The following is a 72,089-nucleotide window of genomic DNA, read 5'->3' as shown; positions in this document are numbered from 1 at the left end:
CTCTATGGAAACCCTCATAGAATCCCTAGGAAAGGATGCTCTGAGCCCAGCTCACTTTCCCTCTTCAAATATTAAAGCTTCACATCATGGTTCTCCTATTTTGTGCTATGTAGGGAGTATCACGGGAGGTTTTGTACTTGGCTGCTTGGAAAGTTCAAGGATGTGACCTGTCACTGATGTTTTAAATTTGTGTGTTGTTGTCTTGGTAGAATCAGAACCTCTGAATGACTCAGAAAGAAGTGTTACAGTTTAGCAATTAAATTGTGCAACTTTTGGAGAAAGCACTACATGGTCCTTCAAATAGTGGCCGGAGGCATGAGTTCAAAGAGTTCAAAATCCCTGAGAGAAATGATCTCACAGTGACATTTTTCTTTTCACAGTTGAGGATGAAAGGAGGCTTGGAAAGGCTCTGAAATGATTTTCCCCCCTCCCTGCTCCTGAAGGGCTGATGCTGCTACCTAAAGAGAGATTTTGGCAAAGCACCCTGATTCCCTGACCTGATTCCCTGATCCATATCTTCTGCGGTCTGAAATGGAGCCAGAGGCTTTGAACCCAAAGCCCAGGGACTCCTTGTTTCCCCTCATTCCCGGGTGTGGTCCAGGGGATGTGTGAGATTCTGGGGAGTCATTGTAGCTAGAGTCACCACTGGTGATGTTGCTGAGCAAGGCAAATTCAGTGATTGAGAAGGAAACCCCAAAGTACATACTGCCATCCACACTGATCTTGGCTTTGGGACCCCAGGCCAGGCAATCCGCTGTGGTCAATTACAATTGCACTGTTACAGTGTGGATGGGGTATGTGTGTGTGTGTGTGTGTGTGTGTGTGTGTGTTTATAGACACATACACATATGTCTATATTTATATACTTGTGTATACTATATAAACACATGTGTATGTGTGTGTTTACAGACACATACACATACACACATGTCTATATTTATATACATGTGTATACTATATAAACGTGTGTGTGTATGTACACACACCTCACAGCATTATTGTAAGAAAAGCATTTTATAAACTTTCAGACATTGTAAAAAAAAAAGTGAGCTAAATTCTGCACCCAATATTTACCAGTTGTATGGCTGTGAATAAGTCACTTAACTTTTCTTTCAGGAATTTTTAACTCTTTGGGCTCATGTCCCTGGCCATAATTTGAATGAAGATTTAGGAATTTCAACAAAAATCATATTATTTAATTGATCAACTCTGACACTTCCTTCTGAGTCATCATCACACACACACATGATATAGATATGTAAATATGCTTTATTGATCAATTTGTATAATTTAACAAGACAGTAACTAAAGTGCTCTATTTGATCTATTCCTTCTGTGCATTGAGGGAAAAGAGTTAGGCTCTTTTTTTTTTTGGCAAGGCAATTGGGGTTAAGTGACTTGCCCAGGGTCACACAGCTAGTAAGTGTCAAATGTCTTGTCTGACACTGGATTTGAACTCAGGTCCTCCTGACTCCAGAGTCACCTGGAGCCACCTATCCACTGAGCCACCTGTCTGCCTTGAGGCTCTCTCCCTCTAATTATTATTTTTTTTTTGGCTTATCACCACCCACTAACCATTTCACCCACTGAATGGAAGCTCTTCCTTGTAAGGGAACTCCATGATTGTATGCAATTCTCTTTCTTCTTCCTTTTATTTTGGAATGTTTGTGTTTGTGGAGAATTTTTAAGATCATTAATTTTTAAAAAATGTGAAAAAATTGTGTGAAGGCATTCAGAACTTCATGGGGATGGCGATCTGCTAGGGGAAGAGGGAGGTATGCTTCCTCCTCTCAGAACACTGACATAAGGAGGGAGAGTTTTGCAACCTCCTGATGGGATCCCCCGGCCTCTTAGTTCCTTTCTTTATGAAGAGAAGCTCATTCTGCACCCCTGCCCCTCTGTTAATATTCTGGAACAAAAGACCTGGTTCCCTAATGCTGGTTTTGGCCACAGCTACAGATAAATGGAAACACAAGTGACCTGAAAAGAGATTAGTCACACTAGAGATTGCCATAGTGGCCCTATGACCCTGGGCAAGTCACTTAACCCTGTTGGCCTCAGTTTCCTCATCTGTAAAATGAGCTTGGAAATGACAAACTACTCCAGGATCTTTGCCAAGAAAACTCCAAATGGAGTCATGAAGAGTTGGACACAACTGAAAACAATTCATCAATAAGAGATTGCCAAGCTCTTTCCACAGGAGTCTTTCATTTTCTTGCTGAGAAAAGCCTTCTTCCAATAAAATATCAGGGAATAGAGATCTTTTCAAGGAATGTCAATATCTTTTGCAGGTGATGATATATGAAAACAGCTGGCTTCCCATTTGGTGTAATTCATAGCTCCCTCTGAAAAATGGTGCTGAATTTATATTATGAGATTTGCATGTGTAAAATAGCTAATTTTAATACTTTAAATTTTTATTTTATTATTTTTATAAACTGAAGTGGGTAGGGGAGAACTTTCAGAATGGAAATCACTGTCTTCAGAAGGAAAACGTTCTCTGTTTCTCTTGTTAACACTTTGCCCTGCCATTGCCTCTCCCCTGTGCTACTGCCCTCTGTTTCAAGGCTCTGCTCAAATGTAATTTCCATGGAGCCTTCCTTGGGGCCCCTCCAGCTAGCAATCATCTCTCTCTCCTTGTTTTTCGAGAGGTTGGGGGGAGGCAGTCAGGGCTAAGTGACTTGCCCAGAGTCACATAGCTAGTAAATGTGTGAGGCTGGATTTGAACTCAAGTCCTCCTGACTCCAGGCCAGATACCCTCCTCACTGCACCACGTAGCTACCCCTCTCTCTTCTTTTGAACAATTTTTCATTATACTTTTGTGTCCATGTTTTGCCTCCTCAGCTAAGACTATCAGCCCTGTGAATTATCTTCTTCTTCTGTCTAGAGTCTAACAGTGCCCTGCACAGTATCTGGCACATATTAGGTGTTTAATAAGTGCTTATTAATTTATTGATAATAATCACTAAATATGTATTTTGTTTAAGAATAATAACAACTAATGCTGGTGGGATTTAAAGTAGGCAAAGCACTTTACATATGTTAACTCATTTGTACTTCACAATAACTCACTGATGGAGGCATTACACAGTTTCCTATTCTAATTTTACATTGCTTCAGTGGATGAAGTAAGTGAGGTTCAGTCTGCTTCCTGATTGGTCCATGGCCACATAGTTGGTTGCCCTGGTGACACTTGCCACATGCACGTCTTCAGTCTCTCTTTTCTGTCTTAAGGTTTTTAGAATGCTTTCCTCGCTATACTTCTGTGAGATAGAGAGAGTAAATATTTTCACCACCATTTTACAGATGCAGAAACTAATGCTTGGAGAGGTTTTGATTTGCTCAGGTCACAGCTCAAAAGTGATAAAGCAGAGACTTGAACCCAGCTCTTCTGACTCCCAATCCACTGTATTTTCACTACTCTAGATTACCTGAATGGATGGATGAATGGATAGGTAGGTAGAGGGATGGATGGATGGATGGATGGATGGATGGATGGATGGATGGATGGAAACACTATCAAACAAAGATTAAAGTGGTAACATAGCTCAAAACTGACATTTAATACCTTTTTTGTTACTGCTTAAATCTTGGTCTCTTCTAATATTATGAAGAAGGCTATATAACCTCACTCTCTCTGACCCAACACAAGGCTGACATGGCTTCTGAGAGAAACTAACAAGGACATAAAAATAAGCAAGCTCGGTACTGCTGAGGAAGAATTTTGGTGTGGCCCCAAAGTGTTGTCACTGAAGGGTCTGCAAGGGAAACACACTTGATTCACTTGGTAAAATGACAAAGTTTTGTACAGTGGAAATACATTCTTTCTACAATTAGGTAATAGTTTCTAAAAGAATGAGGTCAGCCAATAAATATCTAATAAGCACCTACTATGTTCCAGGCACAGTGCTAGGTGCTGAGAATACACACACACATGTGTTTGCATGTATATATGTGTAAAAATATATTTTATACCTACAGATCTGCTATACATCCCTCTGGGCTTCAGTTGTTTAATCCTTCCTAGAATGCCTGTTATTCTCTGCCCAACAGCTATTGGGGGCTGGTAACTGGAAAGCCTTTTCCTGGAAGGGAAAAAGGGAGTAGGGAGCCTGACAATTCTTTTAGTGGACAGATGAGAACCATCACACCCAACCAGAAAGCTGACAAAAGCCTGCAGAATGCCTCAGACTAAGATTAAGTCTTTTCTCTTAGCCATCATTTTTCCAGTGTAACTCAAAGTCATTGGTCTGAGACAATTACATAGTTTGAGGATATATATGTGTGGGTATATGTGTGCTGTGTTTTGTTGTGTGGTTTGTCCTTTGTTATCAAAGAGAATCATGACACCAGGGAGATGATGACATGACTTGTATGTGTATATATGTGTATACACATGTATAGTTATACACACATGTATCCACATACACACATCTATGTATGTATTGTGCATGTACAATACAAACATACATACACATATCTATGTGTGTATTATGCATATACAATACAAACACACACACATATCTATGTATGTATTATACATGTACCTGTACATACATACACATACCCCTGCCCTCAAGGATCTTATACTCTAATGGGAGAAGATAACACACAAAAGGAAGCTGAAAAGGTGGGGAGGAGTTGGTACCCATCCTGGGGGTATAATGACAAGTCCAGAGGAGCACAGCTAGATGAGAAATGATGATATGATTGATCTGGGCACTCTCCTTAAATGTAGCATCTGGGAGGAGATGAAGTTTCTAGGAAGAGAACACAAAAATTTTTAAAAATCAGAATGGCAAATTCTAAACTGGATTTGCAAGCTCTACCTTGGAACTCTCATATGAGAGGCTAATTCGATCTGGAGTCCTTCCAACACCTCTTTGGCATGGTCCTGAGCTGTTACTATTCTCTCAGATACAGCTGTTGTTATTTTTAGTCACCCACTCACCCTATATAGTTTTACTGCTTTGAAAACCTCTGCTGAATTTGTATTATGACATTTACAAGTGCCAAATAGCCAAGTTTAACTTTGGAATTTTGTTTTCTTATCTTTACAACTTGGGAGAGGAGAATGGGAGCAGCAGTTTTCAAAATGGAAATCCTGCTTGCCAGAAAGAGAAGTCATCGACATTCTGTTGGAGTATGCCTGACTAGTGCCCTGGTGCAGTGTATTTAGAAGACAGCCTCATGCCGCCCCAGTCTTTAACTCCTAAAATTGAACTGTAGCACTTGAAACTCTCACCTAGGGGCGCCTCACAAGGAGTAAGCTATGCTTGTGGATTAGCAAGTACTCAAAGTCATAGCTAATAAGCCCCAATTCATGTGTTTACAACAAGAGAACACGTTAGTTCAGTTAATTAAATGCCGTAACAAAGTCACAAAATTCCACCATATGGTATATTTCCTTAAGTTACTATATGACCAGTGCAGAGAACATGTGATCAGGAAATGTGCATGGAAAGCATACATATATGGAAGATGAGTTACTTGGGAACAGACGTGAAAGAATATATGCCATCAACCTAGAGTATAACCATGGAAGGGACACGCATTGAGACACATGTGTGCAGGGTACAAGCATTGTCATGGCACTTCTAATGCCAAAGAACTGCAGATGTCTCTGGTGACATAGTTGTTGTATTCTCTGCGAAGCATCTCAAGTAGTCTCCTGGTTTCTGAGCTGCTTTCTGGGCTTCAGCTATTTAATCCTGCCTGTTCTCTGCCCAATAGTTACTAGGGGCCAGTAACTGGAAAGCATTTTCCTGGAAGGGAGTAAAGGAGTAAGGAGATTGACGGTTCTTTTAGTGGTTAAATGAAGGCTGTGAACCACCATACCCAACCAGAAAATTGATAAAAGCCTACAAAATGCCCCAGACTAAGAGCAAGTCTTTTCTTTTGACCATCTTTTTTCTAATGCAACTTAAGGCCCTTGGCCCTAGACAATTATATGACTTAAGGTTAGAAAATCCCTTCTAACTCTTCTTAAATGCCTGATTATGAGTCTACATCACTTTAAAACCATTTAAGTCTTCTGTCTCCCTCCCTCAATCCACAGAAATTATTTGGGGGCTGGGGCAATGAGGCTCCCTTGATTCCAAGATCTTCCATGATTGATATAGAGTTGAAGCTAGGGAAAAGAGCAAGAGGCCACTTGAAGGAATTTGGGCTATTAACTTCCTGCATTCTGGCTAGCACATACCTAACTACTTTCCCTGTATGTCTAAGTCAGAATTTTTTTTCCTTATACAGTATAGTCTTACCATGTACTCAATTGTAGTATCTATACTATAGAAATATAGTCTTCTCTAATATTATATAGTAGATTGGGTGGATATGGCATAGTCAAGTTAAACTGAACTCCTCCCAGAGGGAGGAAGGGTGGGACATATAAACAGAAACAGTTTATACATGAACCCATAAGTATAGCTCCTGGTAACAAAGGAATTCTATAATCTCTTGTGTTTGTCCTTCCGTGGACTGCTCATGGGTGATACAACTTGGGAGAAGAGAAAGGAGCAACAGGCACTCAGGTGCATTTGTACACTGATGTGTTGAGTATGTCATTGAATGCATTTGTAAATGCATCCAGCTTCCTCTGTCCGTCTCCATCTAGAACCTCACCTGACTGGGCCCCTCTCCAAATGGGCCTCTGTTTTTTGGCAAGTTTAGTTGTTTGAGACCATCATGACTGTTACTGTGAAGTGACTTACATCATGTGATGCAGGTAATAATCCTCCAGAAATGTGTTCTATCCCTCCTGTGAAGTAGAATATCTGAATTAAAGGGCATGATTCTGGACTGAATTTTTTCTTTGTGTGCTAATGGTCAGGGCATTATTTAAACATTATTTAAAACCAGAACTTGAATCAATAGGGTGATAGCAAAGCAGTCCGGGCACACTCATCCTCACATAGTTAGGTTTAACTGATCATAGTATCCTGTCTCTGTGCCTTGAAATCCTGAACCATATTAATCCCTCTCTCCTTTTCTCCTCTCTCTCTCTGTTTCTCTCTCCCTCCCTTCTCCTTCTCTGTCTCTCTCCCCATCTTCTCCCTCCCTCCACATCTTTGTCTCTTCCTCCCCTCCTTCCTTCTCTCTTTCTTTCCCTCACTCCCTCCTCCCTCTCATCTTTAAAAAGATTTTACATGAGATTTTTGTGCACTTTACTCAGGAAAACTTTTAAAAATATATAAAACACATGTGTTCATGATTTGCTGATTCTCTTATGAGAATCCTCCTTCTCCTTCTCCTCTTCCTTCTTCTTCTTCCCCCCTCTCCCCCTCCTCTTCCTCTTCAATTCCATCACCAGACACATGCCATCACTACCACCACTGTGCACCTTCATTCTTCACCCTCCTAATAATAAGTGGGGATGGGGTGTGATGATCAAACCCAGGACATCAAGCAGTCCGTTACTAGCACCCAAGGTGTTAAATGACTCATTGGTTGGGGGGGATGACCTGGGCTTTATCCTAAATTGTAGAGACAGGATATTAGGAAAGCTCTCATTCTCTTAATCAAGATTAGATCACCCCATAAGACTCCCCTGGCTACTTAAAAGGTCTGATTTCCTTTTGATTCCCAGACTGAAGGATGACTCATGAAGCAGTTTGTGAAAAGAGGAGAAAAGCCAGAGAAAGGGTCAAACTATTTCAAAGGCTTTATTGAGGAGCTTAGGTGGCTCTGTGAACATAAAATGTAGCAAATGGCTACTGACCAGCTTGAGGGGAAAAGGCAGAGAATAAAACAACCTGGGATATCTACTAAAAGTGGGAACGTAAAAAGTTTCCACAAATTTCCTTGAGGTGTCTGGAAGGGTTTCCCATTTGGAGGAGGGTGACAGCATCAGTGGGAGCCATTCAATTCCAGAGCTGTTATTCAGCTTGTCTCCTGGAGGGAGCATTAACACATGAGGAGTCAAGTGACACACGTCACAAGAGGCAGGTAATCATCATCCTGAAACGCCTCTTTTTTTCATCTCTCATCTCTCCTGTGATAGTGAATGTCCAAATCCAAGGGAATGATTCCAGATTGGGGTTTTACCCTGTGTGCCAGTGCATGGGCATTTATTAAGCACAATCTAAAAGCAGTGGGCATAGACCTGGATATATTTCTTAAAGCCTTTTGTTGCCGATAGTTTCTTTTACTAATTAAGCACCTACTGTGTGCTAGGTGCTATGTATAAAGATGGAATTAAGTGTACTCAATACTCCGGAGTCACAGTTCCTTTTATATTATTCTGGTGGAGATGAATTGAATCAATTTATAATATGCACCCATTCAAAGGGAGGCATCATGGCATCATGGGTAGAGAGCTGCCCTCAGGACCAGGAAGATGCAGGTTCGAGTCTGCCTCCCATAGGTATTGGCTATGTGACTCTAGGTGCTCTGGGGAATTCTGAAACTACAAAGGTAGAGAACATGCTAAACCGTAGTGTCAGAGGGAGCTTCCTCACCATAATTTTCCTTTTGCTAACGAAATGGCAGATCCAGATAGAGATTCCGACCCATCCAATAATAACCAATATTTATATGGTGCTTTAAGGTTTGGAAAGTGGTTTACATGCATTATTTCAATCTGCAAGATAGAGATAATAAGTATTCTTATCCTCATTTTCTAGATTAAGAAGTCAAGGTTCAGAGAAGTCAACTGACTTACCCGTAGTCACACAGTTAATAGGTGTTATTGGCAGGATTTAAACCAAGGTATCACTGATTCTAAGTCCAATACTCTATCTTCAATGCAATGCTGCCTCTGTAAGATTGTTCCCTATATATTGAAGTAGACTTGTGGAAATGGGAAAGGATGATAGGATCATAAATTACAACTTGAAGAAACCTCAGAGGGCATCTAGTCAAACTGACTCATTTAAGAACCAAGGAAATCAGGACAGAGATTAATGCCTTGCCCAAGGTCACCCAAGTGGTAAGTTAGAGGGTTGAGATTTGACCTTGGGTCCTCAGACTCTAAATCCAGCCATCCTTCTGTTGTAACACACTGCTCTTCTAATTAAACAAAGGTGAATGTTGTGTCCTACAGAGATCATGTGCTTACTTCATTTACCCACCTCTTCCTTTGGTCTTTCACCCTGCTGTGGTCTTCAATTGCTCATTTAGGGCATCTGTCTGCTTTCTTAATGGAAGTCAAGTGCATATCTGTCACTCTCATTTTGTTTGTCAAGAGTTCCACTATCCTTCTGGCTGGTCAGATCTGATTAACTCACTCAGTATGCCTGGATTTTTCAAGAAGCCATTAAGTGATAAAGACTAATGGCTCATGTAGGATACCTCTTGCCTTCAGCACTGAATGATCTATTTTTTTTTAATCTGAAAGGGGGTGAGTACAATGAACCTGTCCTTCCTCAGGCTACCCAAACTGAGACCAGTATAGGACATGTGAAATATGGGGCCAAGTCTGATAATCAATTGACAGAGGTTGTTACACCAGGACCAGGGGGGAGAAGGGATGGAGGAGGGGTACCAGGAAAGCTCTGGGCTGATGTCAGAGTGTGATATAAGACAAGTGTCTAAAAGCTTAAAGAAGAAGGCAGAATTCAGCGACTCTAGAAGGTCAAGAGCAAGCCGACAGTCTAAGAACAAAGAAGTCATGGAGACAGGAAGGAGTAACCCAGTTTCACAGCTCAGAACAAAAATTGAAAGGCTCCTTAACAAGCAGGAAACATATAGGGCAAAGCTTGCTCTTTGGACAAAGTCTGGCTTCCCTTTGCTATCTCCTATGCTTCCTGCCTAGATTGGAAGTGTGATCTGAAGGTGGGGATGGATCTTTGGGTTTGTGAAGACATAGGATCATGGATTTAGATTGCAAAGGGATTGTAGGGGCCATCTAGTACAACATCCTCATTTTACAGATGAGGAAATGAGGCACAGAGGGGAAGATCATCTAGGAAATGGCAGAGAGCCAGAACCCAAATCTTTGATTTAAATCCAACTTTATTTCCATTGCCCTTAACTACCTCCTTTGTGATCATAACTTGATAAGGAGATAATAAATCACAAAGAGGGGCCTAAGAATGACACCTGCAGGGCATTGGTACAAAAGGGACTGACTGGTAGTCTAGGCTTAAGACATATGGGCACAATTCAAGTGGCATTGGGCAGAGTTAGACAATTTAAAACTTTCTGTTCAGTGACTAGTGAGACCAATATTTCTATATCTTAGGCACTAAATATCTGTCACATTAATCTTATATATATTTTAAGAATTTTGTGCATCCCTGGTGAAACTTCCCACTTTTAACTTGACAGTTGCCGCCATTAATGAAGATTACTGGTGCCACCTTGTGGACGATTGTAGGAAAATTCAATGTTAAATAGAAAAAAAATATTTTTTAAAAATACATATACAACATACATATCTATACATATTCATTTTTAAAAAGTGGGTTTCACTCAGTCAGTGGGTTATTTTGAAAACAACTTGTTGGACTCAGTCATATTTATTACTTCCCCAGTTATTTTCAAAGTAAACGGTTGAGTTGATATAAATGTTTGGAAGAAAGGATTGGAGTGGCTGCACAGTAAGCACAAGAGATGATGGGTGGATGGCCCTGGCACTCCACTGGAGGTATCCTCAAGAGGTCCTGAAAAATCGAGGAAAACATTAGGTAGACACACATGGATAAGTCATGGGAAAACATGGACCAGAGTTTTATTCAGGAAAGGATGACATGGATGGTCTATGACCTGTGTTATTGGAGGGAATGTCCACATTTTTGGACGGAGATCACAGATCGATTTGGACATTTGAGTGAGTTTGTGTTGACTGTTCTTCAAGTACTGCTTGACTGTTGCCATGATTACTTCCATTTACATGATGAAAAAAATTTGTTTCTTCTAGAAGGTGTTTATTGTATGTGTCATTTCAATCAGTACGGTACAGCTATCATCGTCAACTGAAATTCACTTAGTTTTCCAATTCCTTAACTTACGAAGTGGGTTGTTACTAATTCACTCTATAAAATGGCAGCCTATTCTCTCTTGGTTCTCTTCTTACCTGTCTGACCAGTATTTGTCTTCTTTGCTGGATTTTCATCTGGGGCATACCACTAACTGTGTGTGTCCCCTAAGGGTCTGAGACCCTCAACTGGCAGGTAGCAGGGCAGACAAGAAAACAGCCTCCTCTGTCCTGTCTGAGAGGCATGTAGGCTTCCCAACTGCTAGAGATTTTAAATGTAGCCCTTGGTGATAGTACTTTCTTAAAGTATGATTATACAATTAAATATGATGTTGATTATTGTGTTACTCTCTGCTGAACAGTGGGCCTAGCTGGTGGTAGGTCCCATTTACTGAATCTGCCTTGAGCATAGGAATTCCTGGTTATAGCGCTAACTGTAAAAAGTTATGTTTCCCAGCAGACACTAGAGTGAATCTTTCATAATAATTAATAGCTGACATTTACACAGCACTTTATGGTTATATAAGTACTTTTCTCACAACAGTCCTATGAAGCAAGGTAGCCAAAGCATTATCCTCCTTTTACAGCTGAGCAGTTAAGTGATTTGCCCAGTTACCCAGCTAGTAAGTTATCAGATCTGGGATGTGAGTCCAGTCTTGTGTTTCCAAGTCTAAGGCTCTTACTATGGTACCAAAATGTCTCCCTGGGAACTGACTTTAATTTTATATAGCTCTGTTTCCTCTTGTCCAAGTCTACTATAAGTGGCATTGGACATGCCCAACAAAGCTGTCTAGAAAGAAGCCAATTCAGAAAGTAAATAGGCTCCCGAATGGCTTAGAAAGTTGTGCCAACTCATTTTAGATAAAAGTACACTCTCTCATCCCTACCCTGACAAGTACTCACAGCAGTGTGTTGCATTCACAAAATGGAACTACAGTAGAAAATGTTCTTTGATAGATTGCACTCATAAGGTTTTGCTCTGCACTTCAATTCCTGAATTATATGTTCACGGACTTTTGTGACATGAGAAAAATGGTTCAAGTTATTGGTACCACTCTAGAATTGCAGAAATATATTGCAATCCTAACACTATGAATAGCCACAGCACGATGAAAATAGCCAAATTGGTAGCTATCATGCAAAGAAAGGAGTCGCAGTGCACCAAGGGAAAAATTTAGAAGATAGAAGGGGACCAAGGACTTGGTATAAGAAAATGGAACCTTGGAAACCATGCTAGGCATGATTGTGCTATGTGATCATAGATTTAGAGCTGGGAGGGATCTTAGAGGTCATTAAGCACAACCTTCCTATTTTACAGATGAGGAAACCAAGTCCCAAAGCAGTTATGTGTCCAGGATCACAGGGTAGCAATTGTTTGAGGCAGGATTCAGATTTAAACCCAGGGCTTCTCAATTCTAAGTCATTAGAATTCATTACACAATACTTTGTTTCTCAGAGGGCTAGAAAAGTGGAAAGAAGAAGGCTATCATAGGCTGATGAAGGTAAAATATAATAATGTGGGTCAGAGAGAGGTGAGTGCTAAGCTACGGTTTACATGGTAATACATGGAAGGAATATTGGATTTGAGAGTTGGAAGGGCCTTGGCAGCCATCTAGTTCAGCTCATACAAAAAGGAATCCCCATTATAGATTACCCAACAAAAGTTCATCACATGGGAATGGAAAGATAGAAGAGCTTGGCATACAGTAAGTACTTCATAAATGTTCGTTTTATAAAAGAATAGTGAAGTCCTCTAGATGTTCCTGTTTCCAGATGACATTGTTCTGATGGCAACAAGCCCCAGACCCTGGAAACTCCACTGCAAGAGGTCTATAAGCACCCAGAGGAATTTGTCCTATTTAGACAGAAAAAAAAGAAGAGGATGAAAAATGTATTGCCCAGATTCCAACATGCATTTTGCCAAGCAGGGATATAGCTATCAAACACTCTTCAACATCTATAAACTGTGGGAGTTGCTGCCCAAATGCTCATGCTCATCTTTATGGAAAGCAGAGAACAGCAAGCTTTTTGAAAGAGACCACATTGGTTTTTTTGTTTTGTTTTTAGGCAACTGGGGTTAAGTGACTTGCCCAGGGTCACACAGCTAGTAACTGTCAAGTGTTTGGTCTGAGGCCGCATTTGAACTCAGGTCGTCCTGACTTCAGGGCTGGTGATCTATCCACCGCGCCATCTAGCTGCCCCAAGAGACCACATTGTTAAGATGCTCATTGAGCGCCTTCCTATTATCAAGCCTGGGTTGCCTTTCACTGTGGTGGGGAGGGAGACATGGAACATTACCACAAAATAATCCCATTTTTGTTAACAAATGTTCCACTAGGAAAGCCTTTGAGAACCCAAATTGTACCAAATAATAAAAAAAAATTTTTTTGTTATATATGTGATTTTAAGAGTTATAGTGTGAAATTATTTTATCTAGGAGGTAGATGCTTCCAGCAGCACACATTTTTGATTTTGTGATGGAAACCAATGGCAGAATAGGATCTGTTCAATAGGAATTCATCTTACAGTTGCTTTTCCTGAGATGTTTCTATTCTGTTGTATAAGGGATACCTCTGTTTGTCAGCATTCTGTATACTAGTCTGTTTGCTGTGGTTGTTCAGTTCTTGTTCTGTTGTTTCAGTCGTGTCCGACTCTTCCTGACTCCATTTGGGGTTTTCTTAGCAAAGATGCTGGAGTGATTTGTTATTTCTTCCTCCGGCTCATTTTACAGATGAGGAAACTGAGGCAAACAGGGTCACACAGCCAGTTAAGTGTCTGAGGCCCGATTTGAATCCGTGAAGATTAGTCTTCCTAACTCCAGACTAGCTGCCCTGTTATACTCTACCGAGATACTAGTCTACAGATACTCTTAAAGATGGCTATTCTAATGAACTGTCCTGTAATGAATAGCAACATAAGAAATTTTTTAAAAAATGAAATATATCAGAGCATTGGATTGTAAGTGCGCCGCTTAGTTCAGCTCCCTTATTTTACTGACAAAGAAATTGACAGATCAAGAGATTTAATCCAAGGTCACGCAAGTATTTAGTGTCTGAGGCAGGATTTGAACCCCAGGTCTTCTGAATCCAAAGGTAGTTGCCTTTCTACCATCCCATATTGACTTGCATAGTAGATCAAGCGAATGCAGGGCTTGTGGTTTTGACAATTCCTAGTTGTTGTTGTTGTTGTTGTTGTTGTATGACCCTGGGAAAGTTGCTTAGCCCCTGTGTGCCTCAGACAGCTCCTTAGGTCTTGTCTCCTAAGTCTTGGGGGAGCTGCAACCTGCCTTTGGTGAAGGGAGTTCCCACAGTAGGAAGTCCTTACATTGATGTAATCATAGATCATTCATGTGCATAATATGCCAAACTTATGCCTTTTATATAGATAGCTACTATATCTCCTGACAGATGTAAAAGCCAGAGGTGATTTTGTTGATAATAAAGACACTGTAATCTAAGATTAAACTCAAATTTGTTTTGTATTTTCTCATGAGAAATGTATGTAAGAACATTATATTTTTAATCACCTCAAGGTTTGTTTTTCTCACTGTTCATTTAAAAATGGGTGTATGTGTGTAGAATTTTAAGCTTTTTAATTCAAATAGAAACATACGTTGGAAATCATAACATTATAGCTTTAGAGCTGAAGGGACAGTGTCAAGGGAATGAACATTTATTAAATACCTACTATGTGCCAGGCACTGTGCAAAGTGCATTACAAATATGATATCTCACACCAACTCTGGGAGGTAGGTGCTATTATTGTCTCCATTTTAAAAGGGATGAAAGTGAGGCAGATAGACATTAAGTGACTTGCCCAGGATCATTCAGACAGCCAAGCGATAGAATGATGATTCAAATATAGGACCTGTGACTCCAGATCTCACCTCTCTCTTATGGATCATGAAATGAGGTTAGGAATTTGGAATGGGTGTATTCTCTTGTGGGATGGAGGTGGGAGTAATAGAACTAACCTTTATCCCTGATAATGGAAAGTTCCCAAATTACATATTTAAAGACCAATGTGAATCGGTTGTGGGAGAATCATATCCACTTCTGTTTTCTCAAAACCACAATTAATTCTGCCTAGACCTCTCATAGAAAAGTAAGGCAATAGCCTATACATCTACTGGAATCATACTATATCTACCCCTACCCCCAACCACTCCCCACCCAACAGAGAGGTGCAGCATAAGACATACATTTTCTGGACATGTTCAATGTAGGAATTTGTTTTGCTTAACTATGCATATTTTTTACAAAAGTTTTAAAAATTTTTTTGTGGGAGGGATGGAGATGAAAGGGAGACTAGAAATTGGGTTGTGAAAAAGAAAGAAAGAAAGAAAGAAAGAAAGAAAGAAAGAAAGAAAGAAAGAAAGAAAGAAAGAAAGAAAGAAAGAAAGAAAGAAAGAAAGAAAGAAAGAAAGAAAGAAAGAAAGAAAGAAAAAGAGAAAGGATGGAAGGAAGGAGGGAAGGAAGGAAGAAATAAAGACTAAAAAATAAGGGGTCATTGAATCATTTGCTTAAAATACACAGAAGAGAACAGAAGGAAGGCCAGAAGGAATCACAGACAAACAGTACAGCTTTGAGATTTACATGTTGAATTTATTATATTCTTAAAAAGAAAAAGTAAGCTTTGGAGGGGCGGAGCCAAGATGGCAGAGTGAAAGCAGTGACTTGCTTGAGCTCTCCCCCAAACCCCTCCAAATACTCATAAAAAATGGCTCTAAACAAATTCTGAAGCAGCAGAACCCACAAAAAGACAGAGTGAAACAAATCTGCAGCCCAAGACAACCTGGATGATTGATCAGAAAGGTGTATCACGTTGGGCTGGGAGCACAGTGTGGTGTGGGCCCGCAGGCGGCAGCAAACCTGGAGCAGGCCTCAGAGGACTGAAACGCGGGCAGCTGTGGAGGTTTCCAGACTCCTCAATCCACCAATGCCAAAGAAAACTTAGAAGGTCAGTGGGAAAAGTCTGTTTCTGCTGTGCTCAGAGAGGAAGGCGGGGTTTGCTCCATTCCCCAAGAGCGTGGCTGGGGGGGTGGGGAGGGGCAGCTGCTTCCTGAGCTTCTGGCCCACAGACTGAGGGGGAATCCAGTGGCTGATCAGAGAGGGATTGCAGGGATCTCTTTGCCAGTGCTGAGGCAGGAATCTCTTGCTTTGCCCGTGTTTGGATCTGGGTCACAGTTCTGGGCAGGTGCTGGGTGAGGAGGACACTGGCTGGTGGAGCTTGTAGTGGCTGTGGAGAGGAACCCCTCCTCACAGTTACAGGACAGAAAGGAGTACTTGTGGTCACAGGCCAGGAAAGGAGTAAACACCTCGCCCCTTATCATACCACCTTGGAAGAACTGAAAATTTACAGGTCCCTACAAGTATCTCTGAAAACAGCTGTACAAACCCCTGAAGCTTGGGACAGTACATTCTCCACATTGGAAGCAGACTCTTACCTTAACAAAGAGTTTAAAACTCAAGTAATTGGCTGGGATCATGAGCAAGCAACAAAAAGAGTCAGACTATATTATCTTACTTTGGTGAAAAGAAGATCAAAAATACAACCAGAAGAAGACAACAAAGTCAAAGCTCCTACATCCAAAGCCTCCAAGAAAAATATGAATCAGTCCCAGGCCTTGGAAGAGCTCAAAAGGGATTTTGAGAAGCAAGTAAGGGAAGTAGAGGAAAAACTGGGAAGAGAAATGAGAGTGATGCAAGAAAATCATGAAAAACAAGTCAACAGCTTGCTAAAGGAGACCCAAAAAAATACTGAAGAAAATAACACCTTAAAAAATAGCCTAACCCAAATGGCAAAAGAGGTCCAAAAAGCCAATGAGGAGAAAAATGCCCTAAAAAGAAAAATTGGCCAAATGGAAAAGGAAGTCCAAAAGATTACTGAAGAAAATACTTCCTTAAAAATTAGAATAGAGCAATTGGAAGATAGTGACTTTATGAGAAATCAAGACACTGTAAAACAAATCCAAAAGAATGAAAAATTAGAAAACAATGTGAAATATCTCATTGGAAAAACAACTGACCTGGAAAATAGATCCAGGAGAGAGAATTTAAAAATTATTGGACTATCTGAAAGCCATGATCAAAAAAAGAGCCTAGACATCATCTTTCAAGAAATTATCAAGGAAAACTGCCCTGATATAGTAGAACCAGAGGGCAAAATAGAAATTGAAAGAATCCACAGATCTCCTCCTGAAAGAGATCCCCAAAGGAAAACTCCTAGGAATATTGTAGCCAAATTCCAGAGTTCCCAGGTCAAGGAGAAAATATTACAAGCTGCCAGAAGGAAACAATTCAAGTACTGTGGAAACACAATCAGGATAACACAAGATTTAGCAGCTTCTACATTAAAGGACCGCAGGGCATGGAATATAATATTCCAGAGGGCAAAGGAGATAGGATTACAACCAAGAATCACCTACCCAGCAAAACTGAGTATAATCCTTCAGGGGAAAAAATGGTCATTCAGTGAAATAGAGGACTTTCAAGCATTCTGATGAAAAGACCAGAGCTGAATAGAAAATTTGACTTTCAAATACAGGACTCAAGTGGAACATGAAGAGGTAAACAGGAAAGAGAAATCATAAGAGACTTATTAAGGTTGAACTGTTTACATTCCTGCACGGAAAGATGATATTTGTAACTCGTGAGAACTTTGTCAGTATTAGGGTAGTTGAAGGGAAAAAATTATATGTATATAGATAGATAGATAGATAGATAGATAGATAGATAGATAGATAGATAGATAGAGGGCACAGGGTGAGTTGAAGATTAAGGGGTCATATCTGGAGAATAAAATTAAGGGATGAGAGAGGATTATACTGGAGAAGAAGAAAGGGAGAGGTAGAATGGGGTAAATTATCTCACAAAAAAAAAACAGAAAAGTCTCTCACAGTGGAGGGGAAACAGGGGAAGGTGAGAGGGAATGAGTGAATCTTATTCTCATAGGATTTGGCTTAAGGAGGGAATAACATACACATTCAATTGGGTATGGAAATCTGTCTTACCCTACAGGAAAATAGGGGAGAAGGGACAAGAGAGCAGGGGGATGATAGAGAGGAGGGCAGATTGGGAAAGGGTAATCAGAAGCAAATACTTCTGAGGAGGACAGGGTCAAAAGAAAGAATAGAATAAATGGGAGGGCAGGATAGGATTAAGGGTAGTAGAGTTAGTTTTTCACAACACGTCTACTATGGCTGTGTTTTGCATAACTGCACATGTACAACCAATATTGAGTTGCTTGCCTTTTCAATGGGGGGGTGGGGAGGGAGGAAGAGAGAAAATTTGAAACCTAAAGTTTTAAAAACATATGTTAAAAAAATGTTTTCACATGCTACTGGGAAATAAGAAATACAGGAAATGGGGTACAGAATTCTACCCTGCCCTACAGGAAAATAGAAGGGGAAGGGGATAAGAGAAGGGGAAAGAGATAGAAGAGAGGACAGACTAGGGGAAGGGATATTCAGAATGCATGCCATCTTGGGGTGGAGGGAGGGGTGAGATGGGGTGAAAATTTGGAACTCAAAATCTTGTGGACGTAAATATTGAAAACTGAAAATAAATAAATTTGTGAAATAACAGTCTCAGATAAAATGTTCAGAAGTGACACAGAGACCAGCTAGAGACCTACCCCTCAGATGAATGTACTAAGCAGACCTGTTTGAAAGAAAGGGTAATGAAGCAGACGGTGATGGTTGGTATCCTCCAGCTCCCTTGCATGTGATTTTTTTAAAAATAGAATTTTGAAGTTTATAACTGAGAAGTTATAAATTAAATTCTTTGGGGACTCGGGAAATATTAAATAAGGACTTGACAGAAAGGTAGTTTTCTTAAATTTTACCTCATGAGGGAAAGATGAGTCACTGACCACTGGGAGACTTTGATTTGAAGCCCTGGAAGATATAAGAAGCCAGAGAAGAAGGTTCCAGAAGCTATAGGAAGAGCTAAAAGTAACAGGAGGGTAAGCTGAGTGCAGAAGGAGTTACAAGAAGCCAGATGTGACAAGACACAGAAGGCTTCCAGCTGAGGCAAGTGACCATTCAGTCGTTCTGCTAAGGTCTTGCTGACTGGAAGAGAAATGCTCCCTTGTTGACTGGCTGGAGAAAGGAAATGGATTGGAGGGTAACTGAATGCTGCTGCTAAATGCAAGAACCATTGGGGTTTATTGTTAGTTAGAGCTATCAAGGCAAAGAAAGGGAAAACCTCCCAGCAGTGTGTGTGTTTCCTTTTACAGAGAGACAGAGAGAGAGAGACAGAGAGAGAGACAGAGACAGAAACAGAGACAGAGACAGAGAGAGACAGACATAGACAGAGACAGAGACAGACAGAGAGAGACAGAGAGACAAAGAAACAGACAGAGAGACAGAGAAACAGAGAGAGTCAGAGAAGGTAAAACAGGCTTTGCCTCTATTTTGTTCTGAGCTGTACTTTGCTGTGAGGAGAGGTATTGAGTGTCTTGAACAAATCAGAATACCTTGCTGTTTGCCGGGCAGCTCCCTGACTTAAAGAACTACTTGTCACTGAAAAAATATACTGGTCTGCTTTTTGTGACCAATTCTTCTTTTTAGATCTTCACTAACCATTCATTTAATAACACTTCATTTAATTCATTTATCATTTTGCCAGGAATCAGTGTCAAATTCAATGTTCTTCAGTTTGCAGATTCTATTTCCTCGCCTTTTTTGAAAATTAGAACATTTGCTCTTTTCTGGACTAAATATTCTCCACAGTCTTTCAGAGAGAAGTGATAATCACTTAGCAATCATATTTGACAATTATTTAGAAACCCTAGTGTGTTGTTGGAAGCTGGTAGAATAGATAAGAGTATAGAATCAGGACTCTGGTTTTGTCTCATGTTGTTGGGACTCTAGAGAGGCTGGTATCATTACAAAGGCTGTGGGTAGACTTGGCATTGATAACCTGAAGAAATTATGGGGAATGTGTGCCCGTGACAAAGAAGGCTGTCTCTTGGCAGGACAATGGTGCATATTTCAGTGCATATTTCTAGAATGTTCCAGTCACCGCTCAGTCACTCATTTTACCCCACTAGCGATACCTTCGCCAATCTCCTAACTTTGTATTTGACCTCTACCAGCATTGCACTATTTCCATTTCTCTTTCAATTCTTACCATCCCAACTTTATCCTTTGTTTTCTCAACAAACTTGTAAGACTATAAATTGGTCAGCCATACTTCACCTGGTTGGAGGTCATGGTTGGTGAGACCTGCTAATGTGTCCACCATCCAGTTCTTCCCTTGTGCATGCAAGTAATAAAAAAAATGTAATGGCTAAGTCAGAAAAATGCAAAGTACTGAATTAATTCTTTGAAAACAAGGTAAATGACAGGATCCGAAAATATCTCAGCAGCCTAGAATGATGGAGCACATTTAATAAGATGAAATTTAGTAGGGTTAGATGGAGTCTGTAACCCCCCTCAGCCTGCCAATTGAGTTAGCATTGTCCCAGGAACATATGATCCTGGAAGTAACCATGCCAACCGAGCAGACTTTTATCTGGAGTTCACAAAGGACTCTGATGTTTGAACTTGATATTGGGAGAGGAAGCTAGGAAGAATGAAGAATCCATCTTGACTGAGCTATGTGGAGGAGCAAGAGAAGACAGGGGAGTTAGAGTGAAGTCCTTGATCCCAAGCACCCTCCCTCCCTTCTCTCATCTCACCGAATCTTAGGGGTTGCAAGTGGTCAGACTGCTGATGTCTGATGGGGCAGGTTGGTGAGACAAGAGATAGTCCACTGATCCAGGCCAGGCAGGATGGTGAGCCACAGCCACATACATGCCAGGCACCTAACACCCTTTGTTCTCTCTCCTCCATTCCTGAAGGCAAAGGACTTCACGTTAATTATCCAACTACTGACTGTTTTGTTTTCCCCTCCAGGAAAGGGGAGGTGTTAAGTGAGATAAACCCATTATTTTTCCTATAGCCAATAAAACAGGCAGCCAGCATTCTAAGTGAACTATCCCCCTGTTTACTTTTTTTTCATTGCTTGTAAATTTGTTCCAATTAGTATACAAGAAAAGCCCACAGCCACCAAATTCTGACTGGAGTAACTAATGATGCTGTCCTGGAGGCGAGGACTGGGAAGAAATCTTGCCTTTAAAGAGATAGCAAACCATTTCTCTTCAATAGAAACTGAAGTGGGGGGTGGGGGAAGGTCATTGAATTCCCATGGAAGAGAGAAAAGTGTGTGTATCATCATCACATTTAGGAGGACTCATAAAGGAAGTGTGAACCACAGAAAGGTGTAAGCTAGGTGCGAGCTGGAAAATCTGGCATCAGAGATCAAGGCTCACTGCTGTTGTAGCTCATGCTGCTGTTACATTGTCTGTTAACTGGACATCAAGGCTGCTTGGCTGTGCCATTGCTAAATCTGGATGCTACTTTTAGTTTTGCCCCAGGGATGGAATGCTTTTTAGAAACAAGCCCAGTTATGCATCATCAGATCCTATAAGTGATGATTCATTATTTTTATTATTATGGCCAGCACTAATATTGTCATTATTATTGCCCATGAGCCCTATTACAAGTGGGAGCTTTCTTTACAAGTTTATATTTAGGCTCCAAATATCAGCTTCACAAAGTGCTGGAGAGGAGAGGTCTGGCAAAGCAGTAATTAATAAGAAAGAAATCTCAGGGTTTTAGTAGGCTGCTAGCTTCATATGAATCAACAGTCAGAATAGTGAGTGTGATCTTGGGCTACATTAAAAGTAGGGTGTCGAAAATGAAGGCGGCCATCTGGAGATTGTATTCTGCTCCAGGCACCCTCTTTGAGGGAGGACATTGGCAAGCTTGAGTGTATCTACAGGAGGGTGACCAGGATGTTAAGGGGCCTTGAGAACATATCAATAGGAGGATTGATTGAAGGGACTGGCATGTTTAGCATAGAGAAGAAGAGAGGAGAAGGGAAAGAGGAGAGGAGAGGAGAGGAAAGGAGAGGAGAGAGGTACATGTCTTCAAGTATTTGAAGGACTAATATATGGAGGAGGGATTATACTGTTTTTGCTTGGCCCTAAGGTGCGGAACACTGGATGTAATATGGTAAAATTAAAAGAATATTTGATTTGGCATCAGTGGACCTGATTTTGAGTCCTACTAGCTACAGGACAATAGTCAAGTTAGTTCAACTGTTTGAGCCTCATTTTCCCTCATTTACAAAATGAAAAGGCAGATTCTTAGAGAGAGGAATCTAATAATCTTATGAAGCAGGAATAAAGATGGGAAGCTTCTCAGAGTGTAAGGATTGGATTAGAGTAACCCCTGCCATCCAGGTATGGGTTGAACTCTAGGTCCCTTCTAACATAAACACAATGTGTTTATGCCCTAACTAGAAATCTGGTCTAATCTTACGTTTGACTTCATTCTTCCGTAAAAGTTTGTTACCATAGATCTATAATCCCAGGGTAGCATTTTATCAAGGAAGTATGAACTGCAAAATATGAAGCCATAAGGGAATTTTAATCTACACTTTAGATCAAACGGATGAACTGGTATAGCTGACTTCAAAGTAGCAGCTGTGCGGTCCTGGTTACGTTTTTATTAAAGGACTTAATTTTTCCTGAAGACACACTTAAAAGAGATAGATTTGTTTGGCTACTTTTCCTATGACATGTATCTGGGAGAACAGCTTGTACTTTTTAGAAATTAGAAAAAAAAAGAAAAAAAGAAGTTAGAGCTAGAGGTATAATATTCTCACCACTGACAGTTTGGCATTGATTTTGCAACATATGCCTTTAAGAGTTTTTAATTTTCATGGTCAATGGTTAATTTTTTTCTGCCTACTTCAGGAAACCCAGGTGGCCACTTATATTTCCATTCCAATCGCAGGGTGGTGAATCATTAAGCAACTATAAGTAGGTTAATTAAAAAGAAAATGAGAAGGACATTATAAGTGGGTGGAACTTGTGGAAGAGTAGACTGGAAATTATGTGGTTTTTCTCTCATTGTGTCAAAGTTCTTGGGCCTTTGACACTTGGGACTTGGGAGAGGAATCATGGAGAAAGGAACAGGGTACCAGACTGAAGGTCAAGGACTTTGCTTCAAACCCTACCTCAGACCCTTGCTAGCTGTGTGACTCTAGGCAAGTCACTAAAACCTCTTTGTGCTTTATTTTCCTCAATGGTAAAATGACGAAGCTGGATTTGATGTTGTATAAAAGAACATTCTAGCTCTCAGTCAAATCCTCCCTGTCAGTTCAGTTCAACAGGTCGATTTGTGCCTCAATTTCCTATTCCTCCTCAGAGGCAACTAGTGGCCCAGTTGATAGGGTGTTGGGCCTGGAGTCAGGAAGTTCAAAATATGACCTCAGATACTGAGGTCAGCTGTGTGACCCCGGGTGAGTCACTTAACCTCTGTCTGCCTCAATTTCCTCAACTATAAAATGGGATAGTAATAGTACCTACCTCTCAGGTTTATTGTGAGAATCAAATGAGATAATATTTATAAAGAGTGCTTAGCATAGTGCCTGGTACATTGTAGGCATGTTGTAGGTACTCTCCCTCCCTACCTCAAAAATGAGGGGGTTGGGCCTCTGAGGTTCTTTTTGCTTCAGATGACAAATACAGAGTGGCCAGGTGAGGCAGCAGGTAGAGCACTGTGTCTGGAGGCAGAAAGACATGATTTCACATCCTGCCTTTGGCATTTACTGGCTGTGTGATCTTGGCCAAGTCACTTGATCTCTGTCAGCCTCAGTTTCTCCAACTGTAAAATGGGGATAATAGCACCTACCTCACAAGGCTGTGCATAATATGCATTACAAACCTTAAAGTGCCACATGATGGTAGCTATCATTATTACTGGTGGAATGCTCTGACTGCTGTCCACCTGTCATCTCCCATAAAGGCCATGAGACATACCCATTTTCTTTTCCCGTCAGAGAATTCTTTGATGTCATTTTTTCTTAGATCATAGATTTAGCATTGGAGAGAACCTTAGGGGTCTTTGTGTTTAATCCCCACATTTTACAAATAAGGAAATTGAGGTCCAAAGAGCTTTTGGTGATTTGCTCGGGGTCACACAGCTAACAATAATTTAAGGCAGGATTTGATCCAGGTCTGCCTAATTCTTAGTCCAAATGATTTATCTACTATCCCATGAGGCGATTCTCATTGGCTATGAGTTGTGCCCTTCTTATACCTCTCCATTGCCCTCTACGTGATATTTATATTGAATTATTCAGAGATTGCTGTATTTCAGGTACTGCTGCAACATAGCAATGTCAACAGAATGTTGGTATTAAAAAGATGGGCCTTGTCTTTCATAGGAAGCTTGAGGTCATTAAAGGAACTTCACAATCTCCCCTCTTACCCCCTTCTCAAAACCTATATGAGAGATACTGTGGATCTAAAGTTGATAATACTTGGCAAATGACTTGGATTTCTAAGGTGAGGGAGAGGAAGGATCTAAAGGTGAAGGCTGGATAGTGCCACCATTACCAAAGGCCAAAAAGTTGGAGGAGGGGCAGATGATGTGTTCAATGTCAGACATATTGAGTCTGAGGTGCCACTGGATTCTCTAGTGGAGAGAGACAATATAAAGTTGAAAATATAGGGCTGAAGTTCTGGGGAGAGATGGGAGTACAGATACACATTTGGTAGTCATCTTCATAGCCAATAATTGAAACCATGGGAGCAAATAAACTTGACAAAGGAGAGGATGGAGAAAAAAAAAAGGAGTACTTAAGAGAGAGCCTTGAGAATTTAAGGGCCATAAGGAGGATAAAGAGCCAGCAAAGAATACAGAGGACACATGGTCAGAGATATAGGATAAGAACTATGAGAGTTTGATGCCATGGAAGCTAAGGGAGGAAAGGATATTGGGAAGAAAGTGTCTCCAGTGTCAAATACTTCAGAGAAAAGAAGTCTTTCTCTTCAGAAGAATGGAAGAGTTCCATTCCAGTTGACAGATGCCCCCTTCCATCTTGTCCTTATCAACATCTCCACTGGTCGTTCAGGGACACAATTCTCGTTCTGTTGGGCTTCTTCCCAGTGGTGAGAATGAGTGTCTGAAGGGGAGAGAATCAGGAATTTATCATAGTTAATTACATCATCCTCAGCTAAACTCTTACTACATTAAGACTAGCAAGGAACCCATTCCATAGCTATACTATAAGATACAGACAAGATTGACCAGCAGCAGGTTGAGCTCCAAAGACAGCGATGCCAGGTCAAAGGGAAGAGCATTAAGACTAGGAGAAAATTCCAGGAGGGAATAATAATAATTTTGATTAATTGTCATATAACAATTTTGTATTAGTTGTTATATAATTAATAGTAGGTAAATATTTGTTAATAATGTTAATAGCTCATATAACTTTTTTTGGTTTGTAGAATACTTTCTTATTTGATCCCCCAAAAACCTTGTGAGGTAGTTGCTGTGATTATCTCTATTTTATAGATGAGGACACTGAAGCCAGGAGAGGTTAAGTGACCAAGCGTCATACAGCTAATGGAAGAAACTTAGAAGCAAAAGCTCAGGGAACCCTTCATGCCAGAGGTGTTTGACGATCACTGGGAAAGTGACCATTGCTTGGGCTCTTGACTGGCAGAGATACAAATATAGGAAGCATGTTGAATAGTCCCTATAACCTAGAGTAAAGTTTCTGAGGGGTATCTAGCAACTTCCACCAGAAAAAGGGGTTGAGGGAAGAACAGCTAAGCCTAAGACAACAGACTCGCTCCTTCTCTTTTTTTAAAGAGCTTGACACCTGCGGTGAAGAGTCTCCTGCTCAGAAAATGGTAGGCTTTCCAGATGATACTCAGAGCAAACATGCTATGAATCTTCTACTTCTGCTTTTTTCCCCAAAAGCCTTAAGTAGGACAGCGTAATAACCTGGTGGGAGAGTTCAGAGCATCTGGTATTGTCTCTAGGAGACATGTAGTTATGAGCCCGCTCTAGTCCTTCCCTTTATATGTGTCCACTCTTCCAAGAGCCTGGAGGTTTCCCTCCTGCCCCTGTCCAAGTTCCTTTCCTCCTATCTCTCTATACTTTCTCACTTGGTGATCTCATCAGCTCCCATGAGTTCAACTATCATGTCTCTACATTTAACTGCACCCCCTACTGCAATGTTCCCACTTCTTCCAAATCCTCTTGTATTCATTAAATATATTAAACATACTCACATGTATGTGTTGTCTCCCCCATTAAGGAATAAGTTCTGGGAGGGCAGATTGTTTTGTTTTTAAGCTTTTCTTTTTATTCTTAGTACATAGCGTACTGTCTGGCATGCAGAAAGTGCTTAATAAATGCTTGTTTATTGATTGATTGATTCCTACCTATACTGTGTATATCTGTGGTAGGATCATAAAGGAAATATTTCTATTTTCTACTATGCCATTTCAGTAAATGCCTTTGCTTTGACTTAATTGCTGACTATGGAAAATGGAACATATTGGTGGGGGCTTGTGAGACATAATTTTGAGAATACAGATTCACAGAGTAACTTGAACCTTGAAGTATTTGTCCCTGGGAGACCCAGCCTGAGAGGTAACCCAAAGGGGCGCTGAATTTTTATTACTGTTACCACCATACCAATCGCTAGGAGAGATGACCTTTGTCAATAACTGATATGTTCTACCACTTAGGCTATTTCTGCCTTAGGTTGACCATTCAGAATAAAATATGGGGGCAGAATTGGCTAATTATGAGGTTAGGAGTATGTATCTTTTTATTGTACCCTTTTCTAGGCATAGAAAAACAGCTTATTCTAAGCATCAGAGAAATTCTGACCATTCACTTTCCACTTGTAATCTCCCCCAAAGGTCCATATTTTCTTTACAACGTTCCAAAAGGCCTTGGGTTTTATGCAAACCAAATTTAGGATTACTATACCATAGTACTTTTAGGGACTAAAGGTTGAATTTGTGGGTTTCTTTCTTTTTCCACCTTAAATCCACCTTAAAAATTCTTTTGTTGAGACACCATGTTAAAGAGAAACTCTTATTGGAATACCTGAGAACATCTGTCACTGGGAGTTGCATGCACTTACCTACTGTAAGATAGGCTGCCTTTTTCTGCCCAGTATAAAAATAAAGACCAAAGAGATGCTCCATCTTCCAGTCAGATAAGAGAAGCTTGTTGTCGCTAAAAAGGATGCTACATGTTCCATTGATGCTACACAGCCAGATGGGGAATTTTGGAGTCTTCAGCATGCTTCCAACCTGGGGAGGGGAAAGCAAGAATCTAAAAATATGCTTTCTTACTTTTGAAGTTTTTTTGGTTTCACTACATTAAATATAGCTTTTACTTCATTTCATCATTTTGAGAAAGCACTTATTAAACACCTGATCTCACTAGGTTGCTATGCCAGGTGATACCTAAAAAGAGTCATCTCTTAAAATACAGACTCAACCAATGAATGAATATGTCTCCAATGATGTTAATCTTGAGTATTGATCTTTTAAAGCATCTCCTATGTTCCAGGCACTAGGAATGCAAACAGAAAAGTCACTTACAGATTTAGAATTAAAAGGGGTCTTGGAAACCAGTGAAATGACCCTCGTTTTACAGATGATGAAACTGAGATACTCAGTTTAAGTGGTTTGTCAAGGTTGGGCAGCTAGTGTATTAAGTGGGATTTGAACTCAGGTTTTCCCTATCCACTACAGTATGATGCCTCTCATTAATATGCATGCCTCTCCTCCACTTCTCTCTGTGCACCTGCGCATGTGCACGCGCACACACGTGTGTGTGTGTGTGTGTGTGTGTGTGTGTGTGTGTGTGTAGAGGAAGGGTTAGATTAGTAGCGCACAATGTCTTTGTATTCGGGGACAACACATTTTAAGGGGGCAAAATAGGACTCGTTTCAGTTCTGATGCTTTTTAAAGTAGGATTTTATTTATTTTTAAAAGTCTGATCACAACATTTTGTTTTTCACACCAGAGCTATTTCCCAATCTATCTCTCCCCTCCCCCACTATTAAAACCTTTCTTGTAACAAAGAATAGCAAAAAATAGCCTTCACAGTGACTTTATATGACAGTGCATGCAACATGCTGTATCTGTGGTCTCTCCTGTTTCTACCAAGAGGGAGAAAGTCTATGTTTCATTCTCTAGGACTGAGATTGAACATTATGATTATGTCAAAATTTGAAAACTACACTGAAAGTAAAATTTATGTAGTTTTAGTCATTGTACATGCCATTTATTTTCTTGCCTTTGCTTCCTTTGCTTTGTATCGGTTCATGGAAATCTCATTGTCTTAATTCCTCATATTTGTTGATTCTCATGGCACAATACATTTCTATTATATTCTTCTTCTTTTCCTTCTTCTCCTTCTGCTCCTCCTTTTCCTTGCTCCCCTTGTCCTGGTGCCTCTCATCCTCGTCCCCCTCCTCCTTGTCCTCCTCCTCCTCCTCCTCCTTCTTCTTCTTCTTCTTCTTCCTCTTCTTCTTCCTCTTCTTCTTCTTCTTCTTCTTCTTCTTCTTCTCCTCCTCCCTCTTCTTCTTCTTCCTCTTCTTCTTCCTCTTCTTCCTCTTCTTCTTCTTCTTCTTCTTCTTCTTCTTCTTCTTCCTCTTCTTCTTCTTCTTCTTCTTCTTCTTCTTCTTCTTCTTCTTCTTCTTCTTCTTCTTCTTCTTCTTCTTCTTCTTCTTCTTCTTCCTCTTCTTCTTCTATACCTACTGGTATAGGAAACATTTGAGAAAACTCCTTTCCAAGCAGGTCAGCACCTGCTCTGCAATTAATACTCTCAGAGAGTTATCTGGGGATCTGACAGGTTTAATCATTTGCTGAGGCTCATATAGCCAGTATATGTTACAGGCAGGAATTGAACTTAGACCTTATTGATATTGAGGCCAGCTCTCTATTCACTATACTGCAGTAACACTGGTGGGTGGTGCTGTGGTAAGTACATTATCTTTTCTGCTCCATCCTTACTTTTGGAAGGGATAGAACTGATAGAACAGGTATCAGTTGTTTTCAACCATTCTCCCCTCTATCTTTCCCATTTTGGAGGCTAGAGGTTTAATTAGCCATAGACTGTTAAAATAGTTAGCTTACTTTTTAACCTCAGGTCCATATGGTTCCTTCCATTGCTATTTCTGTGGAATTTATATCAAAAGAAAAGATATTAATATGATAGAAATAGCTCAGAGCCTCCAGTTAGTAAGTCACTAAAATTCAAGCAGAGGTTTGGCTCTCTGCCCTGATTGAAATCTTATATAAGATTTAAATATAAAGAAGTGAGGTTTAACTGATAAGAAAAAAAAGCAGAATTATTTCACTATATAAATAGGAACAAGTCAGCCTCAAATCACAAAGATTAACACTGACAACCTCTTATGGATACTACTGTTTATGTCAATGCGGAATTGAGCATCAGAAGAAACCCTACAGAACCAAAGGACTGGGCTTAGTATCTGCAAGTATCTGAAAAGGCTATTGGCAACTTTTATACTCCCAGCGCTCACTGGTCATCCAGGATCTATCAGGTTATAATTCATATCTTTCAGAAAATCTCATCGGAATATATGGGAATTGTGTTTTGGATTTCGCTTTTACCTTTTAGTATTACTATTAAAGAACATTAGTCATACAGGTAGGTGGATAGACTATACATCCTAGAATCAAGAAGACTAGAGTTCAAATCATGCTTCAGATGCTTATTAGCTGTGTGACTCTGGATAAGTCACTTTATCTTTCTCACCTCAGTTTCTTCATCTGTAAAATGGTGATAATGGTATCGATTAAATAGGATTGTTCCAAAGATCAAATGAGATAACATATGTAAAGTCCTTTGTCAACCTTAATACGACAAACATTTATCAGCTATTGTTATAATTAGCATTGTTATTAGTATAGCTATAACATAGACAAAAAGCTATAACATAGACAAAAAGCCAGGCCATGGACTCTAAGAAATCTGAGCTGGCAAATTAATCCTTTTCAATCACTCTCTACTCTGTGTCCATCTTCTGGCTAGGCTTATCAATAGGCTTGCTGCCCATAGCAGCCTGGCTTGTTCTCCTCCTCCCCTCCCCGCCTACCCCCAGCCATCATTGGTGAGGGTCCCTCCCAGCTCCTCACTTTAGGAACACCCCAGGATGCCTTCACTTCCTCCCTTCTCCCTGGCTGTGGACACTCTTTATTGAAAATTCAGTTCTCCAAGGGCAGGACCGTCCTTGCTTTCATATTTAGATCCCCAGTGCTTAGCCCGGGGCTTGGAACAGAAATATTGGGACTGAAGCTATGATTTCATCGGTATAGGGAGATCTCTAGTGAAGAAACACCTTTTGCAAATGCAGGTCAACACCTTCTCTTCAACTTACAGCCATCAAGAACTGCCTAGGCTAGCCCAGGATCACACAGGCAGTATATGTAAGAAGTACATAGTAAGCCTTAATAAGAGTTCCTTTCTCCCTCCCTTCCTTTCCTTCCCTCCTTCTTTCCCTCCTTCCTTTCTTCCCTCCTTCCTTCCCTCTTGCTTCCTTCCCTCTTTCCTTCCTTCCTTCCTTCCTTCCTTCCTTCCTTCCTTCCTTCCTTCCTTCCTTCCTTCCTTCCTTCCTTCCTTCCTTCTTTCCTTCCTTCCTTCCTTCCTTCCTTCCTTCATTTCTTCCTTCCTTCCTTCCTTCCTTCCTTCCTTCCTTCCTTCCTTCCTTCCTTCCTTCCTTCCTTTTTTCCTTCTTTCTTCCTGTCTTCCTCCCTTTCTTCTTCCCTCCCTCCCTCCATGCCTACCTCTCTCCCTCTCTCTTTGCTTCCCTCCCTCCCTTCCTTCTTTCCTTCCTCTCTCCTTTCCTTCCTCCCTCTCTTTCTTCCTTTCTTCTTCCCTTCCTTCATTTAAGTGAGTATGTGAGGATCAGTAAAGACTTTAAGAAGGGAAAAACCTGATCTGGGCCTTGAAGGAAGGAAGAGACAATAGGTAGAAATAAGACAGGAACAGGGAGTAGACCTGTGATTTTACTGACACAGGGAATTCCTAGATGAGGAACACTCTACCCAGACCTATCACCTTGTCCAGCACAAGTAGGCACTTAATCAATGCCTGAGATGCTCTCCCTTTTCACCCCTGCCTCTTCGAATCTCTTGGGCTCCTTTAAGATCCCATTCCCCCACTGCCTTCTGAAGGAAACCCTTCCTCCTAAAACAGGCAGATTGATAAGAAATAGAATATTTATTAGGCTAGGCTCTGCACTAAGTCCTGGGGATATAAAGCCAAGCAAACAACATAGTCTCTGCCCTCAAGGAGCTTACATTCTTTTTTTTTTTTGGTTGAGGCAATTGGGGTTAAGTGACTTGCCCAGGGTCACACAGCTAATGAGTATTATGTGTCTGAGGTCACATTTGAACTCAGGTCCTCCTGGCTCCAGGGCTGGTGCTTTATCCATTGTGCCATCTAGCTGCCCCAAGGAGCTTACATTCTAACAGGGGAGAACACAACCTAAATGGGAACTAGCTAGCTGGGTACTTTGAGGGCAGTGATGCTGCTGCCAAGGAGGTGAGGAAGTCTGGAGAGGGAGTCGTTAGTGCCTTCTATCCTAAAGTTACCTGCCATCTGACGTCTCAATATCTTGTGTGTCCCTAAGTATCTACATGTTATCTCATCTACTAAAATGAGTGTGTTTCTTGAGGGCAGGGAATTTTTCCCCCCTTTTTTGTATACTCAGAATTTAGCACCGCACCTGGCACATAGCAGGGACTTAATAAATATGCCTGGCATATAAGAAGCCCTAATACATGCTTGTTGATTAACTGAGTTAACCTGATTACCCAGAAACCTCAGGCTGCCATCTCACTACCACCCCCAGCATTACCATCATCATAGCTAACATTTATATAGCACCTGCCATGTTCCAGGCACTATACTAGGCATTTCACAAACATTATTTCATTTGATCCTCACAACAACCCTGCAAGGGTTTTTCTTTCTAATTTTACACGGGCTTTTATTTTACAAAGGAGGAAACTGAGGCAAACAGAAGTTGAAGTGACTTGCCCAAGGTCATGCAGCTAGTTAAGTGTCTGCAGTGAATTAGAATTCATGTCTTCCTGACTCCAGGCCTAGGGCTCTATCTACTTGCCGTCTCTCTGCAATGGTGTGAAACAAGGACCTAGGGACTATTAATTTTTGCTTGTTTGTGTGAGTTCTTCACTCCCTCGGTTAAATATCTGATGCAGGGCCAAAACATCTGTCCTAAAAGAGCTGGGAGAAGGGACAAATTAGTTACCATTTTAGGAGGAGATTTGTTTGATGTTTAAGCAGTCGAGCATTCTTGTATCAAACACTCTAAAGAGGGAAAAAAAGAGAAGGGAGAGGGTAGAACAGAGATAGTGATATGTTCAGCAAGGGAAGGAAGTGGTAGTGCTTCAGACAAAGCCTAAATGAATTCAGTCTCTTTTAAAAAGGAAAGTTGATTTTTCTTCTCAGCAGCAGCTGTGAGTACCCAGAGGCTTTGCAGATGATGTGAGCAGCACACTACTTTATGTTCACACTCAAGTATTGGAACCTCACACTCCAACCTGTGCCTTCAAACAGAAAAGTGATAGGGACTCTTGTTCCAGAGCACCTTCATCTTCTGTGTACCTCTAAACAACCTGCAGGGACCCACTGATCTAATAGGGTGCTCTGGGAGGGGCAGGGGGGGATGAAAAAAGAGTATAGTCCCTTCTAGTGAGAATATTATTTTTCTGAATGTCACTCTAGGAGAAAAGATTTTCTTTTTCTTTTCTTTTTTTTCTAAAGAGACCTTGCCATTGAGACTTGACTCTGAGGCTGGTTGGATGTGTGCTTTTGCCATCTCTGAAAACCTAGCATAGTTTAAGGGGAAATTGACTTAGGCACCCAGATAACAATACGGATTTCACCTTGATGGCAGAGTTCGGCTCACGGGCAGTGCTGTAGATTTTGAAGCCACGACTCTATATGAATCTAGAGTTCTGTAATAAGTACGTACTACTATGCTTACTCTTCACATTTATTGAACTCCTATGGTTGGAAAGATGTGGCATTCCAAGAGAGAATGTTCTTATATTTCTTGATTTGTATATACCTTGTATATACCTGTGTATATGCATGCTGCCTTTCCCGTTAGAATGTAAACTCCTTGAGGGCAGGGACTAATTTTTTGTCCCTTTTTATCATTAGCATTTAGCACAGAACCTGGCACATAGAAGGTTAAATACTTGTTGATAATTAACTATTTCTTCAATTAGGTTAATTCCACTAAGCCCCTCAAAGTAGAGAAGGTATATGACTATGCTGGTCCTGTTCCATCAGAATAGTTATTCTCAGGCTAATACTCATAGACATTTTAAAAAGTGCACAAATTTACTTTTATTGTTATCTTTATTTATTCATCTATCCATCCATCTACCTATCTATCTATCTATCTATCTATCTATCTATCTATCTATCGCCTTATTTATTGTGGCACAGTGGAAAGATTGCTGGATTTGGAGCCAGAGCCACTATTTACTACAAATGAACCGTGTGACTTTAGGCAAGTCACTTACCCTTTTGAGAATCCAGTTTCCTCATATGTAAAATGAAAGGGTTGGTTGGAAGACCTCTATAGTCCCTTCCAGCTCTAAATCTATGATCCTTTGATAATGCACCAAATGCTTTGTGGGCATTTCAGGTCAGACGTCATGGAGACATCTCTAACTCCAAATGTCCAAAACTGAACTCATATTTTTTCCCCAAACCCTTCCCATTCCAAACTTCACTGTTTCTGTTGAAGGTACATCCATCTTTCTAACTTCCCAGGATTATAACCTCTTCACCTCACACTCTTCCTCATAAAAATGATATATTTATTTGGCAATTCATACCATTTCTACATCTGTGGCATATCTTGTATTTGACCCCTTCTTTCTATCTCCTCAGACAGCCTTTCATTTGGATTGTTACAATGGCCTCCTAATTAGTTTCCCTACCTCAATTCTCTCACCTCTGTAGTCCATTCTATATACAGTAGCCAAAGTGATATAGCTCTCTTCTCCTCTATCAGCTTCGTTCAATTTCTGTTTACTGTCTCTAAGATAAGATATAAACACTCCTATTTACCTTTTTAAAGTCCTCCACAATATGGTACCAACTTATTTTTTAAGCTTTATAGGACATTACTCCTCACCCTATGATCCAGCCAAATGATCCTTTTTTCTGTTTTTCATACATAATATTCCATATCCCAACTCCATGACTTTTCACTGGCCATCTTCCTTGCCTATAATGCCCCTTTTCTCACTTTTGCCTTATAGAATCTGTGGCTTATTTTAAGATGTGGATCAAACACCATCTATGTATGATTCCCCTTATCCCCAATTACTAATGCCATTAAAATGTGAAGAGAGATAACTATAGGTTGTCAGGAGGATTGGATAGAGAATTGACTCTCAGATGAGTGAACTGAAAGGACCTGTTTAGAGCAGAGAAAGCAGAGAAATAACTGAAGCCACAGGGCACTGTGGTCTTTCAGCTTGCTTGCGTATGACTGTCTTTAGAGCTTGAGAGATTAAAATTCACAATGCAGTAAATCAAATGACTGTTTGGAGACTGCCTGAAGATTAAGGACTTTTGGTTTCAAAATTGAGGGAAAGTTGGATCTCATCAGTCAAATCAACAAGCCTTTATGAAGTGCCTACTATGTATCAGGCACTGTGCTAATCACTGAAGATACAAAGAAAGCAAAACCAACCCCAGTCTCTGCTCTTAAGGAGCTCACACTCTAATGGAAGAGCTAACATGCAGACAACTATATAAAAAATAAGATACAGATAATTTAAATTGGAGATAATTGATAGCATTAGGTTTTTATAAGTTTGTACCCACTCTCTCCAATGAACATTGTGTGTATTGGTGGGAGAGTAAAATCCAGGTTCATTTGTATACTATGATCTTTTGATGATTACTTCATTTGCCTTATATTGGTTAACTGTGGTGTTGTTTATTATTCCTACTTTTGTTTACTAAGTATCTTATGTTTAAGAGCTAATGAGGTCATGGTGCCTGATTTTGTATAAATGAGAAGCGCACCAGTAGGGGTGCATGAACTATAGTGCTGCATGAACTATATATAGTAAGAGTATATTCTTCCCACAACAGGGTTACTCCTAGTACACTGAGAGGTTATGACTTGTAATGTGTTATAGCAATCTATCTCTGGAAACCTCAGATCTACTAGTATGAGAGGAAATTGGAGGTGAGTGAGCCAGCCCAAAAAGAGAGGAGGTGACCACATGCTCCATTCCAGGTGCTACATATATGTCTATTCTTGTTGTCTTCCTCATTAAACTCTAAGTTCCTCATGAGAAGGGAGTGCTTTACTTTTTGTACTTGTATCATCAGCACCAAGCTAGTACCTGGCACATGGAAGGTGCATAACAAATGCTTCTTGGTTAATTGATTATATCATCTTCATCTCAGAACACATACTTCTCCTTTTCCAACAAGCCATTAGTTATAAAGACAGAGAAAAAAGTAGTTTATCAAACCAACCAATGAATCAACCATACCTGCCAATACCTATGATATTCCACACTCATAGTCCTCCCCTCTGGCAAAGAATGGGGAGGACCTCAGGCTACTCTCTCTAAGTCATATGTGACTCTTTCATATGTAACCTTCATTTCCTCAAGCCTTCTAATTTTTTTTTCAGGACTATCAGAGAATCAACCTCAGGAACTTCATAGTTCTCTGGCTTACCAGAATTGTTCAACACTATAATAGCAGAACACTTTCTCAGTGCCCTTCTAAGGGTGACTATGAGTTTTTTAAAAAAGAGTTTAATATGGCTTCATTGGTTGAAGATCAGAAGAGGAGATTTACCCAAGATCAGGATGGCAGCATCTAGGAGACAAGTAGTTTTATATAGGGCAGATTGTTATTGGACATACCTCAGCCTGGTTCCTTTTGCTAAAGTTGACCATGGAATGTGGCTCCAGCCAGACACGTGAGTACACTGTCCAAAAGTTTGACTGGTAAGTACAATGGTTGTTATCTCCAGGATAGTACCAATTTGAACCAAAGGAAGTGTACTTATGTCAAGGCTTTGCAGAAGAAGTGATCTTTGTCAGATCGTGTGTCTGCATTTGTAGTTTGGAAAATATGGTCCCTCTTCTTATGCCAGAATAGAATCAGTTGAAGGAATGGGGAATGTTGAGCATGAAGAGAAGACTTGGGGGGAAATGTTGTCAAGTGCTTCAAGGACTGTCATGTGGAAGAGAGAGTAGACTACTCTTCTCCACCCAAGAGGGCAGAAATTGGAATAGCGGGTGAAAGTTTCAGAGAATGGATTTAGGTTTGAAGTAAGGAAAAACTTCCTTATAATAAGTGCTATCCTAAAGTGGAATAAGCTGCCTTTAGGGGCAGTCATTTTCCTTTCAATGAAAGACATCAAAAGGAGGCTAATTTTGCTAGGGAATTTGTAGAGAGTATTCTGCCTTTTTCTTAAAAAAAATAAGTTTTTTGGATGCCTTTTGTTTGATCACAGTCATTTCCAGATATACTCCATCTTTGACCACCAATGAATCCTCCTTTATAACAATAAAAACCCCACTGACATAGTGATACTGTCTGACTGTAAATGCAATATTCCAAATCAATAGTCCCCGATCTGTGGTGGAGATTCTTGGTCCAGACTCTGAGATCTCTTCTAACTCTGAGATTCTATGATTCTATGATGGAGTTGATGACTTTCATACTCCCTTTTGCTCAATTTAGCTGTGCCAAATTGGGAAATGAAGCCATGGGACTTCTGGGGAAAGAATTTAGTCTCCAAACAGCCCTAACTCAAGTTTTATGACAATTAGCAATATATGTTAATGTGTGAATATTAGTAATAACCTTCTATATGTTACATATGTATATGTGCCTCTCTGTCATCTATCTATAATCACCTATCAATATCTATCCTTTACCTATATATATGTTGTTCAGTTGTTTCACTTGTGTCCGACTCTTCATGACCCCATTTGCAATTTTCTTGGCAAAGATACTGGAGTGATTTGCCATTTCCTTCTCCAGCTCATTTTACAGGTGAGGAAACTGAGGCCAACAGGGTTAAGTGACACAGCTAGCAAATGTCTAAGGCCTGATTTGAACTCAGGTCTTCCTGACTCCAGGCCTGGCACTCGATCAGCTATGCCACCTCCCTGCCCATCTACCTATATATAGCTATCAATATTTATCTCTCTATATAATCTATCATCTATCACTTATCTAGCTACCAATTTTCTATCTTTTATCACTAGCTATCAATTGTTTATCATTTATCACTAACTATCAATTGTCTAGCTATCATTTATCACTATCTAGCTATCAATTATCTCTATCTCTCTCTGTCTCTATCATCTATCTATCATTCATCATCCATCACTTATCATCTATCTCACTATCAAACGACTACATATCTATCTATCTCTCATATTCACTCAGTTCAGGTAAGAAAATTCAAGGGCACCAGTGATTTATTTGCTATTTCAAGTATTTGCTGTCAAACCATCCCCTGGGTACATGACAGAGACAGCATAATAAGCCCCCTTGGGGCTCAAGCCATCAGAGTACAATTTCAGGCCATTTTCACTGGAGCCACCTTCCTTGGAGTCTCCCCGGAGGGAGGGAGAGAAAGCACTAAGCTCAAGAGGGAAGCCAGTGAAACTGCATTAGAAATTTTCCAGAACACTCAAGCCATTGTAGTACTTATTTCTATGGAGATTTGAAGATCAGTGTGAGTTATTTATGGCTTTTGACCCACTTCTTGGTGAGGAGGCCTTTGGGTCTGGTTCAAGGTCTCTGATGTACTTTACCATCTTCACATTGAAGAAGAGTCTCATTCTTTTTTTTTTTTCCCTCCCTAACCTTATTCTTCGGCCGGCTAGACCAGCTTTAAGCTTCCAGGGAAACATGTCCTCTGTTCCTGCAGGATAGCTTAGGTTTTGTAGGTTAAATTACCCAGGAAATTATGTGGCCACTTTATTAGTATAAGTGGGCCCCTGTATTGAGAAATCTGTACCAGTAATTGTTGAGCATCCTGACAAATTTCCATCTCATCACTTCGTTTAAACCATTGTTAGTCTTACCTTTTGAACTCTAATACTCTCCTCTTTCCTCACCCATGCCTTTCAGAGAATACCATTCTTTCTTTCTTTCTTTCTTTCTTTCTTTCTTTCTTTCTTTCTTTCTTTCTTTCTTTCTTTCTTTCTTTCTTTCTTTCTTTCTTTCTTTCTTTCTTTCTTTCTTTTCTTTCTTTCTTTCTTTCCTTCTCTCTCTCTCTCTCTCTCTCTCTCTCTCTCTCTCTCTCTCCCTCTTTCTTTCTTTCATAAATATTTGTGGACTATTTCCTGTGTGTTCAAGGTGCCGTTGTAGTCACTATACAGACACATAGAAGAATTCAATCACTTTTAATCACAACTGTTCAATTTAAATTTGAGGTAAGGTCAGAAAGGGACAGCTAGATGGCACGGTGTGAGCAGCATGCCTGAAGTCAGGAAGACTCATCTTCCTGAGTTCAAATCTGGCCTCAGAGACTTAATACCTATGTGACCTTGGGAAAGTCACTTAACCCTGTTTTCCTCAATTTCCTCATCCATAAAATGAGCTGGAGAAGGAAATGGCAAACCACTCCAGCATCTTTGCCAAGGAAACCCCAAATGGGGTCATGAAGAGTTGGAACAACTGAAAGGACTAAACAACAACAAAAAAAGTGAGAAAATTGTCCAAGAAACCATGAAAGTGCTAAATATCCATGACCCCCCCCCAAGTAGAATGTATGTTACTTGAAGGGTCATAGATTTAGAGACAGTGAGACTTTAGCATTCACTTAGTCCAACTGCTTGCCCCATTTTACAGATGAGGAAACTGAGGAAAAAAGGGGTAATAGAATTTGCCCAGAGTGACTCAGGTAATACAGGACAGAGCTAGGATAAGGAGCCCAGGTCCACTGACTACAAAGTAAGCTTCCTCCCACAATGCCACATGACCTCTACACTTTCTGTTTTGTGTTTATCTTCTTCGTACCTAGTATGGTCCCTTGGGGATATAAATACAAGAAAGAAGAAAGACAGTCTTTACCCACTAGAAGCTTACATTCTAATGGAGATTACTATGGTACTTGTTTCCCCACCCCTCATATAAAACTTAAAACCTTTTGACCTTCTATCATAATTATTTCTGGAGAGGTCTCAACTCCGTTACTAAACTGCATGCTCACTGAGGGCTCTATGGGTCAAATTGTCTCAGGACCTCACACAGTTCTGGCCTTGGATTCAGAGCATCTGTATTCAAATCTCCCTCTGGCACTTCCTACCTGTGAGACTTTGGATCAGTCACTTATGTTCTCTAGACCTCAGTTTCCTTATTCATCAAATTAGGAGGTTGGCTACATGGCCCTTTCCACTCTACATCACTGGTCCTATGATTTCCCTCTTCTCAGATTTCTTATAAGATTTTCTTAACATCTTTGCAGTCATCGAATCCTGTCTCATATATGTATTAGTGCATTTATCTCAGCCTATCCTCCCCAAATTAGATGGTCAGCTGTTTGAGTGAGCAGGGACTGGGTCAGTCCTTTGGCATCTTTGTTCTCAACGAAGTGCACAGTACACAAGAGATGTAAGATAATTGTAGAATTGAATGTGATGCTCAGTGGGAGAAGTGAACACAGCGGGGAGTGCTGCTCCTAGGAAATGGTGGTGGCTGGGCATCAGGGGCTAGATCTCTGAACAGGAAAAACAGCTTGGGAGCCACACGGCCCTTGAAAATGAAGGGACATCTGGAGTAGATAGAGCACTGACTGAGTTTGAAACCTCTCTCAGAGACTTTCCAGCTTTGTGAGTCTGGGCATCTCTCAGCCTCAGCTTTTTCATTTGTAAAATGAAAGTAAAAACAGCACCTACATCACTGGGTTGTAATGAGGATCAAATCATATTTTATACACACACACACACACATATATATATACATATATATGTATATACACACACAGAGAGACATATGTATATGTATGTATATATATACATACATGTGTGCATATATACATATGTGTACACATATAATGTGCTTTTTAGACCTATATAGATATTGGTTAGTATGTTAATATTATTGTTATGTTCTCCAGAGGCAAGATTACAAGCAATATGTTGGTTAGATGAGATGGAGCAGGCTCATTAACCCCGGAAGTTTGTATTGACTTTCAGAGAGGTCGTAATTCTGGAGCTCAATATTTGTATTTGGGATTATTTTTGTTTTACTTTTACCTTTTCTCTCCATCTATAATATGACAGGAAAGCCATCACTGTCTCCCTGTAGGGGAAAGGGAGGGAGTAGCCAGGCTGAAGCCATCAGCAGAAGTCAAAAGCTGAAGAAGGGGGTTGCATCCATTCCAAATGTTTTCCCATCGAGTAAAGGACAAGAAAGATCACAGATTTGGAGCTGGAAGGATCCCAGGAATCAGAGTCTGACACCTTTGATTGTCAGATGAGGCCCCCAAAAGTCTAATCGCTAAAGGTGGAGGAGGCAGGATTGAACTCCAGTCCTTTAATTCCGAATCCAGTTTGCTTTCTCATCATAGGACACTCAGTCCTTTCATAAAGAAAGGCTCTACAATGGTGCTCTGGGCTGGGGAGATTCTTTTTCACTTTTATTGCTTTTTAGAAGAGTTGAAAATAGGATAAGACAACCAAAAACACTCCTGGGGTGGGTTACCTTTCCAGGACAGGGGACCTGATGAACCCTACTCTAGACTCAATCCCTTCCAGCACCAGCTAACCATAACCAGTTGTATTTTGGATGCCCAGGAACAGTTCAAGATCAGCTTAGAACATCAGTGACATATTCAGGTCCCTGCCGGCTACAGTAAGTGAGGTCATCCCTAGAGTGGTCCCCAAAAAACAGACTCGAGCCTTCCCTCCCCTGCCTCTGGTCACTATCTTTTGCTCTCCTTTCACTCTTTGCCCTCTGAGAACCTTTTCCTGTATTTTTGCAGTAGATTAAAATCAGAGGACCCTAGTACAAAATCTTGTCTTTGCTATTTTCTTCAACTCACTTCTCTGGGCCTCAGTTTTCTCATCTGTAAGAGGAGAATGGGACCTTCATCCCAGCTCTACATCAATGATTCCATGATCCCAGATCTCTTCCTCATAGATTCTGTCTCTTTTCAAGTGCCCCTCAAAATCTGACTTTCCCCTGGACACACCACATCTCTTGGTGCCCTTTCCAAAACTGGCTTCTCTTTATCTCACACACCCTAACTGGGGATCAGGAAGACGGCTTGGCATATCATTCATTTTCAGACCATATGTCTCTACAGTCACTCAGGCAAGGGCTGGTGACAACTGAAAAGTATAGAAATATAGACTGTATACAATATAAATATATATATAATAAAATAGATAATATAGGCAATATATTATATAATATATGATTACATTATATCACCTATTATATAATCATATGTTGTATATATTGTATGATATATATAATCATATATTGTATATATTATAGGATATATTCATATCATCTATTACATATACTATATATGTATAATATATATAACATATATAGTATAGAAAACTATTGACTTCAGCTATTTTGCAACCAAGTAAAGAGTGACTATAATCTCTTGCCCTCTAAAATTCACTTGATCCGGCCTAGATCCTTGTTGCTGTCATCTACGGACCATTACATCATTCTTCTTTCTCTGTAGAGTCTTCATCTACCCCTCCTTAGAATATTCTGGCTTGCCAGGTCTCAGATTCCTTAATTCCCATGATAGCGATTTCCAATCTATTCCAACCATCCATGGAGCGGTTATTCCTTAGGCAACGCTGCTTCTTACTCATCCCCCTCCCCCTCCTCCCAAACTAAAAACAAACAAACAAAAAACCAAATTTGTTTCAGGTGCTATAATTCCTAGTTAGGACTTTGACTCCTGATATCCTGTTTTTTCACCTTTTCATGGGAAAGAGGATGGTGAGATTTTTTAAAATGTCTTAAATTTATTATTTTTTTAGAGTGGATAGTACACTGGTCTTGAAATCAGGCCTCAGACACTTACTAGCTACTTGACCCTGTGCAAATCACTTCACTTTGTTTGCCTCGGTTTCCTCATCTGTAAAATGATCTGGAAAAGGAAATGACAAACCACTCTAGTATCTTTGCCAAGAAAAGCCCCAACCAGGGTCATTAAGAGTTGGGCATGACTGAAACGACCGAATAACAGCAAGAAAATTTTTTGTATATTGTATTTATTATTTTTAAAATGTTTGTGTCTGAGATTAAACCTTAATAGAATTTAACCAGGTGCTGGAAAAGGGATCTGTCCAGTGAAGTCTGACAGGGACCCAGTGATGGTAGAAGATAAAGTTTTGGCTTTGGAACTAGGGATTATGCAGAAAGTCTAGCCAGAAAGGATTCCATTCCCTCAAAGACCAAGGAGGAAGCTTGGGCTTAGAAAAGAAATGGAGGAAACAAATTGGAATGGAAGTCAGACTTGTGCGGTAAGCTACACTGAATACCTCTAATTCACATCTCTGTAAGCTTAAACCCGGAAATTGCTCACTCTATACTCAATTCGGCATCCCACACAGCCATCAGAGCAGGTGATGCACTGATGGCCCCCTGTGGAGACAACTGCATTTCTATGGTCATAGTCTAAAGAGAATGCTCATCGTTTGTCCCCTGGGGTGCTGGGGATGGAAGAGCCCACTGGAAAGCTCAAGAGGTATTCTGTTCAATGGTGTGTCCTCAGTGGTTTTGCCTAAGCTCTGCTGTTCCGGCTGGTTACAAGTGGACAGCGTCTGTGAAGCCCTCTTTTTCAAATAACTTGGCTCACCATCTGTGAATTTTGAGACAAGATGCTCTTGTGAAAACAGAGAAACCTCATTTCTCAGTTGTTTAGCATTTGTGTGTTTACATTCGCACTGTGGAGACTGTTCATCATTGCAGACTCACATCTCATTTAATTCAATGGTTAGACTTTTCTTAGCTGTATTTTTAGTTTCTAGCTTGCCAGATGTTGTAAATAACCACAGCTGGAAAGCTCTCTGGAGAGGAAGTTGGATGAATGAGGAATTCTAAGGGGGAGGCTACATATTTTGGTGATTTTTGAAAAGCTCTGACTTAAAAAAATAGGCTAGTAGCTAGGCACGCATTTTTGCCTGCTGAACCACAAAGATCCTTTTGAAGAAGTATGCTACATAAATATTAGCTGCCATATGCCGTGGGGAATGATACAATAGTACCGAAGTATCCGTGTTTGGGTTATATATTTGAGCAATCCAAATAAACTGTGCAAGTCATGGAATTTTGCAATTGTTTGGGTCCTCAGCTGCCATATAGTCTAATACACACCTGAAGAAGAATCCAACTTCCATCCTCACTAATAGATAGAAATCCAGACTCTGCTTGTAAACTTCCAAGGAGGAGGTGCTCACTGCTTCCCGGGGTACTTCCTGACTCCACTTTTGAATCAACCTAATTATTAGCCAATTTTTCAAATCTGTTTGCCTCTTATCACCTTCACCTTTTGTTCTTGGTTTTTTTTTTTCCTATGGGGCCAAACAGAGTAAGCCTAATCCCTTTTCCACATACACCCCTTCAAATGGTGTAAAGACTGATCATGTTGTAATGTAATACTATTGTGCTAGGAGAAATGACAGGCCCAATGATTTCAGAAAAACCCGAAAAGAGCTATACAAACTGAAGCAAAGTGAAGTGAGCAGAACCAGGAAAACATTGTACTCAGCAACATCAAGATTGTACAACGAATAACTGTGGATGACGTAGTTATTCTCAGCAATACAGTGATCCAAGACAATTCTGAAAGACTTACAATGAAAAATGCTATCCATATCCAGAGAAAGAGCTGACAAAGTCTGAATGCAGATCAAGGCATTCTATTTTTCATTTTCTTTCTTTTTTTCTTTCTTTTTTTTTGGTTTGTGTTTTCTTTCATAACATGACTAATATGGAAATATGTTTTGCATAATTGTACATGCACAACTATATTAAGTTGCTTACCATCTCTGGGAGCAGGGAGAAGAAGGAGGAAGAGAATTTGAAACTTAAAATTTTTAGAGGGGAAGTTTAAAAATGATTTTTATAAGTAATTGGGAATAAAATATTATGTTTTTTAAAAAGACTGATTATGGCCTCTCCATCCCCTCATCCTCTCTCTTTTGGTGAATCATCTGCAGTTCTTTCAACCAGCCCTTCTATAGAAAAATTGCAGGCTCTTCACTCTTTTGGTTACCCTTCTCTGATTGAGTTCCAGCTTCTCAATGTCTTTCACTAGAACGTGGGGCCAGAACTGAACACAATGTTCTACATGTCATCCAACCAGGACTGAGTATGAATGGGCCTATGACCTCCTTGTCTTTAAGCAAGGGTGTGTTGTTAAATATTTAACAACTGACTCTCAAAAAATATGCAAGACACACTTTTAAATTGAATCTGCATTGTTAACCCTTTTTTAAGAATAGCAAATTGGGGCAGCTAGGTGGTGCAGTGGATAGGGCTGTGGCCTTGGAGTCAGGTCAGACATTTGATACTTACTAGCTGTGTGACCCTGGGCAACTCACTTAACCCCAATTGCCTAAGCAAAAATATATATATATATATATATATAGCAAATCAACAAAATAATAAACAAAGCCCTGATCTGTAGCATTTGCCAGTTTCTGAGGTATAATACTCATGTCCAAAATTTAACAGTTAGCTTTCAGGAACCAGTTCCAGGGGGCTCTAGCACACCCCTGCCAGGGAAGTGATGGCTTTCCTGATGCAGCCCCAAATTCGTGAACTCTTTTTGGTTGTTTTTGTTCTGCTCCATGGTGCTGTTGACTCAAATTAAGCTTGCAGTCCCCTGAAACCCATCTCACCTGTGACAGGTTTGGCTGCTCCCAGCTGTCCTTCTTCCACTGTAAATAGCCTACCTCGCTGCGGGCCAGGACTCCATGCAGCAGGTCTTGAGAACTTCCTTGCTGGTAGCCATTGAAGACATGGGGACTTGCTCGTCCTGTTAATATGAGGTTTAGAACTGCCTAGACAGAAACATGCCACAGATGGTTATTTGTAGGCAGCGGCAAGATGGAGACCTTTATTTGCTTCTGATAATTTTGGCTTCTGTGGTGGTGACTGAAGAAATCCAAGGATTAGACCCTTCTAGAGCACACAGTCTTCTGGTTCCCAAGGAGTTCTAGCAGGTCTCACTTAAGGGATTTCCATTTTTTTGTTGCTCTTTCTTTTTTCGTTCTTTCCTTTCAATCCTGTCTGAATCTTTGTGACCCCATTTGAGGTTTTCTTGGCAAAGGTACTGGAGTGGTTTGCCATTTCTTTCTCTTTTTTCCCAACAATTTATTTATTTATTTTCAACATTCACTTCCATAAGATACAGGGTTTTAAATTTTCACCCCTTTCTTCTCCTCCCCCCTCCCCAAGACAGCATGCAATCTGATATAGGCTCTATTTATATATTCATATTAAGTATATGTTCATATTAGTCATGATGTATAGGAGAATTAGAACTAATGGGAGGAACCACAAGAAAGAAGAAATAAAACAAAACAACAAAAGGAGAGCAAATAGTATGCTCCCATCTGCATTCAAACTTCAGAGTTCTTTCTCTGGATGTGGATAGCATTTTCCATCCTGAGTCTTTTGAAGTTGTCTTAGAACCTCGCATTGCCGAGAAGAACCAAGTCTATCAAAGTCAGTCATCACATAATGTGGCTGTGACTGTGTACAGTGTTCTCTTGGTTCTGCTCACTTCACTCAGCATCAGTCCATACAAGTCTTTCCAGGTTTTTCTGAAGTCTGCCTGCTCATCATTCTTATAGCACAATAGTATTGCATTACATTCATATAGCACAGTTTGTTCAGCCATTCACCAATGGATGGGCATCCCCTCAATTTCCAATTCTTTGCCACCACAAAAAGAGCTGCTATAAATATTTTTGTAAGTGTGGGTGCTTTTCCCTTTTTTATGATCTCTTTGGGATATAGACCTAGAAGTGGTATTGTTAGGTCAAAGGGTATGCACATTTTTGTAGCCCTTTGGGCATAGTTCCAAATTGCTCTCCATAATGGTTGGATCAGTTCACAACTCTACCAACAATGCATTAGTGTTTCAATTTTCCCACATCTTCTCCAACATTTATCATTTTCCTGTTTTGTCATGTTAGCCAATCTGATAGGTGTGATGTGGTACCCCAGAGTGCCATTTTACAGAGATCTCAATTTACAGATGAGGAAACTGAGGCTAACAGGATTAAGTGATTTGCCCAGGGTCATATAGCTAGTAAGTGTCTAAAGTTGGATTTGCGCTCAGTTTTTCTTAACTCTAGACCTAACACTCTATCTACTGTGCCGCCTGCCTTAGGGATTTCCATATAGGCTGTTAGAAGCAGTAAGAGAACCAGGAAAACATTACATATGGTATGCACTTTAAAATGTATTGTATTTGAAAATAACTTAACTCACTTATCTCCATCCATATCATATATTGTATGCTATTAGAACACTTTCAAAATAACTCCTGTATTTTGGGATATCACAGACTTAGACCTAGAAGAAATCTTAGACACCATCTAATCTAAACCCCTTAGTTTACAGATGAGGAACTGAGGCCCAAAGAAAAGGGATTTGCCCAAGGTCACACAGGAATTAAGTGATAAACCAGGATTCAGGTCCCTTTACTTGAAATCCATTACATTTTCTCCTGCACCTTGCTACTTTCCTTCTTATGATAGGGGTGGTGTGGGAACCATTAGATGGAAGGGATAAGCTTAATCAATTCTACAAGTTCCTCCATTAATTATCTCTGCCTGCTTGGTACTCTCCTTCCCATATAGCTAAGGTACCATAAATGCCCCCCCTTCTAGGTTTCCATTTAGTTATCCCAGGTTCTGATTAGTTATTGGGTCAGAATCCTTTCCAAACTATATGCCCACCTGCATCTTTTCTAGCTTCTAACTCCCCTAATCCTTGCCATGGAGGCACACCACACTAGGCACAAATCCCTTCTTCTTGTTATTTCCTCTGGTCCGTACACTCAACTCTGCTTACTCCAACCTTCCCCTGCCTCATGCTTCTGTTCTGTCCACCCTTCCTATAGAGCTTCCTTTTGGGATCTCGATTCCACCAAGTTCCTGCTGATCCTACATCTCTTCATTTGCCTCTACAGCTCCCCTTCTCCTTCATCTTAATAACTGGAATGTCATTTCTTGAGGCTTATACATCTCTGGCAACCCTCTCCAGGGATGGCTACTCATTTAGCTACTTATCCTTGACTCAAGAAGCCAGGAAGAAGAAGAAGCAGCATATTTCTTGACCATTTCCAATACTCAAATACCATCACTCTACAACCTCTTTGCTTTTGAGCTTCAGGCCTCTGATTCTTGTCACTGTCATCTGCGAGCCACCTGTCTCAGTGACCCTTCATCTGATTTACAGTCCACCCAAACCCTTTCTCTGCCAGCAGCCTTAGAGATTTTAACATTCAAGCTGCTCATTCTACTAACGGCCTGTTCTCACAGTTCACTGAAATACCTTAAAGCTCACCACCACTCAAAGCTATTCCATGTCCAAAATCGAGGGCTCTGAGATGCCCTTCTCTGATCTCTTGTCCTCCTACTTCTCCTCCCAAACCTCCTTTCAAGCTCACCTCAACTTTTGGCCACTCAATTCCTCCCAGCGAATGTTGTTAACACTAGTATGAAGGATGTAATATCTTTGTTGTTTCAACAGTTCACTCTTCTCCCATCCCCCCTCAAACCAAACACCTGCTCCTCCCCCTCACTTCTATTTTCACTGATGGCATGATTACCTCCCAGTCAGCCTTGAAGCCACAGCACTATCTTTGACTCATCCTTCTTCCTTACCACCCTCATCAAATAAATAGTCAGGTCTGTCATGGAGTTGGTATGTACTCCCGAAATAGCTCTCAAATCCAGGCCCCTCTTTTCCACTCCCACTGACCCCACCCTAGTTCAATCCCTTTCCACTTCTCATTTAGATTATTTTAATAGCCTCCTAAGAAGTCCTCTTGCCTCTTCAATCCATCCTTCTTCCAGTGGCCCATATTCTTCACAGATCATCTTTCTCTTCCTGCTGGAAACCTTCAGTGGCTCCCCATTGTCTCCATATACAATATAAAATCTCTTACCCTGGCATTCAGACTACTCCACAGTCAGCTCTAGACTATGTTTCCAGCTTTATCTCATAGCCAGACTAGACTCCTTATCCACACACATTTCTGTTCTTCCTTCTACCATCTTGGTGCCTTTACTCATTGCTAGGAATACTCATTAGCCCCATATCTATTTATTAAAATCCTCCCTTCCTTCAAGGCCCAACTCAAAGACCACTGCCTTCCTGAAGCTACCTCTAGTCCCCCCTGTTGGAGGTGGAATGAAGTTTACTGGAAAGAGTGCTATAGCTGGAGTCAGGAGAAACCTCAATTCAAACCCCACCTCTGCCATTTATGAACTCTATCATTAGGTAGGCACCTAGGTGGTACAGTGGATAGAGCTCTGAAACTGGGGTCAGAATGACTTGAGTTTAAATCTGGCTTCCAAACTTACTAGCTGTGTGATCCTGATCAAGTCACTTAAACTCTACCTCCGTTTCCTCATCTGTAAAATGAGGATGATAATAATACCAGGGGTTGTTGTTGTGAGGATAAAATGACACAGTACTTGTAAAGTGATTTGAAGTGCTATATTAATACTAGCTGATGTTATTATTATTATTATTAATTTGTCTCAGTTTCCTCAGCTATAAGGCTGGGAACTCAAATGAGATATTGTATGTAAAATAGCACGTAATCAATAAAGCTATTTAAAAGATATGCAGGAAATGAGGTATAGAAATCTATCCTGCCCTACAGGAAAATTGAAGGGGAAGGGGAGAAGAGAAGTGAGGGGAGAGATAGAAGGGAGGGCAGATTAGGAGAAGAATGCATGCCATCTTGGGGTGGGGGAGGGACAAGATGGGAAGAAAATCTGGAGCTCAAAATCTTGTGGAAGTGAATGTTGAAAACTAAAAATAAACTAATTAATTAAAAAAATAAATAAAATTTTAAAATAAAGCTCTTTAAACGCTCATTTTTTAAAAAGTATTTTAGGATTTCATTTGGACTGTTCCATTGTAGTTTTTATAATCTACCTTGCATTATAAGTACATATGTAACTTATCTGCTCTATTAGGTTATAAGCTCTTTAAAGGTGGGGACTATGTCAGGGGTTCTTAAACATTTTTGGTGAGGGGGGCTCATTGAAGTACTTATTTTCTTTTTTTGAAGTTGTTATAAACTTAACAAGCATCAACAGACATGAATATTTCCATATACAAAGGAGAATGAAAAGAGACAATTATACATGAAACCATGAATATTTTTATGCACAACTTGTTTTTTAAAATATATATTAAATTTAATACAGGACTAGCCACAGTTCTGTGCCTGACTGTATCCCCTTCTGAAATTCTTTGTTGTCTCTTCTATGCATTTTTAAAACACTCATTTCTTTGCTCTGTTATTTTTGGCATCAGTACACTGCCCTCCTCATTCCCATCCTCCCTCAAAGGAAAGCCCTCCTTTGTGACAAATAAGCATAATTGTGCAAAACAAATTCAGATATTGGTTACATCTGAAAAGATCTCATTCTCCACTACAGTTCTGTCACATCTGTGGGAAACGGGTAGCTAGCTTCACCCTTGGCTTTCTGGACTTGTTAATGATCATTGCACTTGATTCTCAAGTTTTTCAAAACTTTTTTTTTCCTTAAGCAATATTTCAGTCACGTCTAAATTGTTCTCCTGATCCTGTTCACTCCGATCTGCATTGGTTCACCCAAACCTTTCCAGGGTTTTCTGAATCTGTCCCTTTCATCTTTTTTCTTAGTGCATAGCAATATACTATTACATTCATCTACCTTAATTTATTCAACCATTCCTCCATAACATTAGTCTTGGCAGTAAAGATTCGGGACGATGGAGAGTGGAGAGATTCAGTTCTGCGCATAAAATCCTATTGTGTTGTACCACGATCAACTGTGAATAACTTAGCTATTCTCAGTGATACAATGATCCAAGACAATTCCAAAGGACTTATAATGAAAAATGCTATCCGTCCCCAGAGAAAGAACTGATGGAATCTGAATGCAGATTGAAGCACACTTTTTTAAACTTTATTTTTCTTGGTTAAGTTGCTGTTGGATTTTTTTTTGTCTGTGTTTTCTTTTGCAATATTAATAATATGGAAATGTTTTTCATGACTGTGCGTGTATAACCTATATCAAATTGCTTGCCTTTTCATTGAGGGGGGAAAGGAGGGAAGGAGAGAAACTGGAATTCAAAATTTATATGTATATATATATATATATATATATATATATATATATATATATATAGTTTTTACATGTAATTGGGAAAAACATTTGAAAATGAAAAAATAAAATGCTATTGCAAGTATAAATTCTATATAATTTTCAGGAGACATGTCCATATACATGCAATTATAAATATAAATTTCATAAAATTCATGAGATTCATGCATATGCATGCAATTAATTGTAGGTGTTAAGTTCCGTATAATTTGCTGCATTCTGATGTAAGAACTACTGCTTTGAAAAAAAAAAGCTAAAGCTTTTTTTCCCCTAAAGTGAAAGCTCACTTTCATCTTTGTATCAATAGCTATTAGCAAAGTGCTTTTCCACAGCCGATTCTTTACAGTTAGTTAAAATTCAACAAATATTTGTTACAATTTATGAGATATTACAATTACAAATTGTTTATTACATCCCAGTGTGGGACATTATACCACCCATTCAATGTGTCTATGAAGCAAAAAAAAAAAAAAGAAAGGGGCATAGTTCTTGCCCACAAGGAGTTTGTATTCTATTGAATAGTACAATTGAATCCCGTTAGAAAATGAGAATAGATACAAAACTTTAAACTAATAAGAAAGAAGCCCCTCTAAACTCACCTGCCTGCAAATGAGATCTCCGCCCTGTGCCTGTAACAAATGAGTTGTGCTGATATCCAGGTCCTTGTGAAGTCTATGAAATGATATGGTCCATTAGGGCAGTATTAAGAATAGAGCAAATGTATCTAGACCCTTTCCCCTGCCCATACCTCCCATGGTTACCCTACAAGAATTTTCCTCTCCAGCCAATCTAATCCATTCATTTTTTGGTTCCTGTGCTTTTACTCATGGTATTCACGTGACTTGGAATGGTGTCTTCCCTTCTCCACCTATCAAATTCTTTCCTGTCTTAACGAGGCTCCTCTCTAAGGCACTTGGTGATGGAAGAGTCAGCAGGAAGAGATCTCTCCTGCCCCTGAAACTCTATAGCATTCCCTGTCTGTAACATTCCTTAACACTCCTTTAGGACTCACCATATATATATACATACATATGCATGTATGTATGTGTATGTATGCATGTGTACATGTACATGTACATATATATATACATATATATATGTATATATATATATATATATATATGTATGTATGTATGTATGGTGAAATGGATTAGAACTGGACTCAGTTTTGACTCCCAGAGCCAGTTAGTGCCATAGATCTAGAAGGGACCTTTGTGCTATGCTCATCCACACCCATTCCCTCATTTTGGAGATGAGGAAATCAAAGTCTGGAAGAGTTCAATGAATATTCAAGCCTGAACAGGTAGAAAAGGAAGAGTTAAGATTCAAACCCACCAATCCTCTGTCACCAAAACCTACATTTTTTTTTTCTGGGAGATAATAAATCCTGTTGTACCTACCTCTCACAGAAGTTGTGAGGCTCAAATGAGATTTTTAACATATGTAGATATACACACATACATATAGGCATGGCACATATAAACACGTATTATATTTATTTATTTTAGTTTTCAACATTCACTTTATATTTAATTATAGAGTTATAAAATCTCATAGATTTTGAATTCTAAATTTCCCCCCCTCCTTCCCCAAGATGGCATGCAATTTGATATAGGCTATACATGCACAATCAACATATTATATTTATATATACATACAGGTAGACAGACACATGTATATATACAACACAGATGTCACACATATGTATATACCCATATACATACATATATGTGTATATATACACACACATAAACTGCTTTGTAAAAATTCAAAATGCTATGCAAATTCAAATCATGTTAAATTTTTAAAAAATTAATTTTTTAAAAAAGAAGCAGTATGGCACTGTATAAGTTGGAGTTAGAAAAACCTGGGTTCCAACGATACCTCAGATGTTTAATAGCTGTGTGATCACTTCTTAAACCCCTGAGCTTCAGTTTTTTAATCTATGAAGTGCTGATAAGAATAGCATCTACCTACAGGATGGCATCAATGAGATGAGGTATGTAAGGTTTTGCAAACTTCGAGGTACTGCATAAATACCAGTTGCTATCGTTACTACCATTGTACCATCCCATATATCTTTTCAAGTATTTGTATCAACTTCCCAACTAGATTGTAAGCTCCTAGAGGCCGGGGCTGTGTTATACTTCCTAGTATCCCTCCACAGCACCTATGATAATAAGGGAGATTAAATATTTCTTGTTGTTGATGATGATATTAATGTAGTTGTGTATTTAGTAAGACTGTGCAAAATAAGCTTTTGGGGGGGGGTCATATTGGTCTTCACACCTCAAGACAAAGCCATTGTGTTGCAATCTCACAGCCTTCTCTAATGCCTACAACTAACATTTTTCTAACCCCAGCACCCAGTATGGTTCTAATATGTAGTAAATACTTCATAAATGCCTTCTGATTTTCTAGTTTTTTGACTGCATGCCAATTCGTTTATCTATTTTTCTCCTTTTTTGTTAATAAAAAGACTTAGAGATATAAATTTTCTGCTAGGGAGTACTTTGGCTGCATCCCAAAGCATTTTGTATGCCATCTCATTGTTGTCATTATCTTTAATGAAATCGTCTATTATTTCTATGATTTATTTTTGGACCCATCAATTCTGTAGGATGAAGTTATTTAGTTTCCAGCTGATATTTATTTCTTTTTCCAAGAGACAAAAAAGAGAAAATGATAACTGTTAGAAGGGCTAACGGAAAACAAACACATTGACATACTGTTGGTAGACCTGTGAATGGGTACCACCATTCTAGAAAACAATTTGGAATTATAAACAATAAGTTACTATGTAGTGCATGCCCCTCGTCCCAGCTATATCATTGCTACTAGGCCTATATTCCAAAAAGATTAAAAAAAAGAGGAAGAGGGCCTGTGTATACAAAAATATTTATAGCAGCTCTTTTTGTAGTGGCAAAAACAAACAACCCGACAATAACCCCCAAACTGGAAACTAATTGGGGAATACTTGAACAAATTGTGGAATATGAATGTAGTAGGATACTATTGTGCTATAAGAAATGATAAAAGAGATAGTTTCAGAGAAATCTGAGAAGACATGTATGAACTGATGCAAAATGAAGTGAGCAGAATCAGAATAATTTATACTATAATATCAGCATACAAAAACATTTTTAAAGACTTGTAGGGACTGATAAAGAGTGAAATGAGCAGAGCTAAGAGAACAGCTTACACAATAACAACAATACTGGAAAGGTAAAAGGACTCTGATCAACTCATCGATCAATCATGATTCCAGGGGACCAGTGATGAGGCATGAAATCTACATCCTGATAGAAAGTTGATATATCTATATCTATATCTATATCTATATCTATATCTATATCTATATCTATATCTATATCTATATCTATATCTATATCTATATCTATATCTATATCTATATCTATATCTATATCTATATCTATATCTATATCTATGTATGTATGTATATGTATGTATAAGTATATACACACACATATACATATACATGTGTGTGAGTATGTGCATACATGTGTGCACATGTGTGTATGTGCATAACTATCTATCTATCTATTTGCCACTGCCAGTGAAGGAATTGCTTTTCTTGACTATGCATATTTGTTAAAAGGATCTTAGATTTTTCTTTTTTCCCCCAGTGGGGTAGGGATAGCATGGAGAGAAAAGAGATTTCTGTTCATCTGTATTTTAAATTAATTTTTAAAAATTAATAAATGCTTATTGAATGAATGAATATGACCAGAACTTCTGTAGAAATATCTGAGACATAGAAAAGTCTACTCTCCATGAAAAAAAATCTGCATGGTACATGTTTTTTGATGTTTCTCATGTGGAGATGCAAGGTTCTTTCTGGTACAAGAATAAATTAATGTTATTAATGTTATATGGCAAGAGACCCTATAGCACAGATCTGAGCAAAAGTTCTCCAATTATAGATTTTACCTTTCAAATGTTCTAGAGAAGAGCAAACTGTAAAGAAATAGGATAACTCCATGGCTTCCTTCCCCTTTGAACTATTAAAGAAAAGAAAAGAAAACATATTTTTTAAAAAGTTACTCAAAGGAAACCATATATTTCAAATCTGAAACAAGAAAAGCTTCCTACAAGGTATCTCTATTTAAATGGCTTGCTGTCATGTCAAATTCAATCCAGTTGAAATTTAGGTCATTGTCTATATTAAATCAGCTATCCTACCATGGAGATGGGGTTACAATCACCCCTCCCCACTTAGCTGTGATACCTTTATCAGGTAAGAATACATGTGACTGAAACACTGAGAGGTTTGAATTGGGTATGAACAAGGCTTGAATATTTCAGCTAGGTATAACAGTAAATCTGTCCCCATTGGCTGGAGGATTTGGTCATACCTCATGGGGCTTGTAAAAACCAGGAGGCTAGTCTGGAATTGGAGTATTTGAACAGTTAATGGTGGAAGCCTCCTGCCCAAACCCCAGAAGGAATTACTTAGAAAGAAAGAGAATATTGTAAACTGAGCCCTCAAGGACCAGAAGATTCTGGCTTTTCATTGGTGTCCTACCAGAATCCCCGGTGTAGCAGCAGCTGGCAACAGTGCCTGAATCAGGAGCTGGGAATAAACTGAAGTGAGAGAGCAAAGATAGATTCAATGCTCCACAAGACACTAAAGAAAAATGACACCCTACCTAAGGAGGATGCCAGCAAAATGACTCACAGAACCTGTGGGTTGTGCGCATTACCACATGCGCACTAATCTTAAGCCTGATTTCTCTTGGGCTCCATGTGTACTTGTGGAACAGTATGTCACAGACTGGTTGGGAGTGGAGACAGAGGTCTTAGACCACCAGAGGAAAATGCCTGTTTCTAAAAGCTAATTAAGTCTGTCTGACTAATTGAAATCAGCTGATAATCAGCGAAAGAAACACACTAGTAGGGACTCAAGAGCCATAACATTAGAGAAAACACCTCATATCTCCCCAATGCTGCAACTCTTGGACCCTTAAGGAAGACATAATATAATCACTTTGGGGACCTGACCTTCCACCTTGAGAGGAGATCAAGAGAGAACTTCCATAGCATACCTTCTACTTCTTCATTTCTATTAGTGGCAACTACCATTCTTTGAGGCCTTTGAGGCCTTTCCTCTTAATTTCACATATCCAGCGAGTCACCAAATCCTTTTGTTTATCTTTCCTCCAAGATGTCTATTGGATTCAGCCTTCCTCCCCATTACTGCTGCCATTTTTCTAATATAGGCCCCCAAATTCACAAACCTAGATTACAGAAATACCCTCTTCAAGTAGCCTCCCTGTTTTTAGTGTATCCATTCTACAATCCACCCCAAAGAGATGACAGATTAACTTTTTTTGTCTCATATTATATCACTTGTTTTTTCTCTTTTTAAAAAAGAATGTTATTTTATTTTTTCTCAATTACATGTAAAACAAATTTAACATCTTTAAAAATCATTTTTGAGTTCCAAATTCCCTCCCTCCTTCCCTCTTCTGACCCTACCTTGAGAAGGCAAGCACTTGGATATAGCTCATGCATGTGCAGTCAGGCAAAACATCAGATTAACTTTTTAAAACACTTTCTTTTGAACACTACTTTCATATTGTTACTATTCTGCTTAAGAACTTTCAATGGCTCCCTCTTGTCTATAGGATCATGTATAAACACTTTAGCTTAGCGTTTAAGACCCATCATCAATTGATTCTACGGCTAATACAGTGCCTGGCACTGATTCACTATCTAATGTGTTACAGTTATGCATGGACAGAGTCATGAATTCAAAAGAATAGAGCCCTCTGGATGGGTTCACATTCCATCATGGTCTCTATGAATGCAAGCAGTGTCAAAACTGCTTGGGCGAGCTTGAGATGGCCTGGGATATGGTTCAGTACTTGGCATGCCTCAAGTCAAGCTTGCCATGATGCCCGTGGTTTCCTTTCTAATACCTGACGTGAGACATGTTCATCCTTGAGTCCATGCCTTTCCTCATGCTCCCCCCCCTCTTACTGGGGATTACTTTCCAACCTTTTTTTTCACCAATCCAAATCTGGTTTATTTCAAAGTCAAGATCTTCCCTACAAACCTTTCCTGGCTATTACATACCATAATGTTAAATTCATCAAACAATCTAGTCTTTGACTGTTTTACATTGTTATTTTAGTTGTTTTGTATATCTACAGATTGACTGCCCAATTAGACAGTAAGCTCTTTGAGTGCAGGCTTCTATTTTTTTCATATGCTCTATTGAACCTAGAATGGTGTTGGAACATAGTAAGAATTTAACAAATGTGAATCAATGTGCTATTGTGGTAGGAAAAAAGTCTCACTGGGGAAATATTTTTCACAAAATTTCAAATGACAACTTAATATTTCCTTTCACACAGGTTTTCCTGCCATATCACTCATGTAGCACAAGCCAAACCATTGCCTGGTATGAAACGTTGGGAAGAATGGGCAGTAGGTCCTCGTGTCTACAAGTCAGAGAATTCATCATGCTGACCCAAAAAGCTGAGGAGGGCTTGTTATAGATGTCAGGGCAACTTCAGAGAAAAGGAATGGGAGGAAGAAGGAACATTTACTCCTTCTTCTCTTCTCTAGTAATCCCTTTGCCAGCTGCCAGAGAGAGTTCTTGACTTGACTCCAGGGTTCACTGAAAAATGAAAGGCTTGGTCTTCCTGGCCTCCAAGGGCCCATTAGGTGCCTAAGGGCAGATTTGAACTCAAGTCTTCCTGACTTCAGGCCCATCACTCTATCCTGTGCCCCATAACTGCCTCAACACGTTAGACCTCAACAAGGGCTCTGTTGAAATTCTAACAGAAAGGAATCACACGACTAGGCATTTAGGTCATGCAGGGGATACAACAGTAGGCCTTGAAGACCTGAGTTCAAAGCCAGCCCCAGAGACTTGGTAGCTGGGGGACCCTGGCAAGCCTGCCTCGGTTTTCTCAACTGTAAAATAAGGATAATACCAGCAATTATCTCACAGGGTTGTTGTGAGGACTAAATGAGATGATATTCGTAAAGTGCTTATTAGAGTGTTATTATAGTGCTTAATAAATGCTTGTTCCCTTCCTTCTCACACTTTACAGGTTAGTTTATCAGATACAGCAGCTGTGACTAGACAGAAGAGGATACTAAGGGATATATGAGAGGTAAATTTCATTCATTGGAGAAGTTTGGGAGTGTGGGAGGTGGGGAAGGTCCAGAGTATGACCGTTAGAGACAGCTCTGGGTAAGACATCAAAATGAGAGGTCTTTGGAGGGTCAGTTGACAGTGGAAGGACAATGGGCCCGGGGGGTCCTTAAAGAGGGGTGATGAGACTTCCTTTCCTCTTCCTAGACCTGGCCCTGCTGCCCTGTTTTCATGCCTAAAGTTTTGATGGTTTAATTATGTTTCTGCTAATGTGTTCCCATTTTCACATTTCACAGTTAAACCTAATGTTCCCTTTCCTGAATCTTTGGCTGGAATTCGCTTCCAATTGTGCTCTGATTATCAATTTCTCCTAAGCCTGAGGAATCTGAAGTTGCCACTGTTAACATTCTTCCTTTCCCTATCCTCGATTCTCCTTTCTCATATCTCTTCCCTGACTTCTCACTGAGCTACCTCCGCACATGAATCCTGAACTCCTATAGGAGAACTGCCAGGATAGATGTACAAGACAAAAAAAAGAGGGGGAAAGTCCTGGAGAGGAGACGAGAATGGGGGGTCATCCTTTCAAAGGTGACATGCACAGAAGTGGCTTATCTCATGCCATTTACATGATAGATCCTAGCCCTATCATGGTCTCCTACTTTTTATGCTTTTTTCCTAGATACCCATCAAAACCTTGCCTCCAGGTTCTGATGACCCAAGACAAAGGAAGCCTTGGCCCTGTCTTCATCAAGGAATTGGACAGGGAGGGACTAGCTTTTCCTTTCTTAAGTGTTTTCCTGAGATGCTCTCAAAATGACATGATACTCTTAATAAGCTTCATTGGAAATGTACTTTACCAAAGAAATAAGGCATTAATGAAAGGGCAATTCAACACCAAGGGATCCTCTCTTCACTTACCCATTGTAAATTATCATAGATGAATTTCTTGACATCTTCCTTCTCTAAAAACTCAAATAGCTGGAGCTGTAATTCAGGAATAGGAGGTTAAAAATGGGTAGAAAGTGTCTGGTTCTTACATGTTAATGCCTTGTTAATACTTCATAATGATTAAAGAATCATACGCATACACATTTCAGCAAACTGATAAGCTACCTATTTGATATGAGTGGCAGCCTGGTGGATGGACGGAGGGCTGGTCTCAGTGTCAATAACATCTGGGTTTAATTCTGTTTCTCATATATACTGCCTGTGTGGTCATGGAAAAGTCGTTTAACCTCTTAGTCCCTGAAAAGAACTCTCTTAATTACTGAAGAGTTGAGGAAACTGCAGCATTGAGATGTTCCCACCCAGATGAAATCACAGATACAGACTGAAAGTAATGAGATAATCAACAGGGCCTGATAGTATGTGCATAATAAAGGCTTGTCAAGTGAATGAATAAATGAATGAATAAAAACACACTGTAAAATGTGGTAGCTCAAATCCACGAATTTTGTATTCCTTGTTTTTAACAAGAACAAAATCTCAAGGTGAAAAGGCAAACAGAATTTTTAGTAGGGATAGCTGTGCTATCTTTGAGACCTAGTTACAGAAACATAGCCAGTAAGAATGTGAGGAGGCCAGACCTGGCAGCTATGGCTTTCACCACCATAGGGCTGGTGAATCCAGAAAGCAGAAGTTCATTGCAGGCTTGTTTATTGTGGTGGCTTGGGTCTCTCATCGTCATTACATGCCTACCTCCTTGCTGCCCTGTGGCTGGCTTAATCTCCCTCTCAACGGCCAGGCCAACAGATTCAATGAAGCATTTTTGTCAACTCCACTAGTACTAGTAGGAGAAGTGTAATCCCAGGCATGAAAGCTGTCCATACTCACTCGCTCAGTCAAGCCATCTGCTTGGAAGTCCCTCGTTGAGGGAAAATAAGTTTCTGATGTGACGACACAGATGATGACTTTTTGTCTTTCTCCTGCAGCCCACAGAGTATCTGCCAGAGCTGCTGAGAGGGCCTCTTTCTGTACTCGATGGCTCATTCTGCATAAACTGCAATGCAATTAAATCAAAAGGTGAAAAAGATTCCAAGGAATGCCCAAGTGTTCCCTGGGCAGGAAGCAGATACTTGATTGGGACTGTTAGCTGTTTTGCTTAAATGGCTTATAATGAGGAAAGGTAGCTTTGAAAACTTGTGGAGTTGAAGTATCTCTCTCCACCTCCAATATATATATATATATATACATATATACATATATATATACATATATACATATATATATACATATATACATATATTAATATATGTGTATACACACACACATATATACATACATACATACATACATACATATATATATATATATATATATATATATATATATATTATATATATATATATATATACACATACACTCTGTCCCTGACATGTGATGCACTCTCTGGGAAAGAGATGTGACAATTAATGGTTACATTTGACAGTGTGGTTGGGTCACCAAAAACCAATCATTGGCTGAGAATGAGTCTGGAATTCCAATTTGCATGAATGAATGAATGACTGAATTTTGTCCAAGATGTCGGGATCTGAACCAATCTCAGATTGGCTGAGCATTATAGGGTCGAGTGATGACAGGGTGTCCTGGGATCCTAGGAAAATGGTCACTAGGGAGAAATATTTAGGAAATCTGAGAACTCTTCAGTCCATGATGGGACTGAAGACATTTTTCCAGATATACTTTTGATGACCTGAACCATATTATTATTATTTTTTGAGGCAATCAGGGTTGTGACTTAACTAGGGTCACACAGCTAGTAAGTGTCTGAGGGAAACTTATTATTAATAAAGATTCCTATAAGCACTCTTTTCCCTTGCAAATAAGGGTCCTAGATGAGGCACATTTGTGGTCTTGAGTGTAGGGTAGATAATTGCTGACATTTGTACAGCAAAGCGAAGTTTCAAAGCATTTTCCATACATTATATGACTTGGTCTTCACAACAGTCCTGTGAAGTAGGTACAGTGACACCTCCCCTCTTTTACAATTGAGGAAGCAGAGGGTCAAAGAGATGAAGTGATTTGCTCAAGGTGACACCACCAGTGTCTAAGGTGAGATTTAGGTCTTCCTGACTCCAAATCCATCATTCTATTAGTCTGTGATAAAAGAGAGGAAAGAGGGTATGAATCCAGGCCATCTACTTGTAACAATTTTAAATTGTTTCTTTTTTTTGGGGGGGGGAAGCTGTTCATCACAGTACAGACAGATCCAGAGGTTGAAAGATGAAAGATGCTATATATGAAAGAGCGGGGGTGGAATCAGCAAGCAGAATGAGACATCTATGTTTTTGTATACAACCATCAAGGGGATTTATTTTACTTGACCATGCACATCTGCTACAAGAAACTTGGCGGGGTTTTTTGTTTGTTTTCCAAATGAGGTAGGGAATGAAAGAGATAAAATATATTTCTATCCATGTTTTTTAATAAAGGAGAGGTACTACAGATGTGGAATGTTGTATGAATTTTCAGATAAGGTCACTGTATTATTAGTTTAACTTATTAAAAAAAACTTTATTATGAGTTTCTCCCAAGTGAGGATAATCTATTAGATTGTAAGCTCCTTGAAAGCAGGCACTATCTTTTGCCTCTTTTTGTATCCCCAGTGCTTAGCACAGTGCCTGGCACATAGTAAGCACTTAATAAATGTTCAATTGAATTGAATAAAAGGATAATTCAGGAGTGTGTTGGTAAATGTTAAACAACCAGTTCTCTGAAAATAAAAGGTGCCCTTGATACACTTTTAACTTTAATCTGCATCATGAACATTTTTCCATCACTTTCTTAGGTCTGGACAGTCAATAAAATAAACAAATTCAAGCCCTGATTTGTAACATTTGCCTATTTCTGAGATGTAAATATTCACACTGAAAATTTAATAATCAGTCTGAGAGCCAGGTACGAGCTGGCTCTAGCACACCCCTGTAGCAATCTGCAAAGGTTTGCGATGTAAAAACAAAATACATCAAAAAGACTTGAAAAAAAGACATAGAGCATAGGATGGCCTATGAAGTACAGAGGCAGAGATTCATCATTTTTATTTATAATACAGTAAGTATGAAACCTTGGGTCAAGGGTCCCCACCTGTGATGCCTCCCCCTCCTCTGTGCTTATCCGAAGCCTACCAAGCCTTCAAGACATTGCTCTAAGTGTAGATTTTCTGATCAAGTTGCCCTTTTCTTAGCCCCTGTGGCACTGATTTCACTGTCACTTTATCACACAGACTGCCTGGAATGGTTGGTTATATTTATCTTTTCATGCATATATCTTTTCTCCTCAATCCAATTGCAATTATGTTCCTGGAGGTTGGGGTCAGAGTCTTGCTGTTTGCCTGTGAGCCCCATACAGCATGAATCCCAGTGGCTGGTGCAGAGAAGGCATTCGATAAATCAAGATGATGTGACTGATTGACTGTTCTCACTAAAGGAAGCTAATTGGCGTTGATTGACTAAGAGGATGCTTACCGAGGGCTATCGCCTGAAGTTAGAGGAGGTAAGTGACAGCCCTCATGCTTCATTTACAAAGCTGCTTGGGCTCCCTATGCTTTTGCTCCCCTGCTGTGGCCAAACCGCTGCTATTTTGTGGTATTTTTGACATTCTGTCTCTCCCATCAACCATCGTCAAAGGGGCACACACCTGACATGGGAAAGGGCAATGCAGGCTTTTAATCTCAGCCAACAGATAGGATGCTCTGCAGCAGACCTATTAGACTCAAAAGCTGGAAAGAAGAGAGGATGAGACAGAATTCCTTTGCTTGAGAGAGAAACATGTCCTAGGAGAAGCATATCTGTGAGCTGGAGAACGTGGAAAGGGATGAAGATGAGAAAGAGGAATTGAATGATGGTGCTGGAGCATCCAGATGTGAGGCAGAGGTACCCATGGCTCCTAGGCACCATATTCTACCCCACCCCTATACTTTGGGTTGTACTTGTTTAAGTAAGCAAACTTGGAATCCAACCTAGCGAAATGGGGAGCTTTTACTTCTCTGTCTCTCTGTCTCTCTCTGTGTGTGTCTTTCACTCTGTGTCTCTGTCTCCATCTCTTGGTCTCTGTCTCTTGGTCTCTGTCTCTGTATCTCTTTCTCTGTTCTTACCTGAAAAAGTCGCTGCCTTTTTCACTCCTTGTAAATAAAAGGTATTTGAGGATGTTCACCTGCACAGCCATTTGGATTGCTCTGGACCCATCCTAAAGTGACAATAAAGTAGAATCAGGCCATGTAGGGATGAAAGCAGTGGAATTAGTTTGTGTGGGTGGCTGGGGCAGGAGTGGAGATAGTGGGAAAAACAAATAAAATGGAGTCGGCCCCCTTCACTATTACTACTTTTTAGTCTTGGCCTGTAATTTCTTTGGTATATTGACTTCCTCGTGTGGAAACAACCTCCACCAATGCAGATGGACCACTCTCTTATAACTAGGAGCTTAAAGCAGGCATTCTTAAGTCTGTAGATAGATGGGAGGGGGGAAGGGAAGGGTAATGGAGAGATTGAATGGGAAAATATGTGTGTGTGTGTGTGTGTGTATATATATATATATATATATATATATATATATATATATCAATGTTTATTTTCACCCATCTCTAACTGAAATTTAGATACCTGATATGATGCCAAGCTAATAGTTGCCATATCAAACTATATGTGTGTGTATCTCTCTCTCTCTCTCTCTCTCTCTCTCTCTCTCTCTCTCTCTCTCTCTATATATATATAATTATATATATATATATATATATATATAATATATATATATATATATATGTACACACACACACACACACACACACACATATATATAATAGAAGGATAAGAATCACAGACTGTTACAATAGAGGACCTTAAAGATGTTCTTGTCTGAAGACCTCATTTACAGGTAGGGGAGAACTGGTTGCTTATCTCTTACATTATCTATAAATTATTATCAATGACATGAATTTTAATGATGAAGGGTGGAAAATCCCCTATAGATGGAGCCCCGGTCCTCTAATTCTTGGGGTCAGATGAGGCCTCCAAATCCACCTGGAATGTCATCATAATTTGACCATGGAAGCTGGAAGGGAAGCCTGGCAGCTGCCTGGTGGCACCCCTTTATTTGAGAGGTGAGAAATCAGGGGCCTGAAGAGGTGGATTGCTCCTCCAAAGCCAGGCTATGGTTCCCAGCCTCCCTTGTGCGGCACAGTCTTCACTGCATGAATTTGCCTCTGGTGGGAAGTAAAAGAATGTGGATGGTCGTCTTTCCCTTTCTTGTTGAGAAATGAAATTCAAGTTCTCCTAAGAGAACTTTATTCATTTTATTTTATTCATTTTAGCCCTCCAAGCCCCTGGAGACAGTGGAGCAGATTTGAAATCCTCCTGACTCCATCAACTCTAGCGGCTCTCTGCGATCAAATACAAACTCACTCTTTGACATTCAAAACCCAAGTCTACCTTTCCATTCTTCTTCCACCTTACTCAGCTTTACATACTCTGAGCATTTTCCCTGGCTGTCCCCCATCTCTGGAATGCTCTCCACCTTCATCCTCGCCCCCTGGCTCCCTTCAAGCCTCTGCTAAAATCCTGCCTTCTACAAGAAGCCTTTCCCTATCTCCCCAACGCTAGTGCTTCCCCTCTGTTGGTTATTTCCGATTTACCCTTTACATCACTTGTTTATACTTTGTTGTTCTGCACGTCGTCTCTTCCTTTAGGCTGTGAGTTCCTTGAGGGCAGGGACTGCCTTTTGCCTTTCTTGGCATCCCTAGCACTTAGCACCATGCCTGGTACATGCTGTTGTTGTTGTTTTCTAATACTGTCCACTGGGTTTTCTTGGCAAAGATACTGGAGTGGTTTTCCATTTCCTTCTCCAGCCTGGCACGTAGCCGATGCTTAAAAAATGTTCATTGATTGACTGAAATCTTGTGAGGGCCTGTCAAAATATCGGGCCATATGGTGTCACTGTTCCCAAAAAAAGCTATCCCAATAAGGAGGCTCATAAGAATAGAAAGGTATTTGTAAGCTCCATGAATTTACATGGGTTCTACGGACCTCTGGGGACACGCTACAGGACAACAGTTTTTATTTGGTTTATTGGCTGCATAGTTACTCACCTTTCCTGTTTCCAGAGCATAGGACAGATCTGAAGAAGGTTCATGGAACTTGAAATACGACTTTTTCCAGCCATGGTTAAAGATATGTACTGTATTTCCAAACAGGATCTTTTGTAGGCTCTAAGGGAGAGAGGAATGAATCTTTTAATCAGCAAATTGCATGTTTGTTTTTTAGTACAAAAATATATGGCAAAGGCAGAGAGATAGACTAGTAGCACTGATTCTACAACACAACCTGCACCTAATCTAGAAAGGACTTTAGCTCTTACTATTGGTTTAATGATCTATGGAAGATTCCCGTACTTTGAATAATCCTTTTAAGTCAGAGGTTCTTAACCTGAGATCCATGAATTTGATTTTTAAAAATTTTCTGGGGCAACTAGGTGGTGCAGTGGATAGAGCTCTAGCCTTGGAGTCAGGAGGACCTGAGTTCAAATCCGGCCTCAGACCAGACACTTGACATTTACTAGCTGTGTGACCCCTGGGCAAGTCACTTCACCCCAGTGGCCTAAAAATTTTTTTTCTTATGTGTCTCAATATAATCCTGTATGTTTTATTTTATGCTTGTCATTCTGTGCCAGTGCTCCAGGACAGAAACAAGTAAAGAACCTCTACTCTTGGAGAATGCTGAAGGTATTAAAATAATAGTAGTAATTATAGCTAGCATTTCTATAGCAGCTTAAGGTTTGTAAAGTTTGCATGTTTTATTTCATGTGATCTTTACAACAACCCTGTGAGATGTACACTATTATTATCCCCTTTTTACAGATGAGAAAACTGAGGCCAAGAAAGCTTTTCCTAGGCTCTTACCCAGAGTCACCTAGCTAGTAATTGCCTGACACAAGATTTGAACTGAGGCCTTCCTGACTTAAAGTCCAGCCTGGTGTTCACTCTTCTACCTGGCTGCCTCTACAATGGGACCTTATCCATGGAAGATCAGTTATATAACCCGTGTGAGAAGTATACTACAAGATACACCATATTTATTAGTGACACCTAGCTAGTTGACAGTCATCTCTGTGGAGCAGTGGAGAGAGGTGGGTTTCCTCTCATTGGAGGTGTTAAGGAGAGGCTTGAAGAGCCCTTGTTGGGTATGCTATATCAGAAATTCCTTTTGGGTATGGATTCGATTAGATGGTTACTGATTCTATGAGTGTTGGATTTGAAGTTAAGAGAGACCTGGGTTAGAATCCCTCCTTTATTAAGCATGGTCTCTAATTGTGACCATGGACAGTTTCCTTAACTTCCCTGAACCTCATTTTCAGAGAGTCATAGATCTAGGGTTGGAAGGGACCTACGAGGCCATCTAGTTCAACCCTTCTTCTCCATTTTACAGATGAGGAAACTGAGACCCAGGGAACCACTTGCCCATAATCATGCATATAGCTGTATCACAGGTGGAATTTGAATACAAGTTCTCTTGATGCCAGAGTTCTCTGGCTCTCCACTCTACCACTATCTCCTTCACCAAAATGGGGATGGTGACAGCAGGAGGATCTGCCCCATAAGGTTGTTCACAGAGTTTGAGAGTTGGAAGGGACTTCAGTCATCATTTTAGTCCAACTCATACCCAAGAGGACTCACTCTTCATAACATCCTGAACAAATGGTCTCTGAATACCTTCTAGGTAACACTTCTAAGGGAGGGGAAGCTTCCACTCCTGGAGTCAGCCCATTCTACTTACTATTAGAAGGTTTTTCTATTAATATCAAATCTCAATTTATCTCTTTGCAATTTCCATTAGGAGCCAAGCAGAATAAATAAAAAAAATCTCCTTAAACAAGAAAATGGAAGTAAATATGCCTCTATAAACCTTAAAACACAATACAAATCTTCATAAATGCCACTGTTATTGTAAGTTCCCATCAGAATAGAACATAGACTAGGCCTCTGAATGGGAGTTCAGGGAAGAATACTTTCAGCAAAAGAAAAATAGAGGAATAGTAGGGTACCAAAGACCTAACTTCTACTTCTCAATTTTTCCCAGGGCTAGGAAACAAAATAATGTGTTGGGGCTTGGTGGTGGAGGTGGAAAAGTTGGGGAAATGAGAGACTTGTTGCCCTGGACAAAGGAGTGAGATAGTTCTTGGGAGGGGAGAATACTTTATCAATTCTTTCATCTCCTGATGGCCAGTGCATCCAGCCTTCAATAAAAATGTGTATTCTTACCCCATATAGTACTGCCCAAGTCAGCAGTCAGCCAAGGGAGAATTCTCCAGTGAGTATCTAGTGACTGCCTCAATTCCAGACAATATGCCTAGCTAAAATATCCATTAGAGCTAGTCAAGCTTCAAGATTCTTCCCCCCATACCCACTCTACCCAGCCACTCTGAAATATCCTGGTCATCCCCAGAGAGCTTATAGCCCTGGAGGCCCAGGGTATGGGCTATTAATGACTATGCTAGTTAAAGAAAGGCTAGATCACATGACTTACAAAGTGGGAATAAATCCAAATACAATTCCAAGAGAAAAAAAATCAATTATTTGGTGTCTGGGATTTCCTGAATACTCCGTTGTTTTCTTTCAGACTGCCCTCTTTGGATTCTTTTCTCTCTGGCTTTTTAAAGGGGAAGATGACCATTGGGGACATCTCCAGTGACATCTTGTTTTCCTCTGTGGTCAAATGGAAGCACTGAGGTATAGATTTCCTTATTTCATATTTCTCTAACTCTTCTTTTTGACAAAAGTTAATAAAATTCATGAAGTTAAAAAATATCATCAAAATGCATTACAGTTTAATTGACATGAGCTCATGTATATACTAAATTTTATTCCTGTGTATATTATAAGCATCTTTATCATAGGCTTGAATTACAGAGCTATTCTAATTTTTAGCCTTTGGGGGGGATGAGGTGGCATCCACCAGGCTATATGATCAATGGAGTATAGAGATTTGAATATCATTGCTCCTCAAATAGCCTTGCTTTTCTTTTAGTAGGGGTAAGAGGCTGCTTCTGGCCTATGGGTTTGATTGTTTAGAGGTTATTTCGGGTGTGGAAATTCCTTCCATCAATGTAGACTGGCAATTTATCTAGAACTTACAGTTTTGGAAAGTTAGTTGCCTTGGGTGCTGTGAGATTAAGTGAATTGACAAGGGGTACCCAGCTAGTTTGTATCAGATGAAGTATGCTGTGCTGTTTCTCTATTTGATATAATAGAAAAAAATATCCCTCAACATGAGCTATATCAGAGATTTCATACGATTATGCTTGTTGAGGTAGAAGCCACCGAGTCCAACTCTTTTATTTAACAAATGAACACCTGAGGTGCAGAGGGAAGTGACTTGCCTAAGGACATACAGGAAGTAAAGGCTGAAGAGAAGATTTGAACCCAGGTCCTCTGACTATAAATTCAGTATTATTTCTATTTTCTCTAAAAGTGTGGAGGCACCTTCCAAAGTAACTTCAGTGAATCAAAATAGAGGGTCTTCATTTTCTCTGCTGTAAAATAAGGGGGTTGGATTTAATGATCCCTAAAGTTTCTTCCAGATCTAAGTCTAGGGTCATAGCTATACTCCTAAGCATCTTGCAGTCCTGTCTAATGCACCATGACCATGACAGTAAGAAAGACCTAGAATCCAGATCAACATTGACTCTTGAGTCAAGGCAGCAGTGAATAAGTGGTACCCACTAGTGAACCCTTCTAACCCTGATTGTGGGTGTCAAAATAGGCACTCCAACCCAACAGGGAACTTCAAGACTACAAGTTCAGAAGAGGTAATATATGGTAGAGTGGAAAGAGTGCTAGATTTGTCACCCAAGGACCTAGGTTTGAATCCCAACACTGACATTTGGGTGATGTTGGGCAAGTCATTTAACTTTTCTGGGCCTCAGTGTCTTCATGTGTGAAAGGAAGGACTAGGACGAGATGACCTCTAAAGTCTCCGAGTCTCTAAACTGGAGTGATGTGTTCCTTCCTAGCTCATATGTAGTTATGTAAAATTGAAAAAATTCAATTCCCCTAAAAGGCCTAGTCTATAGTAGTATGTACATTAAATTATATATAGTTTATTTATATTTGCAAATGGCATACTGAGAACGTGTATAAATACACAGGCTGTCAGAATTTAGGAGGGGAGAATTAAAACATCCCCGGTACCCTGGTACTGGTATTGAAAAAAAAATCATAAATAAGTCATTTTAATTATATTCTCCTTTTACCAATAACAACTCTCTGAAGCCTTATGTTCAATAATACTCTCACATGACACCAGCTAAGATTCCCCGGCCTCATTGTTTTGGAGAGATTACATTTCACTGCATGTTTAATTAACAAGCTGTACTCACCGCGGCCATTGCTAGGGAGACAGGACGGCCTCCCCATTTCGGGTTGATAGAGGGTTCAGGAAGTGAATGAAGGACCTTTGACGGGCACCGGCCTTGTCCTTTGTCTTGAGGCGATCCTGCACCAGCTTTGCCACGATCAGCAGGTTTGTGACAGCCTTGGAGTTTCTCTTGAGGGTCCTCTTACCCCCAAAACAAAGCAAAAACAAACAACCCCCCCCAAAAAAAACCCCTTGTGTCAATTTTGCCTTATATGTTTTGGGAGAAGGTAAGTTTCTTTTTTCTTTTTCATAGAGATGTCTCATGAAAGTTTATTTTCTATACTTAGAGTCAATCAGCCAATGAGCATTGATTGATTGCCTACTATGTGTCGGACTCTGGGGGTAGAATACAAAGACTGAAATGTTCCTTTCTTCCAAAGAGCTTAATGTTCAAATGAGGAAACAACATGCATGTAAAAGCGCATACAGAAGAAGTACAAATAAATCCAAGGCCATTAGGGACAGAGGCACTGATTCTTCTCCTATGCCTTTCCCAGTGCTTGGGATGTGTGGTTTATGACTCTCCCCATAGACACGGTCACTCTTCTGTCATCAGAGGATGACCTCAAAGGTCAGACAATTCAACGTCCTTCATTTCACCCATGAAAATACCCATGGCCCAGAAAAGCTGGTGACAGTCAGGATTCAAACTCAGATCCTTGAGTTCTTCCCATTTTTTTTTCATTACACCCACAGGGAAGTAAGTAGCAGAACCCAGGCCTCTGAGTTCAACTCCTGCAATCTTTGTTATTGAATATTTATATTGGGTGAAAAAGGCTATGAATACCCATTGGAAAAAAAAAATGGAAAAAATAAATGTTTCTCTCAAAAGACTTTGTACAAGTTTGATGTGTCAACAGAGGTTAAATGTAGCTATGGAAACATCATTAGTATTAAGACCTTGGCCTGAAATTATGTTAGGGAAAAGGAGGAATATCATTGTCTAATGTTTTCAAAAGGCAGCATTCAATAAATCTTTGTGAAGGACTCTTGAATTTTCTCCCTCAATATAATCACTTTATTTTGGTGGTTGCCATACAGAGTAAGGCGGTTGGGTCACCCCTGTCAGAGTCTTTCCTCCTCCTGCTCCCCCTCAGTGAGGGCAAGAACTTCACAACACAGAGAGAATTGCTCTTTCGCTCATTCACTCCCCAGCTATCCTAGACCTCATCCTCCAGTGTCTCAATGTTTTGCGTTGGTCCTTCATTTTTGTACAAATATGCATTCTGTGTCCACAAAACAAAGGGCAGCATTAAAGGAACTTTCCCTGATTCAGGCTGACACTTTAAAAAGACACCCGCCTTCCCAGGGGGGTGGAAGGAGGCTTCTTTATCTCTCAGACACGTCATCTGAGTCAAACAGATTATTGATTAAATGAAATGCTTGTTGTAGATCAAATGACAACATCTTTACACTCCCAGGAGTGGACTTTTACTACCTTGCTGCAAAACTGTAATTGGAAATTTAGTTTTTTTAAAAAAAATTTCTTTAACTAATTTCTGAATGTTCCCTTCTGTGCCTTGCAAATCCTGTATAAACTAGTTTTCCATCTGATAATTTTAAGATAACCAAACAAACATCATTTCCTACATTTCAGTTTAAACTATGGTTGGGATGTGGTTTTGATTCCAAGTTTATCCTAAAAGTATGAATTAGAAATTTATACTTTAAAATAATAATGGTAATTGTGCACTGTTCTTGGATAATATGAAATTCAAATAGCAGCAGGGGAAAAATACTAGTATTTGATGGTTGCTTATGTTTGTGAATTAACTCAATGAACTGTATAAAGACATAAATTAAAAGTCTTTATATAACTTTCTAACCTCTCTGGTCTTCAGGGAAACCATCTTGCAGATTTTGCCTTGGAATAATGTTTAAATATTTTAAAAATATTAATCAAATTGCATCCCTCTATTATTTTCAAAACTGATAAAATAAAGAGGGCAAATAATGTAGATGGTACTTTGGTTTCAAACTGACCCACAACTACTGAGATTTCTACAGATTTAGAAAGCTTGCAAAGTACTTTACATAAATTACTAAAGCGCTAAGTCTTGACAATGTAGTGTTATTTGCACAAACAGTAGAGGGTCCAGATTTTAAATATAATCATTTCTAAATAATAACCACATGTTGCTTTCAGTGATAAAAAAAAAATGCTCTTAAAGGCACGAAGAGTCCTTAATGATCTGTCAAAAAAAAAAAAGGAATATATGAAAAGCTCCTCAGTACTGCCTCTTTGTTATTTTACATTTTCACAAGCTATTCTACCATTGTGTAGATGATACAAGACACATGGAAGATGCTCAGATTATGTTTTCAGTGTGATTGTTTGAGGTAACAATCACAAAAGAACAAAATCTACCTTTGGAGGAAAAGCATTACCTGATGGGTTGCCCTGTTGATTTCCAACCTGCAAATGAAAGAGAAAACATCAAATGAAGAGCTTTTTCCTATTCACAAAGCAAGGAAACAACTACTTTCAGGTCTATAGAAACATCTTTCCACAAGATAATTACACATGGACGCGGTTTCAAAGAACACTTGTAAAGGAAAATGTTCATGGAGCGAAAATAAGAGTTGATTACTCAAGCACACGAAAGGTATCACATTCAAAGTCATCCGTGTTTTAGAGAAATGCAAAAATCTTACCGGTGATAACTAAAGATCTCCCTCCATTTGTCAAGGTCTGAAATTTTCCTGGCTATTTCATCTAATTCCTTCCCTTGGAAACTCTGATCCTCATGGGAGACCTCGTTGTCCATTTATAGACTAAGAAGTCGAATGGAAAGGAGTCGTTAAAAATTGGGACAAGAGGTACTTGCTAGTGCACAGAGATTTGGCTGGCACAGATGGCGATTTGCAATATGTTAATCCCCTCTATTGACTAACCAGGTCTCACACAACTGGTGTTCTGGGCTTGCTGTAAGCCCCTGCTATCAGATTCTGATTAAATTTTCATTAGAGTTGGAAGACTTGGTGCAGTTCTGCTCCCTGCATAGACAGCATAAATGTTTAATCCAGAATCCAGATTGATAAACAATGAGGTTGCAATTGATCTCTCTGTATCAGAGAAAAAGGCATAATCTAATTGACTCGAGGTGGCACTACGGATGGCAAATGATATTTTCTTAGGCTCTGATGCCTCACTCAGTTTGTTCAACAAGCATTAAATGAGGACTTTCTGTCCTTGTGCTGATTTACAAGCTCTGCAGGAGGTACAAGGATGAAGGAGGCACTGTGCTTGCGCTCAAGGACCTCAGGATAAAGATATACAAATCACAATTCTATGAAGCATAATTGC

At 39.8% G+C, this 72,089-nt stretch overlaps 1 protein-coding gene across 1 annotated transcript; it reads right to left on the bottom strand.

Moving 5' to 3' along the window:
• Positions 1-24,002: 24,002 nt before the first annotated feature.
• LOC110204353 (inactive ubiquitin carboxyl-terminal hydrolase MINDY-4B) lies at positions 24,003-71,550 on the bottom strand. Its single transcript, XM_078147654.1, has 12 exons — positions 71,438-71,550; positions 71,171-71,198; positions 68,745-68,909; positions 64,459-64,578; positions 62,473-62,564; positions 59,214-59,379; positions 58,299-58,364; positions 54,203-54,273; positions 50,851-50,923; positions 44,747-44,908; positions 26,926-27,097; positions 24,003-24,942 (listed from the first exon to the last, which is right to left on the bottom strand). The coding sequence occupies exons 1-12, from the start codon at positions 71,548-71,550 to the stop codon at positions 24,809-24,811; spliced, it is 1,362 nt and encodes a 453-aa protein (XP_078003780.1). The 3' UTR covers positions 24,003-24,808.
• Between the last annotated feature and the right edge of the window lie 539 nt (positions 71,551-72,089).

This window comes from Phascolarctos cinereus, unplaced genomic scaffold (assembly GCF_003287225.1).
Source record: "Phascolarctos cinereus isolate Bilbo 61053 unplaced genomic scaffold, phaCin_HiC Scaffold_7;HRSCAF=346, whole genome shotgun sequence".
Classification (NCBI taxonomy): domain Eukaryota; kingdom Metazoa; phylum Chordata; class Mammalia; order Diprotodontia; family Phascolarctidae; genus Phascolarctos; species Phascolarctos cinereus.
Note: the sequence above shows the minus strand (reverse complement) of the source record. Positions and strands in the feature narration are given on the sequence as shown.

Bases quoted from the DNA above. Each gene is read 5' to 3' on its own strand.
- LOC110204353 (XM_078147654.1), bottom strand. From the start codon at position 71,550: ATGGACAACGAGGTCTCCCATGAGGATCAGAGTTTCCAAGGGAAGGAA. The intron at 71,199-71,437 runs GTAAGATTTTTG...TTTCATTTGCAG, and splicing joins GAGATCTTTAGTTATCACCG to GTTGGAAATCAACAGGGCAA. The intron at 27,098-44,746 runs GTGAGATGGGTT...TCCCCTCCCCAG, and splicing joins AGCAGCCAAACCTGTCACAG to GTTGGAAGCATGCTGAAGAC.